Below are 72,089 nucleotides of genomic sequence, written 5' to 3'. Positions count from 1 at the left end.
GCCCAGGACAGGAGATAAATCCATGAATTTTCTCTTTTCATCCCCAGGGGAGAAAAGAGATTGAATCACTATCCCCTTGGAAGAGACGTGGAAGGGGAAGTTACACTATCCCCTTGGAAGGGGATGTTAAATTTCATAATTAACTCTCAGCCTGGCAATATAACCAGCAACCAGCTCTCTCTCTGTCAAGCCAGCCGTTGAGGTATCAGCACTGGTCATTCAACAGTTGTCCATACTTCCTCTCTAGTGCTACAAAATCAGCCACGAGGTTCAGTAACTCAGATCCAATAATAGCAATAATTAGTAGCATAGTAGCACCAACAGAGATTGGAGGCCTTTGCTATTTGGTGCTGTACATACTATGAGAGACTGTCCCTGCTCCAAAGAACTTGCAAACAATGTGCAGCGGCAGTCAAAAAAGTGAACAGAATGTTGGGAATCATCAAGAAAGGGATAGATAATGAGACAGAAAATATCCTATTGCCCCTATATAAATCCATGGCACGCCCACACCTTGAATACTGCATGCAGATGTGGTTGCCCCATCTCAAAAAAGATATATTGGAATTGGAAAAGGTTCAGAAAAGGGCAACAAAAATGATGAGGGGGATGGAACAGCTTCTAGATGAGGCGAGATTAGTAAGACTGGGACTTTTCAGTTTGGAAAAGAGACGACTAAGGAGGAATATGATAGAGGTCTATAAAATCATGACTGGTTTGGAGAAAGTAAATAAGGAAGTGTTATTTACTCCTTCTCATAACACAAGAACCAGGGGGTCACCAAATGAAATTAATAGGCAGCAGGTTTAAAACAAACAAAAGGAAGTATTTTTTCACACAACGCACAGTGAACCTGTGGAACTCCTTGCCAGAGGATGTTGAAGACCAAGACTATAACAGGGTTCAAAAAAGAACTAAATAAGTTCATGGAGGATAGGTCCATCAATGGTTGTTCGCCAGGATGGGCAGGGATGGTGTTTGCCCGAAGCCGGAAATGGGCGACAGGAGATGGATCACTTGATGATTCCCTGTTCTGTTCACTCCCTCTGAAGCACCTGGCTTTGGACACTGTCAGAAAACAGGATACTGGGCTAGACGGACCATTGGTCTGATCCAGTATGGCCGTTCTTATGTCTTAATCTAAGCGGAGAGAGGAATTACCCCCATTTTACAGGTGGGGAACAAGGCACAGAAAGATTAAGTCACCTCCCCAGGTGGAGATGCAAAAGCAATGCTTGTGAAGTGGCTATTGATTTATTCCCCTTGGTTTGGAGCACCTGCACTGCTTCCTAAAGGACCTGACTTCAGCCAGACAGTGGGGTAACCATGCTGGCTTTCAAAAGGGGTGAGTGGCATCTGTCACAAAGGAATTGCCTCCTGAGCACAGGACATACACACAACACAGCAGCATGTCGCTGGTCACCAAACAAAGGGGAGAAAACTCTTTCACTGTATCAAAGAAACTCTGGCTCTAACCTCTCCCTCTCCCAGTCACTGCTGTTCTATGTTTACACCTCCCGCTGACAAGTGATAACCCTTGAAAGCCCAATTACATTCCACTTGTGTTTTTCTTTCCCAGCACAAAGGAACCCTATGCGTTCGCCCTCTGTTCGACTCCTTACACAGCACAGGGACAATGACAGATACAGAGCTTGGCGGTTCATTCTGCCTTATTAAGAATGTGAGCATAATGATTCTGTTTTGAATACAGGCACTACAATAGATGCCCAGCCTGAGAAAAAAATTGTTATAATTCCTTTATGAGACTCCCAATTAACAAGCAGTCTGTCACAAGGCTGTTAACGCATGGATCTGCAGGGGGAGAGCCAGGGAACATAACACATAGAGAAAGAGAAGGGAGACTGAGACTTGGGTAAACAACAAGACAGGTAACTTGACTGTTTTGGGCAACTTTTTTAGATTCTCAGTGTTTTTTCTCTGTGAGCTTTGCAAATGTGTGTGCATGTGTCTTTTCTTTAGTGCAGTGTTGATTTCAAACCCCAACACAAATTGACAAGCTAAATGTGAGGACCAGACATGGAGATAAGCAAAGGGTATCAGCATAATAGAATCTGATTTGGGGGGAGAGTTTACAGGCAAATGTAGGTCATTAACATGGGAAGGGTAGTCTAGTGCAGTATTATTCACACTTTTCAAGTTCACAACCACTTATTCAAAGTCAAAAATTCTCACAAGCCCACCCGTATATTTAAATAAGAGTAAAATATGTATTGATGATCACAACATGAAGCCTACATAATTGATTTGTGTGTGTGTGTTTCTAGAGGTTGACAGAGAACACACATGCTCAGGAGCTAACTCATCACCAGATCTGGGGTTAGGAAGGAATTTTTTCCCCAGGTCAGATTGTCAGGGAGTTTGGGGGTTTTTCATCTTCCTCCGCAGCATGGGCCTGGATTGCCGGATAGGATTACCTGGGCATATCCCACCTAATCAATTCCCTGCCACTGCAGGGGCCTCCAGCACTGGTCATGCCTTGGTCCCTTCTGCTCACTTTCTGCAGCACACAACGGTTTAGTCTCCTGGGAACTAAAATGCTTTAGTTTCACTAAAGTCATTGTGCTCAACATAGAATATATGGGTGAAGTTTAATGGCCTATGCTATGCAGGACATCAGGCTCGACCACCTAATCGTTCCTCCTGGCCTTCAACTGTATGATGCTCTGGGAAGCGATGAAATTCTTCACCTTGAAGAGTCAGGATGTGTGGGCAGTGGGGAAGTGAGGTTTTCCTTGCTGTAGACTGCAATAAAAAAATTTAATGCCTCATGACCTCACCCCACCCTACCCCAACAATGGCTTTAAAGGCTCTTCCGAGGGCTTGTGGCCCACTGCTTTAGAAACACTGATCAAGTGGCAAGGGCATAGAGATAAGACTCAGGAGACCTGGGGTCCATTCCCGGCTTGGCCACAGCTTTCCTGTGCAACTTTGGGGCCGTCAATTAATTGACCCTGCTCTTCATCTCTACCAAATAGAGATGGTAATGCCCTACACCACAGGGGTGTTGTGAGGCTCAGGTTTGTGGATACCCCAGTGGTGAGAGGCATGTAAGTAGACAGATGCCCAAGTGCTATGACTTGTATGTGCAATTAATAGTGGGCTTCACCATCAGATCTACCTCCCTGGCAGGGACTCCCCAGCCTGGTTTCTCCTGCATTTGCATTTGCGCCAAGGTCCTAAGACAAGCCTCTCAGGATGATTGCTGTTTGCATGTTACAGTGCTTACAGGCCTTCCCCAGCTTGGAACTAATGGCAATTAGATGCTGGTTTGTAGATCATGGTTTTACAATAGCACATGGTCATAATTTGAGCCCTGTACAATGGCACTTGGTGAACGCTAGAGCCTCCTCCCTACTGCCCCATACCTTGTGTTTGGGTGATTTACTGTTGGTCTGTGTCCCTCTGCCCACAGACACTCATAACAACTTCCACACAGGCAGAGTAAGCTTGTAATTATAGCTGAGTCTGGCAGTGCCATTGGAGTTAAAGGCCTGCTGGGATTTCCCATTAACAGGAATCCAAATCCCAGCTGGAATGAAATTTGCCTTGCTGGCTGGGTCTTTTTATTAGTTTGTGTGAGCCCTTATTAAAAAAATACTCCAGAATTCTGCAGTAACAATCTGAAATACTCTGCCTTACCCTTGGGTTTGAGATTTGGATGTTCAAAGGAGCTTAGGGACCAAGGGGGTTAAATTCAATAGTATTTGAGCACCTAACTCCCTTAAAGTCTCGACCCCAGGCCATTACTGCAGTGTAATGTGTTGGGGTTTTTTTACGAGGGAGGTTTATTTTTAATTATTTAAACAAGCTCAGTCAAATGGCTTAGAAATCAGTGCACAACCCAATAAAAGCCTCCAGGTCTTAGGTACATTGTTTCAGACTTTGGTATCTGAACTGGCTTCATTTCCAGAGCATTTCCCCCTCTCCCCCCCCCCTTTTTTTTTTTTTTTTTAGTTTAGTCCTTAAAGGGAAACAATTGCCTTCATTCAAGTAGTGTTGGCACAACAGTCCTAGGGACAGATGTTCGTGGCTTATCAGTGGAACATGTGGCACGAGCCACGGTGTGGCAATGAGCCATTGGCTCATGCTTTCCCAGGCTATGCTACCCATGTGCCTCTGCCCTTCCCTGGAAACACCCCCTCTTGGTGTAAGAGGGGATTTCTGTCTCCCCATCGTCCATTCGCTGAAGCTGCCAGCAAATGCAGTGGTCTGTGTGATGAGGGTACCTGTCCCCTGGGATCCAGATGAAGATCCCTTCATGGGAGCCTTATCCTTCAGGTCCACAGCTGGAGCTTTTCCATGTCCACTAAGAAGCACCTATGCACCATGCTGTAAACACATCAGTGCAGCGTCTTGCCCAAAATATAATTGGTATGGCACCACAGTGCCAAATTCTGGCCCCATTTACTCCAGTGCAATCCCCTTGGCTCCTGTCACCATTATAAAGTTGTTGCTAAATGACTGATTTAGCCAGGCTTCAATATTCAATATTTTCGTCACCCGGAATATTTGTTTAATTAATCATAGTGAAGATTTTTCAAGGATGTCTAAGGGAATTAGATGCCAGCAGGATTTGGGCACTTAACTCCCTTAAATTCCTTTGAAATTCCCAGCCCCATCCACACTGGGTAGGTATACACTCAGTACAAAAGTCCTTACCCACCCTGAACTGGGCTTATTGTAATACAGTATCTGGCTGGATTCTCTTGTGATTCTCTTATTTGACTCTTCTAAAGTCCCAGTCAGGAACCTAGAGAGGATGTTTTCAGGACAGGAGAATGTGATTGTCCACTGGCATCCCAGAGATGAAGGTGTGTGAGGAGCATGGACAAGAAGCACAACTGAGGCTGGAAGTGGGGGGGGAGAAAGTGGGAAGGAAATAGGAGGGAAAAGCTGGAGTAAAGTGGAACAGGCGAGGAGAAGGAGTTCATAGCTCATATAAAGCATTTAACACTCTGAAAATAAAGCAAGAGCATTTCCCAATCTCCAGTGCTGTTTGACTCTGGAACTCAGCTAAGTATTTGAACAGTTCTTGGAATCCATCAAAGGTGACAGCATTCACAAACTGCAAACAGCCAGAGGGCAAGGCTGATCTGCTGTGAGTAGACACATAGCTTCAGAGGAGCTTGTCTGCATCATGCTCAAAAAATGTGTAATCTTTTGATTTTCACGTAACGTTTCCCCTCAAGCGAAGAAAATATATATATATCTAGGTTCATATTTTTGCAGCAAAAAGAGAGAGTGAGATCAGCTGGGGCAGAGAATTGATAGACTCTCATCTTTCATATCTACGAAGACCTGGGACTAGAATTGGCCTGGGTTACAAATGACCGAATTCTGCATTCTCAGCTCAGCGCTGTGCCTAATAGCTGAGAACAAGCAGCTTGGACCCCAGTAATAATGCTTCAGCCAGCAGTGTGCAGACAAGCAAAGGGGAGAGGAGGTTGAGTCATCAGCATTCAGACTGGGCCACAGTAGTGTCTCTTCCTGCACTGGCTGGAAAGGCATCTCCAGCAAGGCCTCAGGGAGGTTCAACCCTCTCTATCATCCCCTTTGCGGTTCTGACATCATGATGAGCAATGTGTGTATGTGCACAGGTACCCAGGGAAGCTGGTGAGTCAGTGGAAAATCTGAATTTTTTATTTTAGGGTTCAGAAAGATGGAACAGCCGATGAAGTGAGCTGTAGCTCACGAAAGCTCATGCTCAAATAAATTGGTTAGTCTCTAAGGTGCCACTAGTCCTCCTTTCCTTCACAGGTGGGCTCTTCCTGGTGAATTGACCCACTTCAAGGCCTGAGAACTTCCTCTTTCAGGTACACAGACTCTGCTGTGCTTCCCAATATCCTAGCTATCTCTGGGTAGATTTCCCTTGCTGTGCTGTTGAATGTACCAGGCACCTCCAGGTAGAATGCACCTGCTGTGCTACTGACTGTATCCAGAGCGTCTAGGTAGAATGCACCTGTTCCATGGCCACATGTGATAGGTATGTTCTAACATTCCTCTGTTATGGACTCACCAGCGCAGCTGAAGTGGGACAGCACCAGCAATGAATGGGTCAATTTGTCTTGTGTTGGTTCCTTTGTTCCTTGTGGTGATCCACCTTGAATTCTGTCCCTCACTTTGGCAGCAGAAGGGGTAACACAAAATGTTAAGACAAAGAGCCGCGGGATGCGAGGAATCCGGCTACTGAGAGGAGTATGGCGCAACGAGACCATTTCCAGAAATAGAGAGAGAGACCAAAATAGTATCTCATGGCTCTCAGATGCAGAAGGCAGGTCCAGAATGACAGGGGGTGAGGCATATTTTTTGACAATGCAACAGTCAACCAGAGGAGCTCAAAGTACAACATGCAGATAGGCCAGAATTCTATTCACGCTCAGCATTTAGCCTCAAGGTGTAAATTCCAATCAAGAAGCCCCTCAAAAGGTTAAGTGTTGTGGTGTTTGCTCTTCACACAACAAGAATAATATGAAGGAACCACGCGGGCATGGTAGGGTCCAAATAGCCATTTTTAGTGAATATTCACTCCAGCAAGCGAGGGGAGAGGGGATTCCTGTTTTAATTACACAATTACAAATACGAATTCTGGGAGGGATTTTAAAAGCTTCAGCCACATTTCCTGAAAGACTCAGTGAACAAAGGACAATGGGACAGATCCTCAAGTGGTGTAAATCGGCATCGCTCCACTGATATCAATAGAGTGACTTCGATTTACACCATAAGAATAAGAATGGCCCTACTGGGTCATATCAAACGTCCATCTAGCCCAGTGTCCTGTCTTCTGACCGTGGCCAATGCCAGGTGCCCCAAAGGGAATGAACAGAACAGGTAATCATGAAGTGATCCATCCCCTGTTGCTCATTCCCAGCTTCTGGCAAACAGAGACTAGGGACACCATTTCTGTCCATCCTGGCTAATAGTGATTGATGGACCTGTCCACCATGAATTTATCTAGTTCTTTTTTGAACCTTGTTATGGTCTTGGCCTTCACAACATCCTCTGGCAAAGAGTTCCACAGGTTGACTGTGTGTTGTGTGAAGAAATACTTCCTTTTGTTTTAAACCTGCTGCCTATTACTTTCATTTGGTGACCCCTAATTCTTGTGTTATGAGAAGTATTCCAGCTTTTGGTTTCATTTAACCATGGGGAATCTTGTCTACCAGTATTCCAGCTCTTGGTTTCATTTAACCGTGGGGAATTGGGGGAGGGATTGCTCAGTGGTTTGAGCACTGGCCTGCTAAACCCAGGGTTGTGAATTCAATCTTTGAGGGGGCCATTTAAGGATCAGGGGCAAAAATTGGGGATTAGCCCTGTTTTGAGCAGGGAGTTAGACTAGATGATTTCCTGTGGTCCCTTCCAACCCTGATATTAGGGGGGGAGCGATAGCTCAGTGGTTTGAGCTTTGGCCTGCTAAATCCAGGGTTGTTAGTTCAATCCTTGAGGGGACCATTTAGGGATCTGGGGCAAATATTGGAGATTGGTCCTGCTTTGAGCAGGGGGTTGGACTAGATGACCTCCTGAGGTCCCTTCCAACCCTGATATTCTATGATTCTATGAATCCACCAGTATTCCACCATCTTCATCCACCAGTATTCCAGCTCTTGGTTTCACTTAACTGTGGGGAATCTTGTCACTTGCCCGTGTAGGAATCACCCCCAGAAATCAAACCCACACATTCGAAAGGGCAAAAAAAGTAAATGATGTAGCAAGCAAGAATCCAGATACAATTCCAACAAGTTACAACACCAGGCATAAATGTGCAGGAATTTGGTCAATGTACTATCTCCAGTCCTTATGGAGGTTTCAAACACAGAGTCCCAAAGCCCCATGTAATTTAAGTTAAATAATACACTGCATCTTCAGTAATCACCAGTTAGTATGATGATTCAACCCGTACTTATTTATTGTATGTGATAATATTTACTGAATCCAATAAAGGCTAGATGCAGGCCACATTGCAAAGTGGATAAAGAGCTAGCTAAAGCACATCTGTTAATCTCACATCAATATATTTTTTCCTAAGATCCTGTTGGCCTTTGGTTAGTGTTTCATCAACAGTGTTTTCACCTTTCCATGGGCTGTAAAGTTCACTGCTGAGAGAGTCATGGTGTTGCCCATGTGGCATTGTGAGATAAGCAACAAGTGAACTACGTAAGGAGCCTTTCTCTCCCCAGAATCCTTCACACCACTGAAGGAATCACTTTCCAAATACACTTATTGAGGGTCTGATCCAAAGCCCATTAAAGTCAATGGCAGTCTCCAGTGGAAAGACCCCTCCATTGACTCCAATGGGCATTGGGTCAGGCTCTCAGTTAATATGGGGAGATAATTGTTGCAGAGTGAACTGTTGGGGGGGTGGGGTTTGTTTGTTTGTTTCCCCTAAATCCTGGCTGTGTTCATGAGGCAAATTGAGATGGGTGTGCTTCTGCCTCGTCATCATGAGAGCGCAGAGTTGGAATAGCAGCCCAGTGCTGTAATTCAGGGATTGGTTCCATGGCCCATGTGGCCTCGGGAGGATCCAGGGACTGGATTGAGGTGAATTGCCAAATAATTGTTTGCAAGCTGTTCTTTAAGTGTGAAATGTTCCCCCTAGCAGAGATAGCATGAGCTGCCGTGTGCAACGTAAAGCCAAAGCTGTGGCACACTGAGGAAATTTCACTCATGGGGGAGAAATTTCACAAAAGAATTGGCAAATGCTTTCAAATAATGAATGCATTAAAGAATCCAGTGATCCAAAAAAAAAATGGGGAAATTTGACAAATTAGTCCCTAGGGATTATTTCCTCAGCCCAATACTTGGAAATGCTAAATTGTTCTCGAAGAGGCAACCTATAAATAATTTAAAATACATAAGCTTCCAGGACAAAAAGACATTACCAGGGACTTTTTTAGCCAAAATGTTTCTTTTAAAAATTTTTGATCCAATAAAAGGGTGTCGTTCTCTAACTTGTCTCCGTACAAATAGAAAAGAGAATGCTGATATTCTACTGACTGCGTGTTTTGTTTGGAAATGTTGGATTTTTGTGAGTATTTGTAGCTTAATACAACAGCTATACATTAAATGTGGAATAAAGCACATATTTATTTACCTCTAATGAGTTTTATTACATCCACATACACATTCTTTCCTGTTTGGAACAGCCCGAAAGCAAAGTTATAGGGATGCCCATGTTAATGGCAAATTAAGGGCCCAATTTTGCATGATTTACTTACTGGTATGAAGGCTGCAGGATCAACTCACTAAACGAGGGTCATTCAAAAGGCGCAAATTGTGTTTAGAAACTGATAACCAACCCGTTCCACTGAAGAGGATTTTATTTCACTATCTAAAGGAGATCTCTGGTTAGTGAGTGATGGGGTAGCTTCAAAAGCGTCAGAAGGTCTGGTTGAGATAAGCATTCAAAAAGGTGGATGCTTCTTCTACAAGCCTCTTTGATCTGCAATTAAGGATGGAAACCTTGCAGGCTTTCTCAGGAGATATCCAGTGCCTTGTGCATTAATGACAGACCAGGCAGAATAGCATCCGGCTTCCTCTTCCAGCTGCTGCGTGCAGACCTTTAGCAATAAACTAAGCAAGACAGTGAGATTTTAAAGAGACAGTAAAGAATTCCACTCCCACCAGTACATCATGTGGTCACTGACCTTCAGGCTGAAATTCATGCCTGTGCAGAGAGCTGACATCATAAAACACTGAAGTCCCACTTAAGCCCTTTTAGAGCGCACCAGCAGGGTCTACATGGGGCAGTTGGAGAGCAGCATGTTAGTGCAATTTGCAAATCACACCCCCCTGGTGCACTTTGCCAGAACATGTGGACAAGCCTTTAGTGGCACGGTAGCCAAGGAGGTTTTGGGGAGATTATGCCAATTTAAAGGAAGTTGGTTTCTTTTTCTAGCTTCTTTCTGCTTTTTGTCCCCTCTGAGAAAGATTCAGCTGTCTCAAACATATATTATAAATATTTTTGTGTAACTTTAGTGCTTATGAAAGGGATGGCTGAGAGACTGAGTGGTTTGGAGGGAGCGAGAGAGCAGTTTATCACCAGGCCAGGCTCAGGATGGGGAGTAGAACTGGTTGGGAAATCATCAAAAAAAAAATTGATGGAAAAGGGCTTTTTGTCAAACAGAAATTTTCTGTGTTCGTTTAAAAAACAACATACACACACGATAGAAAAAACAAAATCTGAAAAATTTTCATTTTTCCACATCCAAAAAGTGTTCAAATTTCAGTTTTCCTACCAAAACCCAAAATATTCCATAACTTTTTTTGATAAAAACTAAACATTTTTTTTCTTAATTTTTTGTGGGAAATAAAATACATTTGTCTATCAGCTTTAGTGGCAGTGGAAAAACACATTTCTCCACAGCTCCCCCAGCCAATTCATCTATTTTTCTAAACTGGAGAGACTACCTCCAGCAGCACAAGAGATTTCACCCATCCATGACTCATTCAGTCATTGGTCTCTCCCTCAACACTGTCAATGTGACCTCCTTGGTTCCAGATAGCTAAGCAATGCCATGAGGATGCATTTTTGGTCTTTTGCTATTTCTATTTCCTTTTTTTCAACGTTTGTAGAAGCTGGAAAGGCTAAGCACTCACTGCCCCCTGCTGGAGGCATCAGCACTTCGGCACACCCCAACCTCAGAAGGTCTTCAGCTGGAAGGGAAGAGGAGAGAGTTCAGACCTCAGGTTGCCTGCTGCAGGTAGAACCAGTGAGAGTTGGTCTTCCAGCACCTAGAAGGGCCAGAAGCAAGTGGAGGCCAGTCAGAGTCCAGCAGGCCAGATAAAAGGGGCTGTCTGCTTCTACAAGAGGCCAGTTCTGGGTGAAGCCAGAACAGGGAAGTCAGGCTCTCACTGCCCTAACCCAAGCAACCTGGCCCAGTCAGGGGCCTACGGTTGACAACATTAGCCTCTGTGAAGAACTAGTGTTTGTTTAATGACCAGGGGGCTATTTTGAGTTTCAGATAAAAAAATTAGTTTTCATATAGCCCCTGAAAGGGGAACGGAGCTGACCTGGCCAGAGAAGGCTAGGTCACAGAAACATCCGACCATTGTGGAACCAGGACACAAGGGAGGTTCCTAGAGAGGAAGACTCTCTGCGTCCTGTAACAAGAGGATACTCTGGAGGTGACTGCACACTATAACACAGTCCTAACTGAAACCTAGCAGCACAGAAGTCTTGAAAAAGTCTAAAGCAAAGAAAAATGAACTGGGCTTTCTGAGTCTCAAAAAAAAAAAAGGCTTATTTTGAGTGAAGGGTTAGGTTTGCTTCTTAAATTAACCATACTGGTTATTTACTATGATTTATTATTTGTATTGTGGTAGTATTTAGGAGCCCCTGTCATGGAAGGAAGCTCATAGTAGGAAGGTGATATGGAAGGGAGGGGTTCAGCTGTTGTGACCTGCACTGGATGTGCCATGTTTGTCTTTCTTCCACAGGACAGAAGCGACTTTGTCTGTACAAAGTGCAAGCTGGTCTCCATATTGGAAGAGAAGATTGAAGGTCTGGAGCAACAGATAACGACCCTGCGTTGCATACGAGAAACTGAGGATTTTCTGGACAAAACTCAGAATAGGCTTCTAGGGGCACAAAGCTCTAAAGATATAGAGCAGGTTGCACAGAGGAGCCAAGAGGCCAGTGAAGAAGCTTGGCAACATGTGACCTCCAGAAGAGGTAAGCGGAATGTCCGGGTTCCAGTAACACAGACACAGGTAACTAACCGCTTTCATGTTCTCTCCACAGGTATCGTTGCGGAGAGTGGACCAGATGATATGTCTGGGGCGAGAAAGCAGAAGGAGACTCCGCTGGTTGGAAGGCATGAGATGCTATGTCCTGAGGTTGGGAGTTCCACGACCACCACTCCCAAGAGGAGAAGGCGGGTGGTGGTGGTCGGGGACTCTCTCCTCCGGGGGACTGAGTCATCTATCTGCTGCCCTGACCGGGAAAACCGAGAAGTCTGCTGCTTGCCAGGGGCTAAGATTTGCGATGTGACGGAGAGACTGCCGAGACTCATCAAGCCCTCGGATCGCTACCCCTTCCTGCTTCTCCACGTGGGCACCAATGATACTGCCAAGAATGACCTTGAGTGGATCACTGCGGACTACGTGGCTCTGGGAAGAAGGATAAAGGAGTTGGAGGCGCAAGTGGTGTTCTCGTCCATCCTCCCCGTGGAAGGAAAAGGCCTGGGTAGGGACCGTCGAATCGTCGAAGTCAACGAATGGCTACGCTGGTGGTGTCGGAGAGAAGGCTTTGGTTTCTTTGACCATGGGATGGTGTTCCATGAAGGAGGAGTGCTGGGCAGAGACGGGCTCCATCTTACGAAGAGAGGGAAGAGCATCTTTGCCAGCAGGCTGGCTAACCTAGTGAGGAGGGCTTTAAACTAGGTTCACCGGGGGAAGGAGACCAAAGCCCTGAGGTAAGTGGGAAAGCGGGATGCCGGGAGGAAGCTCAGGCAGGAATGTCTGTGAGGGGAGGGCTCCTGCCTCATACTGAGAATGAGGGGCAATCAACAGGTTATCTCAAGTGCTTATATACGAATGCACAAAGCCTTGGAAACAAGCAGGGAGAACTGGAGGTCCTGGTGATGTCAAGGAACTATGACGTGATTGGAATAACAGAGACTTGGTGGGATAACTCACATGACTGGAGTACTGTCGTGGATGGTTATAAACTGTTCAGGAAGGACAGGCAGGGCAGAAAAGGTGAGGGAGTAGCACTGTATGTAAGGGAGCAGTATGACTGCTCAGAGCTCCGGTACGAAACTGTAGAAAAACCTGAGTGTCTCTGGATTAAGTTTAGAAGTGTGTGCAACAAGAGTGATGTAGTGGTGGGAGTCTGCTATAGACCACCGGACCAGGGGGATGAGGTGGATGAGGCTTTCTTCCAGCAGCTCACGGAAGCTACTAGATCGCATGCCCTGATTCTCATGGGTGACTTTAATTTTCCTGATATCTGCTGGGAGAGCAATACAGCGGTGCATAGACAATCCAGGAAGTTTTTGGAAAGCGTAGGGGACAATTTCCTGGTGCAAGTGCTAGAGGAGCCAACTAGGGGGGGCACTTTTCTTGACCTGCTGCTCACAAACCAGGTAGAATTAGTGGGGGAAGCAAAAGTGGATGGGAATCTGGGAGGCAGTGACCATGAGTTGGTTGAGTTCAGGATCCTGACACAGGGAAGAAAGGTAAGCAGCAGGATACGGACCCTGGACTTCAGGAAAGCAGACTTCGACTCCCTCAGGGAACGGATGGCCAGGATCCCCTGGGGGACTAACATGAAGGGGAAAGGAGTCCAGGAGAGCTGGCTGTATTTCAAGGAATTCCTGTTGAGGTTACAGGGACAAACCATCCCAATGAGTCGAAAGAATAGTAAATATGGCAGGCGACCAGCTTGGCTTAATGGTGAAATCCTAGCGGATCTTAAACATAAAAAAGAAGCTTACAAGAAGTGGAAGGTTGGACATATGACCAGGGAAGAGTATAAAAATATTGCTCGGGCATGTAGGAATGATATCAGGAGGGCCAAATCGCACCTGGAGCTGCAGCTAGCGAGAGATGTCAAGAGTAACAAGAAGGGTTTCTTCAGGTATGTTGGCAACAAGAAGAAAGCCAAGGAAAGTGTGGGCCCCTTACTGAATGAGGGAGGCAACCTAGTGACAGAGGATGTGGAAAAAGCTAATGTACTCAATGCTTTTTTTGCCTCTGTCTTCACTAACAAGGTCAGCTCCCAGACTGCTGCGCTGGGCATCACAAAATGGGGAAGAGATGGCCAGCCCTCTGTGGAGATAGAGGTGGTTAGGGACTATTTAGAAAAGCTGGACGTGCACAAGTCCATGGGGCCGGACGAGTTGCATCCGAGAGTGCTGAAGGAATTGGCGGCTGTGATTGCAGAGCCATTGGCCATTATCTTTGAAAACTCGTGGTGAACCGGGGAAGTCCCGGATGACTGGAAAAAGGCTAATGTAGTGCCAATCTTTAAAAAAGGGAAGAAGGAGGATCCTGGGAACTACAGGCCAGTCAGCCTCACCTCAGTCCCTGGAAAAATCATGGAGCAGGTCCTCAAAGAATCAATCCTGATGCACTTGCATGAGAGGAAAGTGATCAGGAACAGCCAGCATGGATTCACCAAGGGAAGGTCATGCCTGACTAATCTAATCGCCTTTTATGATGAGATTACTGGTTCTGTGGATGAAGGGAAAGCAGTGGATGTATTGTTTCTTGACTTTAGCAAAGCTTTTGACACGGTCTCCCACAGTATTCTTGTCAGCAAGTTAAGGAAGTATGGGCTTGATGAATGCACTATAAGGTGGGTAGAAAGCTGGCTAGATTGTTGGGCTCAACGGGTAGTGATCAATGGCTCCATGTCTAGTTGGCAGCCGGTATCAAGTGGAGTGCCCCAAGGGTCGGTCCTGGGGCCGGTTTTGTTCAATATCTTCATAAATGATCTGGAGGATGGTGTGGATTGCACTCTCAGCAAATTTGCGGATGATACTAAACTGGGGGGAGTGGTAGATACGCTGGAGGGGAGGGATAGGATACAGGACCTAGACAAATTGGAGGATTGGGCCAAAAGAAATCTGATGAGGTTCAATAAGGATAAGTGCAGGGTCCTGCACTTAGGACGGAAGAACCCAATGCACCACTACAGACTAGGGACCGAATGGCTAGGCAGCAGTTCTGCGGAAAAGGACCTGAGGTGACAGTGGACGAGAAGCTGGATACGAGTCAGCAGTGTGCCCTTGTTGCCAAGAAGGCCAATGGCATTTTGGGATGTATAAGTAGGGGCATAGCGAGCAGATCGAGGGACGTGATCGTTCCCCTCTATTCGACATTGGTGAGGCCTCATCTGGAGTACTGTGTCCAGTTTTGGGCCCCACACTACAAGAAGGATGTGGATAAATTGGAGAGAGTCCAGCGAAGGGCAACAAAAATGATTAGGGGTCTAGAACACATGACTTATGAGGAGAGGCTGAGGGAGCTGGGATTGTTTAGCCTGCAGAAGAGAAGAATGAGGGGGGATTTGATAGCTGCTTTCAACTAACTGAAAGGGGGTTCCAAAGAAGATGGCTCTAGACTGTTCTCAATGGTAGCAGATGACAGAACGAGGAGTAATGGTCTCAAGTTGCAGTGGGGGAGGTTTAGATTGGATATTAGGAAAAACTTTTTCACTAAGAGGGTGGTGAAACACTGGAATGCGTTACCTAGGGAGGTGGTAGAATCTCCTTCCTTAGAGGTTTTTAGGGTCAGGCTTGACAAAGCCCTGGCTGGGATGATTTAACTGGGAATTGGTCCTGCTTCGAGCAGGGGGTTGGACTAGATGACCTTCTGGGGTCCCTTCCAACCCTGATATTCTATGATTCTATGATAAGGAGCCCATTGTGCAAGGAGCTGTACAAATACAGCACCTGAAGCCTAGTGACCACCCAGGCTGCCTTGCAGGAATCAAAAAAAGAATTTCATGCAAAGCTGAATTTATTGAGCCAGCACTTCAGTGAGCGTGCACTGGCATAGCTTCAAGGAGCTCTTCTTTTTTGAAAAAAGAAAAGGAGTACTTGTGGCACCTTAGAGACTAACAAATTTATTTGAGCATAAGCTTTCGTGAGCTACAGCTCACTTCATTGTATGCTCAAATAAATTTGTTAGTCTCTAAGGTGCCACAAGTCCTCCTTTTCTTTTTGCGAATACAGACTAACACGGCTGCTACTCTGAAACCTGTCATTATGCAAGGCACTTTCTTTTTTGAAGGTGCCCTGGGTGAAAAAGTGCAATCGTTTTTGAGATCTTCAAAAGAAGTTGGGCTTTCAATTAACACTGCTGTAAATCAAGAGCCACTCCTCTGAAGTTGATGTGCCCCATGTAAGTCGATGCCCTCCAATGGAGTTATGCCTGTTTATACCAGCTGATATTCTGGCTCATTGCACTTCTTTCAGTTTGCCTGCAGGGAAATCCCATTTCTGTCTGTTTGGTTGTGTACAAATGCAAAGCTCCTGATTGTGCCTTTGAACATTTGTTCCTGGGTGTATTTGTGCTTTTTCTGAAATTATAGTTTTTTAAAAACACCAACAGTATTAAGCAACGTGCACATCAAGCTGTCAAGATGCCTCTCTGTTAATATCCAGTCAGAAAGCAAACATTGACAGGGGGAGCCTTATTGCTAACCTTGTTTTTAAGCACAAAATGTGTCACACCTGGAAGTAATTAGAATAAATTTTTACTAATTCATAGCTAATTGCACAATTACTCTTCTAGGAAAGATTCAGCTCTTGAAAGACACTTCAACACGCATGAAATAAGTTTATGCAAAGCTGGCTCCAAGGAATAGCATGAAAACATTTGACTTGATCCAAACTATGTTTTTTTGTTTTTTTGTTTTTTCAAATTATGGAATTCTTTCCTACTGTATTTCAAAGTGTTCAGATTTGACCAGGATGATGTCTCTGGTAATTTACAAGCTGGAGTGCGGAGAAGGCCTGTATTAAGCCAACTCAATAAAAAGCTTCATTCCCATACTGAACGGAATCATAAGCAACCTCCTTATTCGCTTGGCATTGTTAGCTCTGCCAGACAAATAGCAGAAGCAGAGTTTTCTGCGCCTTCCTCCCCCCTCGCTCCCCATTACTCCCTCTGTGCTACTTGTTTGTTCGTTGTGAATGACAAACCAAACAATTGTAGACTGGTGTTCTTCCACTGTAAAATAATTTCCTGGACTGAAGCAATTTCTTCATTTAGGATGAGTCCTAAATATGTGGAAGAACACAAACAGCCAGTAGTAACAATAGGCTTCTCAACCTTTCCGCAGTACCATTATTCAGGAGCATCAGACCTAGATTATACTGATCAAAATGAGTCATCTGCTCTAGAGTGTTGCTCACTTTCTGAAGTCATCACTGCTGCTGTATGTATGTCCAGAAACACAGCCTTGTTCCACCAAAAGATGAGCCAGACCCATGAACAAGTCAGAAGGTCCCAAGTCCACCTTTCAGTGCTACCACTGATTAATTGCAAGCATACTCCCTTGAGCTGTGACCTTGTCAGCTCTTATACCTAAACCAAGTTGGGGCTAGTCATTGCTTAGATGAGAGACATCTAATGAAAATATACATGCGGAAGGAAGTGGTGATGGTTATTCCGCAGGTAGCACTCTTCCTCTCAGTCATGAACCAATACCTCATCACAATGCTCGAGAGCTATGTGCTACTGGACTTATTGTCTTATAGATGAGATGTGAAACCAAAGTCCTCCTGTAGTCGGTATAGATCCTACTGCCCTTTTCAGAGCACTATGCTCGGCGAAGGCTCTGAACAGCCGCATCTCTGTGAAAACTCAGCCAATCCATTTTGACAACCCTGCTGATGTGTTGTCTATATTTCCAGTGCTCCCGCAAATAATGTTTATTATTTAATAAGGTGTGATGAGACTGTCCTGATACTTCAAAGGCAGCTGACACATTTGTTAGAGATAATCAAGGAACTTTGGGACAATTACGATGAAGGCTTTGACAGCAAGAAAATGCACAAACCTTGTAACTGTAACTAGCACCAAAGTCAAAGACTTTTCCTGGAAACAACTTGAATATTCATTTTATCCATTAAACATCACATTTGTGTGGTTTTTATGCTTTGCATGTCACATGTCTGCTTCCAGCACGCCCAGGAGAGCCCATTTCTTGTGTTTACAAGATGTGAATCCCTCATCCTTCTAGGTAAATTGCAAATTTTGATTTGTTCCCGGACATCTGTCCATACTGGAGTAGCATCTGAGCGTCGCCCAAGTCCTGGATTTATCCTTGTAACATCCCTGTAAACTCAGGAAGGATTATTATAAACCCCATTTTACCAAATGAGGCAGAGAGCGGGGAAGTGATTTGCCCCAGACCATAAAGTGGCCACCTACAGGGGGAAACTACATTGTGTTAACTGACACAAATTAGTCCTCAAACAATGTAGACAAGGACTGTCACAGAGAGCATCATGTCAGCTGGTTACAGTTGATGCTAGGGCAGACACTGAGTGCTAAGCTGTGTTCTGCCAGGTGTAATTTAAGATTGGCTGTGACAGAGGCAGAGAATCTCTTACATCACCATACAGTTCCTTAACCCCCAAGCCCACTTGGAGGAAGGATAGTTATCCTGCAGCACTCAAGGGTCTTATGTTGCTGCGCCCTTCAGGCCCTGAATGTCAGACATAACGCCATCCTGTGTGCATATTGCTAAAGCTTCTGGGGGTAGAACAGCATGAGAGGCCCGCCTTTCCCACACACACTTTCCTGCTTGATAGCTATTTCAGAAGGGCCTCTTGTGTGAGAGCAGACACTAGAGAAGGATCAGAGCTCAAGTACCACCTTCAAAAGCTAGACTGCAGTCAGGATAGGAACCAGGACCTCTGAGTTCTGTAGGCAGCAATTCCACCATCTTGTGTAGCACACTCTGGTCTGGTGAATTAGGCCTAGGACCGAGCATTAGGACACCTGCGTTCTGTTCCTGTCTCTGCTATTGGTCTGCTCTGTGACCTTGGGCAGAATCTGGGACGGGACAAAAGGGGATGGATCAGTCAAAACTGTTCATTCCATCTGAAGCATCTGACATTGGCCACTGCTGGAAAACCAGCTAGATGGACCATTAGTCTGACCCAGTATGGCCATTCACCCTTCTGTGCCTCAGTTTCCCCATCTGTAAAATGAGATAATGATATTGACCGGCTTTTCTAAAGCTTTTTGAGAACCAAGGATGAAATGTGCTATACAGGCTTGATCCAATGCCCTTCAAAATCAATGGAAGGTGTCCCCAGTGAATTCATGGAGATGGGATTGAACCTTGTAAAAGCATTATTAATTCAGCTACAACCCACAAAATTCAAATATGCCTGAAAGCCTCTTACAAAAGAGGTGAATCAGACTAAAAAGCAGCTGAGCACTTCCTCTTGGTCATCGGATATACTGATTTCCCCTTATATTGATTGATTGATATTTAGTTTATAGACATATTGTGAAGTTGACATACAAGGCTTTCTTCCAGTTAACATTTAGAGGGGGTGTGTCGTTTAATCAAAACCTTCTATTACTCAAGCTAGTGAGAAAGAATTTTGATAATATGGATGTAAAACTAAAGCCACTGATCTAATAAGACTTTTGTATGGTATTAGTGGGAACAAATAGTGACAGATTGCTAACATGTTACAGTAAAAATTACCAACATGATGAGACTTTTGCACCATAACCAGCACCTCTTGTTATCCCATTAGCAAAAATGATGAGACAAAATTGCTAATAGGAGAAAACTTTCAAGTTGTATTATATCACTCCTGTACTGCATCGGTAACATAAAAAAGGGATGGAAGGAAATTAATATGATAATGCAATAATGGCCAAATGTAGCATCACCTAGCTTGAAAGACCCACTGCTACATCTATTACAATACAACCCATCAACCCAAGAAACTTGACACCAGTTTTCAGTAGGGGAACATGCAAGTATATTTTCTCTGCCTGAGTATGCTTTGAGAGCATTTGCTTTTGTCTGTTTGTTTGTACAGTAAAATGATGCACAACCTGGTCAGAGCTGCAGTGTTGATTTTCTACCATGAATAATACTCAGGAAGTGCTGTCTGGCAACAGAATTGATTTTATTATCGCTAAAGCATCCCTGATGGATGGGTGCCAATGCCAGTTTGGAATATCGCCAGTGACCCAGGTTTCACTGGTATAGGGCGGCCCCCTTTGCTGTTTCCAATAGCCAGATTTAGAGAACCCAGAATTATCCAGATTCTCTCTACTGAAGCATCTGGATTACTCTCTCTAGGTGAAATTGACCCCTGTCCAAGGCCTATGCACCACTTAACCCTATTTTGGAGACCTCAGTGGGACTGAAGCAGTGCATATCCCTTGTTCTGGCCATCTTACATAGGTGAATGTCACCCCTTATCCCTATGGGCACCCACTGCTGGAACAACCATGCATTCCTTGTTTGGCTGCACCCAGATTCATAAGGTAGACACCACAAGTGGTGAAAGGGGATAACACTGAACCCTAACAATTTAGTTGCCTGTATATCCACTTACACCCTAACAATCTCTCTGGTAACCAGTTCCTTTCAATCTTCTCCCCGCCCCACATCATTCCAGAAGCCCACAAGTGGGTGGTATCTTATCTTCAGGTCCATTCCCACCTATAGATCTCTCCAAACCATGCTGTTTTCTGGTACTTCATTCCCAGTTAAATTAAAACTCTCCCTATGCCCTCCTCCCCACGTCTTCTGCTCTGTGCCTCTGGATTGAAATAATGATTAAAAGGTCTGGTCACATGATCCTTTCCCCTAGCTCCTTTACAGTTTGGCTTCAGCCCCAGCAAACAAAACACTGCAGCTGTGCATTGTATTCTCCAGTAGTCACTCAGAAAAGTAATTGGCCAAAGATTATTCTGTATAATTGAATGGCAGGGGCTTTGTGTACCAAACAGGGACTTGTCTTTGTCAAAAAGTCTTTACAAAGTATCCAGCTCCGGGTGTCAGAGAGGACAAGTTTTTTAATCATGTTAAAATGATTTATTTAAACGTCAAGCCATGTCACCTCACTTCCTTTCATTTTTCAAACTGTTTGTGTTTTTTCTGGATGATAAATTTATCTTCAGACAGCCTCAATATGACTAATTAACTTTGAAATATAAGAACCAGATGTGTGAGCTGGAGAGCTTTCTGAACTCATGCCAGACATTTTTTCCCCCTCCTCTCTCTGTTTCCCTGCTGGCTGAGCTGAAATTGCTAAGTAGATACACACAGTACATGGAAAACTCGGAGCCTTGTTAGTAACACAAATTGACTCTCTTTTTCTTCCTCCCCTCCCCCCACACTTGCCCTCCATAGATTAAATTTTTACAACTTTGAAATTGACCCTGGTAGGGTCATGACAGCCGGTGACCCAGAAGGCATGAAGGATCTCCGTGTACCTGCCTTAATGATACTTAATGCAGAAAGTAAGCTGCCATAATGTGTTTGCCACATGAAAGGAAATCAGCGTACAATGTGACAGAAAGTGATTTCTTTTAAAGAAAATGTTCTCTTGTGAAGTGAGGGTTTTTTTCCCCATTCTCCACTCCTCATTTGATGAGATAACCATTGCACAACTCACCAAGAAATAAAGTATTGGATGTAGCTGTTAATTAAGCTAAAATTCCCAACCTAAACCACTTTTGTCTAATACATATATATTTCCCTCCCCCAAACCCGCTATAGGACAGGACAGGACAGAAAACCGGAGCTGGATGGGTAAAGGCAAATGACTAAACAGCGTGACTTGTGAGAGATGAATGCGGGATGAGGACTCCCCGTGTGCTGAGGGATCAGTGCACAGCCTGTGCAATTATCATGCATGTCCTGTTTAGAGGCTACAAGTGGTGCACGGGCCTTGTGCTGACTCTGCACAGAGTTGAATTGCACCCCAAATATGTATGTAGCTATGTAATGGAGGTCCAGGGAGAGGAAGGTCAGAAGAAATAGCCAGATCTCCTGAAAGGCAGAGATTATCCTCTCTGAATTAGAGATCGCCCTGAAGCAAAACCCTGCAGCTCAGTGTAAACCACTGTTCAGTACGTGTAGTACAATTTTATCTGGTCCAAAGAGGGTTATGAGTCTACTACTGCTGAGAGACAGAGGCTTCTTTACCATAAGCAGTGGTTGTTCATTCCTTTAGCATTGGAGGCCCTGTGTTCAGTCTCTGCTGATGACCGATGGTGGCAGACAGTTCACAAGCACCATCAGGTTTGGAAGTATTCATGAGCTGAGTCTGGCTCTGAGTTTTGCAGCATGAACCTATGTGTAGCCTAAATGGCTCAATCTGCTAATTCAGAAAGGTTATTTGATCTTATAGGACTGGGCAAATGTGTTGGACAAAATACAGGAAGAACTGTAGCTCACGAAAGCTTATGCTCAAATAAATTTGTTAGTCTCTAAGGTGCCACAAGTACTCCTTTTCTTTTTGTGAATTGATTTGAAGAACTGAATATTTCTAATGAAAACCAATCTCTCATGCTATTTGGAGGCTTTGAAAAAGTTCCATTTTCCTTCTCATTTCTTCTCAGCTCTGCACTTCCTATGTCCTGTGTCAACAAGAAACAGGAAACTGTGACTTGGGGAAAATTAGAAGGTACTAGAAACTGCACAAGAAAAGTCAAGTTTTGCAAATCAAAGGGGTGGACTAAGAATTCAAAGGAACCTGTAAACTCTTTGGGGCAGGGATCATCTTTTTGTTTTGTGTTTGTACAGCACCTTGCACAGTGAGGTTCTAGTCCATGACTGGGGCTAATAAATAACAATAATAATACTTAATAATAATCAATAACCCCTTTGTAAACTCCCAGTGCTGTAAGACACTGAGCATCCTCAGCTGGAAATGACTTCACAAGGCTCAGCAAAGCACTTGAGACACTCAATACCTTGTAGGATCAGGCCCCATCATGCTCAGATAATTGTGTTTGTCCCCCCTTCCCTTAAATAATTTCATACACCCTCTATTCCAGGGCAGAGAGGTATCTCCCTATGCCACTGAGTGACTTTCCTGTAAAGATTTTTCAGTGGACTCTTCAGGCACCAGACCCACTGCTGCTATCCTAATCCAGCTCACATATATCTAACACTCCCATTTACTTCATGCAGTGCTGGCATCTGGTTGCATGGGATTGATTTAGGCTGAGAAAATAAAATATGTGTATCTGCACTAGCAGTGTGGGGCACGGGGAACAGTACCAAAGGTCTCACCAAAACCAGCAGAGGCATGCAAAAACTGTAGGAGAAACTGGTTTGAGTAGCAGCCGTGTTAGTCTGTATCCGCAAAAAGAACAGGAGTACGTGTGGCACCTTAGAGACTAACCAATTTATTAGAGCATAAGCTTTCGTGGGCAACAGCCCACTTCATCGGCTGCATAGAATGGAACATATAGTAAGAAGAGATATATATACATACAGAAAAGGTGGAAGTTGCCATACAAACTGTAAGAGGCTAATTAATTAAGATGAGCTATTATCAGCAGGAGAAAAAAACTTTTGTAGTGATAATCAAGGTGGCCCATTTAGACAGTTGACAAGAAGGTGCGAGGATACTTAACATGGGGAAATAGATTCAATATGTGTAATGACCCAGCCACTCCCAGTCTCTATTCAAACCCAAGTAAATGGTATCTAGTTTACATATTAATTCAAGCTCAGCCGTTTCTCATTGGAGTCTGTTTTTGAAGCTTTTCTGTTGCAAAATTGCCACCTTTTAAAGTCTGTTACATTTGACATCAGGAATCATAACATTCAAAAACCGGTAGGAAAACACTTCAACCTCTCTGTCCACTCAGTAACAGATTTAAAGGTGGCAATGTGTTGATGAGACCCAGCTCAGTTTGCTTAGAATGATGGTGCTATAGAAAACTCTAAAATAAATTAGGCAGGAGAGATTTTACAATTCTAGTAATCCTGTACAAGAGACCATCTTTACTAGGCTGTCTCCTGTCTTAAGAAATCATCCCAAGCATCTCCAGACAGACCCAAATATAATTCTGCTCCATTCTTTTCCTAGGACCATCTCCATTAAGTGACAAGTTTTGGCTGTCCCTTCTGTGGTTGCTTAGGTCAGGTTTCATTGTATCCTCTCTCTCTCTCTCTCTCTGGAGGTTCTTATATTGGCTCCCATTGCCAATAGCTGAGGGTTTTTGTACATAAGGAAACTATTGAAGCTAATTTCCCTGTCACCAGTTTTGTTCTTATTATTCTGGGAAAGTTGAGCTTGATGATTAAGCGAATCTCCACATCACACGAATGGAGGAGTCTGAACTCTCAGTTTAAATTATGTAGGGAAGTGCTGGAAGGAAGCATTGCAGCAGTAAAAAAAAAACTCTACAACACACCCATGGGGATATAACTTCATGGGATTACACTGATCAAGACAGTAGACCCAAATCATCTTTAAATGGAATCATCTGATCTCTCAATACCTAGTGACTGCAGTGTAGGTTAGTAGCCCGCCTTTCAACCCAAATGCGTCCATCTGGTTTTTTGCACGTATTTGCATGCCTTCGAATTTGACGGATCAGTCCACATCCCAACCACCCGATACATAAGAACAACCTGTCTGTTCTATGTAGAGAGTGTTTTCTGAGCCACACCTTGCTTGCTATTAATATATTGGACAGTTTAGATATGACTCTGCTCCCATTGAATTTAATGAACATTTTTTCAGTTTTCAGAGTAGCAGCCGTGTTAGTCTGTATTCGCAAAAAGAAAAGGACCAAGATTAGGTTAACCATTGTCATTACCACATACCCTTCTACAAGAATCCTGCTATGTGCCCACTTTCCCATTGGGTCTCCTTCTTTCTCCTCCTCATAAAAGCCAAGTCTGTTTTCACAGTCTCTTTTATTATGACCCTTAGTTGCATTTTTTTGGCATCTCAACAATGTCCTTCTGAGAGTGACCTATCTAGAATTGCACACAATAACATTGTAAATCTGTTTTAATAGCACTAGAATTATACATACACATTCACTTTTATATTTATTTATACATTGAAGCTTTGCAAAATTTGAATCCCTCCCTCTTGCCCAGGGTAACAATGCTGCTTAAAATTTGTCTTTGTCAAAACATTTTTTCAGCCAAAAATGACTTTTCAAACAAAATTGAGATTGTCATGGAAAATGTACTTTTCAGTTGAAATTTTCCAGGTTGATTTTATTTGGGGCGGGGGAGAGGAAAGAGGGAACCAAAAAAAGTGAAAAATGTTTTTTGGTTTCAAACGCCGACATTTTTATTTTTTCCGGTTTTCATTTAATTGAAAAAACATGTTCCACAAAAAAAGTGCTCTGAAACTACATGGTTTTCATCTTGGTCGAATTTTATGGAAAACAAATGCCATTTTTCGACCAGCTCTAGTGAGTAATCTTTTATGATGAGCGTTTAAAATATCGTTCGCTCTTGCCTTCATCAGTCATCATTTGTGCCTCTACTGTTCTTTTCAAGAACAGTTTTAATCTCGGGGCTTGACCCAAAACCCAATGAAGTTAGTGGCATGACTCCTATTGATTTCATTGGGCTTTGGATCAGGCCCTTAACCTCTAATCCAAAAGCTCTCTGGGTGGAAAATTTCCATTGGCATCCGTAGAGGTTCCATGCACGGAGAGTTGATGAGATTGGGTCCTGTCATGTGCTGAGCTGAATAAATAGTACAGCTGGATTTTAAAAAGGGCTGGATAATTTTGCAGCTGTTCAAAACTAAGACCAGGGCAAGGGCTAAATGGCCTCATGCTTCAAGATATACACCGATGCTCTGCAAGGGTCAGGAAGGAATTGTCTTCCCCCATGTACATTTTGCAATTGCTTTGTCTGAGGGATCATGGAATTATTCGGGTCAGTTTTATTTTATCCCAACTAATAAAAGCCCATGCCTTGGATTTATGGTGAGCAGAGGATAAGGGGGTTGTTGTGATCTGGTATTTGGAGAAAGGAATCAAAAAGAGAATAGGTGCTGTGGTGCACTGATTCCTCAGAATCCTGTTAACTTTATTTTCAACACCTTTTGCAGCAGTTTAGACATTTCTTCTTTATTTTTATTTTCTCCCCTGAATAACACTGCAGCTGTAGTTTACTAGGAGAAAGCTTGTGCAATATATCACCTTCCAGAGACAGTTCTGCTGCACAGATCATGGCTTGTTAGGGATAAAATAGAACATTTCAAACATAACAGCATTAAAAAAAAGAGCTGAATTTTATCCTCCCCCCCTCCCTACCTTCTCCTAAATGTACATAACAAGCTGAGAAACTTGACTCCGTAAGAGATGGGAGCCATCAGTGGAAGCTGTCAGCCTTGATGTCTTGGAGGTTTGAATCCAACGGCATCTCCCACTGTATGGCACTAGATATTTAATAAAGTAAAACCCCCAGGATCAAGAAGGCTGCAATCCCTCCCAGCTCCTTTCTTCTGCTTTTGCTCGAGTTCTTTAAAGCCTGCCTCCCGTCTCCCTCTCTCTCTAGAAAACCCTTTCATGCCTCTCTCGCCAGACTGACATTTTGACAAGTTGCCACGAGTGACATCTGATTTGTACAAATTTCAAGACTAATAAATCTACCTGTCAAAGCGGAAACTTTAAAAGGAGCTAAGCCCAGCGGGTGTAGTTTAACAGAACTCAAGTTGATGAAACTGTAGGATGGAGAAATTATATCTGTCACAATCCACCCACATTAGTTCTGGAGAGAGGCTGGCAACTGAAACAAACGTCTTTCACAGCCTTGCAGAAAAAAAATAAATAAATAAAAGCAGTCTGTTAATACCGTGAGTAACGAGTAACAGTTCTATTTGTAAACTAACGACATTATTTATTTAATTTTTAATTGGCTTGCAGACATGAGAGGGACCCTCCCTCCTATGCTCATCGCTCCACTGAGATATCTGGACTTACCCAATAAGGACCCCCTGAGCCAGGAAAGCATTTAACTTCAAGCCAGGGAAGAGTCCCAGTGATTCCTAAGCACTTCGCTGCATCGGGGCCTAAGGTAGCTATGACAACCAATGGAAACATCAGTAGCAGTGACGGATCACAAGACATGGTATGGGAGGCAGAGTCTCAGGGCTGCTTATTATTATTATCTGTGTTATACTACAGCCCCAAAGCCCATTGTGCTGGGTGCTGTACATACCCATAGACAGAGACAGCCCCTGCCCTGAAAAGTTTATTATCGGAATAGACAAGACAGACAAAGGGTGGGAGAAATGAATCCGTGATCACCCCTGTTTAATAGAAGGAGAACTGAGGCTCAGAGAAAGTAACTTGCCCAAGGTCACACATGAAGTCTGTGGCAGAGACAGGAATTGAGCCAGGCTGGGTATGGAAGTGCCAAAATAACTCAAGAAAGCCCATTCTCAGGTTAGTCCTGGCCCACCTGGAAGCAGCACACTATTCTGCCTTGAGATTTCCAGTCCAGTTTCAGAAGCTCACAGATTCTGGGTAAGTTTGGAGATGTAGCAGAAGTGAAGCAAACCTCTGAGTCTTTTGGGATTCACCCATCTTAAGTCCCTAGGCACAGAACCTGCGGTTAAAAAGCTCTGCCTAAGCCTGGAGAAAACCATTCAGAAAAACAGGCAGGCTGCATTTCCTTTTTATTGCATCTTCAGTTTCAGATGCATGGACACGAGCACCCAATTCATTCTTCCTTTCGGAAAGAGAGTGATCTGAAAGTAGCACTGGCCATGAAACTACACTGCATTCAAGTCTGTAGTATGGAGCGCGTCTTCAGGTGTGTCTAATGACTGAAAGAAATTTCTGAGCTGAGGATTTATGACAGCTGGCTCGTTTGTAACTTGCCCATCTCCCTTTATTACAAAGGAGCCATGAGCATGAGCTCTTTCCACTCAAATCCCATCTGCCAAGAACCTGCCTGCTTTCTCCCCTGGCTTGTGATATCTTTGCCTTACCCTGGCGAGCATGTGTTCAATCTGTTCAGAGATGGGAGAATTGCACTGAGATTTGAGCACCATCAAAGGTCTCGTTCACCTGGATCATGTTTCCTTTCCGGGTCTGGGGTGTGTGAAGATGCCTGTGATTCAATGAGTTACAGAAAAGCTGCCCCATTTTGCTGAGCTCAACAAACTGAGAATGCAGAAAAGCAACTCTCCCTGAGGTATAATTCATCCCTGTGCAAAGGTCCAGCACAAGGCTGATCTATGGCCTGACTAATTCAACTCTGCAAAGGGCCAACACAAGCCCTGTGGACTGCTTAAGTCCCATCTAAGCTCTCCTTTAAATGATGCATCAGTTTTGTGCTGGCCGCATCCCCCATGAATAGACTGAGACATTATTGTACATTGTAATCAAAACTGGCATTTGGGAGCCCTGTGGCCTTCCTGCAGGAGGGTGAGATCAGCATATCTCCAGCTATGCAAAAGCCCAGCAGAAGAAACTGGCTGCTCCCTGAAGAAGCAGTGAAGTCTGGTGGTTAGGAAAAGCAAATTGCTCCTGGATTCTAGCCCTGCCACTGCCCCTGATTTGCCATGTGGCCCTGGGCAAGTCTATTGACAGTAGACTTATTCTATGTTTGTACAGTGCCTTGCACAATGGGTCCCCATTCTCAGTTGGCCTCTAGGCATTGGCATCATAAATGTGATAACTAATACATGATTAATAAGATCCCAACACATTTGTGTGACATACAAATAATAAAGTAACTTCATCTCTCTGTACCTCATATGTCAAAAGGCGATTAGAAAGATTTCTTTCCTTTGCCAAGTGCTTTCAGACCTGCAGGCTGATGGCACTACACCAGGGCAAGGAATTATGAAATAGGAGCAGTAGCACTGGTTTTACAGTGAGGAGATACATGCCTACCCTTCCTTGAATGTAGGGTGTTTGTTTCAATCCAGAATGTAGTGTCTTTCAGAAATGCTACTTAGAAGGGATATGCCTGTATACTGATTTATATGTAGATAGCTACAGGCTTATAAGAACATATAGCATTGCTCAGAAGTTTGTAGCACCAATCAAGTTGTTATGCACTGCAAATGACTTCCTGAATAACACTTTGTTTTCTTTTTCCACTGAATGCATCCAATGAAGTGAGCTGTAGCTCACGAAAGCTTAGGCTCAAATAAATTGGTTAGTCTCTAAGGTGCCACAAGTCCTCCTTTTCTTTTTGCGAATACAGACTAACATGGCTGCTACTCTGAAACCTTTCTTTGTCATGCAACAAATGTTGGCAGAACAATGTTAACCTGGCTAAAGAGGATAGGAGACGTGCCTGCATCTAGAGATGGCCCAAAGCAGGAATCTCGAATTCAATGCCCTTTAAATTTTGAGGACAGGGAGGGATATAGAATCCCCAAACCAGAATTTGCCTGCCACAGTTTTACTTCCAGGTTGGCTCCATAACTGGAAGAGGCCCTGGTTTTTTTATATTTCCAGTTCAAGTGTGGCCCATATCTTGCAAACAATCTGGGAATGTTGCTGTCATTTGGGGCTCAGACATCCCAAAGGCAGCTAGTGAAATTTCAGCACCAACAAATCCAAACCCAAAGCCTGAACCCCAGCCCTGGTTCAGCTTCAAATTCAAAAACATCCTAAACCTAATCCAGCTCACAACCCCTGACCTGAACACAAGCTTCTTAGCTCATCTCCATACAGAAGCCTGTAGTAGACTGAGATAGCACTGAGGGCGGTAAAACTAGCCTTTCACCTCTTCAGACCTGTGGTCAAAAGGTTCAAGATTTGATCCTTCTTCTGTGGAATTCAGTGGGTGTTTGGCCACTTTGGATAGTGGGTTTAGAATCAGCCCCTTAATTCACAAGTGACTTTATCGTAGGCCCCAATTTCCCCTCCTCATCCAGTATTCAGCAAAGAGTTCAACACTGTTGACAAAAAAGCCTGTCAGCAAGTTTTCAGTGATTTACTTTTCGATTTGAAAATGACAATTCATCAAAAGAAAAAAAATCTGTTTTTCACTCTGAAACAACTTTTCGTTTAGAAATTTCATTTAATTTATAATCATGTTTAAAAGCTCAAAATTGAAACAAAACATTTGGAAATTATTGAAACAAAAGGTTTTGATTTACATGACCCAACATTTGTTCCAATTTTTGGTTTGTGAACATTTGCAAGATTTTGAGCTCTTAGGCCCAATTTGGGACAGGAAAAAATGTCAAAATCTTGAACATTTTCTGGGACAGAAAAGCCTTTTCCTTCTCCACGCTGACACCTCCACTGGCATCATCAAGGACTGGGTAGCAATGGGGGTTGCAGACCAGGATTAAAGCTCTGGGATGGAGCTGGGTGGGGTGCCAGGACTGGAACAGCAATGGGGACGTTGCAGTGGAAAAGGGAGAGAGGTGAGATACTAGTGTCAATTGTAATGGGCATTTTTTTATTTCTTAGCTCTGCCCATTAGGAAGTGAACTAAGACCAAGCAGCTCATTTCACACAGGTCACTCAACAGCCAACCACTACATTAACTCTCGACTGCCCTGCACTGCCGTTGGCCCAGAGGGGAAAGGTTCCTTAGCCCATTACCAATGACCTGATGATGCAGCCCACTCCCCTCTCTTCAAACCCACAGAATGGGAACACGGTTTAGATACAGACATGAGAAAAGAACCACTGTGGAGCTCTGAGAAAATTCCAAAGCCTCAGCTCCACTGAAGCCTGCTCTGTACCTATGAGGGTTGCATTCAAATCAGCTGTAGCGATGGCTCATTTCTAACTAGGGTAATTTATAGATCCTCTTCCATGGAGAACCAGACAATACATTTGTTTTCCTTTGGATACACAGCTGCAGTAACAAGCCATGCATAAAGTTTATTAAGCTTGGCTAATTTTCTAACAGCTCCAGCAGTGATTGATCTCAGCCATATTGGTATCTGGCTCAACCTAATAAAAATAACAATATGTATGTTTAACGGTAAAGGGTATCATTTTTTAAAGAAATTTGGATAATATGTCAGGTATCATGTCGACAACATGCCTAGGGCAAATTCATCCAGAGAGAGGAGAAGGCACCCGGAGAGTGTGGTTTTCAAAAGTGCTTACTGTTAGCCTAACTCGTCTTTCACAAACGTTAATGGTTAAAATTCTCATCTACTTCAGTAGGATCAGCAAATCCCCCGCCAATACGTATTTGGGTTACTTTAAAGTAAACAAGCCTTAGACTGAGCTTGTTCAACATCTGCATTATTTCTAATATAATTCCCATGTTGAAGGCTCTTGCAGATTTAATTATGTATCGTGCAGGAGACTGGGGAATGAGGACTCTATTCCATTCTCAGTTCTGCAACTGCCTTATTGTGTCACCTAGGGCAAGTCACTTAACCTTGGCTCAGTTTTCCCATCTGTAAAATCAAATGCTTGCCTCTCAAGGTGTTGCGAAGCTTAATTAAATGCACTCTGAGATCCCCAGACGAACCTTGTTCTAGAAGCACAAAGTCAGTCTCGTCCTGCAAGTCCTCAAGAGTCAGGTTTATTTGCATGCGATTCAATTCACCCCATTGCAAAGGGGCCAGCACACTGTCTATGCACCACATAAGTCTAAAATGCCTTGTCTACATTAAAAAATTGTACCACTATAACTATACTAGTATAATTAGAGTGGTACAACCCCCTAAGATGGACACAGTTATATCCGTACAACGCTAACGGCAGACACAGCTACACTGGTATAAAGATGCCTTGAATGGGTATAGCTTATTTCCCTTCCTGTTCAGGAATAGCTATATTAGTATACAGCCTCTTTATGCCAACATAACTATTTCAGTAAAAAAAATCACAGCCCTAACTGGAATAGTTATACTGGTACAAAATCTGTAGACCAGGCATAAGTGAAAACAAGCCATAATCACAACTTAAGTGGTGCATTAGCCTTGAATTGGTTTGAATTTCCTTAATGTATAGTCCCACTGAAGGAGGCTTACTCAAATGAGTAACAGTTTGGAGAAACATATTATTACTGGCTCTCTCTTATTGCTATTTGCAATTACTTTATCCATTACATGAGGCCTCAAGGTTGAGGGAATTTTTGGCCAGTGGGTGGAGTTAGCTTCTCAGGGCTGTGGATAGATGGGCCTTTCCACTGCCTCAGAGAAAAGAAACCCGCTATGATCTCTGCCGTAGACCCAACTGTAGCTTGTTCCGTGTTTATGTTTTTCCCCAAAACAATTTAAAGCGACACTCCTGTTTGCGGTGCCAATGCGCTCTGCATACAGAAACCTGCCACAGAGGCCAGAGCCAGCCCTGGTGTAAGGAGGCAGGTCTCAGCTGAAGTTAGTAGAGGTACACTTACTGCACTTACACTGTGGATAGATTTGGCCTTTAACAATGTCTAAACACATTCACTGGCTTGGAGCCTCCACTTTATAGCGCAAGAGGTCCTAATGCAGTGGTGGGCAACCTAATGCAGTGGTGGGCAAGACTCAGGTTGCCCACCACTGTCCTAATGCCTCAAGTTCAGCAAACCGCAGTACACTGGGATTATCCCTAAATAACTTAACTCACTTCTCTGTGATAAACTCCAGTTAGGGAGATGATGGCTGTTTATCCAAGAAGTAAATATTACTTAGCTGTCATGGTAGCCAGATAGAGAGACAGAAAGGGGGTTGCCTGATGCCATTTTAGGGCAGGGCTTCATGAGATACAGAGTAGGGTGACCAGATAGCAAGTGTGGAAAATCAGGACAGGGGTTGGGGGTAATAGGAGCCTACATAGGAAAAAGCCCCAAATATCGGGACGGTCCCAATAAAATCGGGACATCTGGTCACCCTAATACAGAGTGTCCTTAGCACCCACGGGAAGAGGAAAGTGCAAAGAACCTCACAGAATCTAACACCTCCTAGCATTGGGCCTATTGTTACTTTACAATAGGTGGAGCGGGGCTGGGGGAGGATTGGGATAAGGGGTAAGGAGGATAATTTCTGGAGTCCCCATTAGGCTCATATGACATGCCAACACCGCAAATAAGGACAACAGCAATCTTTTTGTGAGGCTCCCTGTTCTGGAAGGAAAGATTTGCCTGATGGTTTTCTTTGTAGTAGGTTTACATGGAGGGCAGCCTGGCGGGTAACACGATGAGATAAATGTCCAAGGCATTGGCTGCTGGCTGGAATGAAAGCTCTTTCACCTCTCCTCCTTGCTGCTCTGCATCAGTTGGGTTCTTTATTATTAGTGCAGTACAGAACTAGCCAGGAACAAGTTTATATCATGCTATGAAGGAGCTGGGTGCATGTCCAATTCGCCAGGGAAGTTACGTCTCTGGGAACTTTTGCTAAGCTGATTTGCTGAGCTCAGCTAACTTTACAATCTAGATGAAAGACGGCAGGCCTGGTTTGGTCGGTTATTTCCCTCAAATCTCTCACCCTGCTCTAGACATTGTATACAGAATATGACACATATATATTGACACTGAGATTAAACATGGGAAGGAAACGTTTGTTTTCCTCTTTATCCCTTAACCTTGCAAGCAATAACCTAGCATCTGATATCTAGCCGGATATTTTACTGAAACATAACTGAAATTTAAATGACAGTAGCCTCGCCACTGCTGGGCATTCATTCGGTTCTGGCTGTGTTTGGCCTGCTGCAGCTTTTGCTTCAAGATCCTACTCTTTGCATTAAAAATAAGGCCAAACTGATTATACATGACTGTACATACACTGACTCTTTACATTCTAGAAAATAAATACAGGTCCATTGCTGCTGGCATCCACCCCAGAGCTGGCTGCAGCATTACAGTGGTGCTGCAGGCATAGTTAATGAAGTTGTAACAATTCTCAGAACAGGGCATCGTCCCGGTGTGACCCAAGAGCCTTCAGCAAGCTTTTGGACCAGCTGTGCCCATCATGGTCTAGAGGGGCCCCATTTAGGTCAGTGCATTTCTCAGACTTGTGTAGTGTGGGAGCACTGGCTTCTTACCATCACCAGCAGCAGCAGTTCAACTTCCCAGCCTAGAATCCTTTGGCTTCTTACAAGTTTGACTTTCCTGGGGCAGTAGCCAGGAGCTTCCAGCCACTTACGAGATGGGATCTTTTATGTTCAAGAAATGCCCCTCTCTCCGTAGGCTTATTCTTCCTATTTTCCAGCATGAAGCGTCGTCTGAAAGAGAACTGTATCACCACCTGGCTGCCTTGGAAGGAGGCTGTGGAATCAGCTTTGGGCTCCAATACCTGGAATTGCTTTCAGTCATAATAATACTTGGCACTTCTAGGACACCATTCATAAAAAGACATAAAAGTACTTTAACATTAATGAATTAGGCCTCACACCACTGAAGGGAATTAGGAACATGTTATCCCCATTTTACAGAAACTTAAAAGCATTTAAGTGACTTTTACTCCACTCTAATAGCACATATGAAACTGCTGCTTGTTTGGTATAATAGTCGTGTGAACACTTCAGTTTGCTAAAGCACAGTCTTACAATGCCCAAATCATGTCTAACTACTCCTGTGCTAGTCAACTAATACATTTGAAAATCATGTCTAGCTACTGATGTATTCAAAATGATGGTTTAGTGCTGCTCCCAATTAAGGGCAAATATCTCCCTGACTCCTCTGAGGGATAGATCAGGCATAGTAAGCTAGGATAACAGAAAGTGGGCCTGATTCTCCATTGCCCTGCACCTTTCGCACGGGCTGGATATATTTGCCTGTGACTGGATTTGCTCATCATTAAGTATAATTTTGGTCAAAAGGCCAAGAGGATATCTGAGGGATAAGGTAGATGAGATCATATCTTTGAAGTTGGTCCAATAAAAGATATTACCTCACCCACCTTGTCTCTCTAATATCCTGGGACTAACAGAGCTATAATACTGCAGACAAAAAAACAAAGAAGAGGATAAATTTCTTTCTTTCTTTGCACCTGAGGGCATAGAAGGTTATAGGTTGTTTACCAGTTTCTGCCATTTATTTCAGTCTTGCACTGGTTTGTTCAGGCTCCTGAGTGTCATGCTGATGGATTTGGTTTCTTTCTCTCTTGTTCCACATACTGTTTCTCTAGGTCACCATCTTTTTCTCTTTCCGGTTTCTCTTTCTCTGTCCACATTATCACTTGTCATGGTAGATGTGTTGGTGGCACCCTTAAAGCCTGTCCTAAATACATCCATTGTCTTCTTATTTGAAGCTTTAGATTGGTTTGTCAGAATTTCTGATGTTGCAAGAAACGCTTTCCAATGGACTCTGAAGTTTTTCCTGAAGGCATTTATTTTGAAAAGAGTTGATCTTATCAATTTCTGTTGTAGATTGGCATGACTCTGCCCCATAAAGGACAAACATGATCCCATGTTAAAAAATTTAGATTTTTATGTGCTAATTCTGACTTATTTTACTTTGTAGATACATAGATAGATGATGGCTCATTGCAAGCAATAGATATATACACCCATCCGTACATATGCATGTATGGCAGTAGATGATAGATAGATGCAGCCTTCTTTCTAATTCTCATTCCCTTTGTTATTGTGGTGGTTCCTTTGCCTGGTGTGCTTATCTCTCCTCCAGGTTTCAAAGCCACACTGATCATATCCATCAGAAAGCTTTCATTAGCAAGGCAAGCTCCAGGCTGTCACAGCACCTCATGTGTAGGCATATGTTCCAGGGAAGGGCCGAGTGATTTAGAGAGGACCATTGACATTCTCAGTCATCTCTTCAAATAAACAGGCTGAGAGCGTAATGATTTCAAGGTAAAGCTCTTTTATTAAGACAACACAGGGAACTTTTTCAACCACAGCTGACATAACTATAATAAATCACCATCAAGTCTAGTGGGATAGAAAAAGCCAAAATACTGTCAGGTCTGATTTTTCTGGCTACTCCTGTCTCGAGAACAACCATGTGTTTTTAATCAACAAATCTTTGTTTTGCATCTCTAAGACCCCAGCACTCTTTAAATAGTTAGCATTTACCAGAGGGATAGTTTAAATCCAACACACTGCTTCCTTACTGAAGAAATGAGGAAACAGGACACCACATTATAGACTTACTGGGCTTGTCCGGAACTTTTTAAAATTTGTTTTTGTTATATTCATACATTGCAGAGGGCTTTCCCTTTCTTGTCTCTGACCTAATTAGACATTTTTTCCAAAAATCAAGAACATTTGCTGCTTGTGACAGACAAACTGCAGTACGTCATGAAAACACTCCCTGCTCCCAGCCAAAGGCAACGTGAAAAGCCATAAAAATAGTAACACTGCAATTTTCATCTGTAGATTATACGGTGCTGCAATAAAGGCGGGGGGGGGAGTATAATTATCCCTGTAAAAAGAAAAGGAGTACTTGTGGCACCTTAGAGACTAACCAATTTATTTGAGCATGAGCTTTCGTGAGCTACAGCTGAAGTGAGCTGTAGCTCACGAAAGCTCATGCTCAAATAAATTGGTTAGTCTCTAAGGTGCCACAAGTACTCCTTTTCTTTTTACGAATACAGACTAACACGGCTGTTACTCTGAAAATTATCCCTGTGTTACAGATGGGGAAACTGAGACATGGAGAGGTTAACTGGGGACTCTTTCCGAGGGCACAGATGGGTGTTGACCCAACTGTTGGGTGCATAACTGACATTTTTGCTTGAGAATCCATCCTAATAAAATAACAACAGTTTGCACGATATCCCATAGCGAGTCAGCAGAAGAACCAGGAATAGCCCCCAGGAGTCCTGACTCCTGCTTTTTTGCCAGCAAACTCAATCGCCCACCAAAAGTGAATGCAAAAAGGGGCCATTAACCCGGATGACAAGTTAACAATCTGAACAGATATTTCTGGAGCATTATTCTCCTACTTCTAGTCCAATCAATAATTACTTCAAATGCTAGAGCAGCCTCATCTCTCTTGGGCTGGACACTTGGGTTTGCAGAAGAGATTGTAGCTTGTGAAGCTGAGCAGAGGCTTCTTAACCAAGATCTCTGATGACAGCCTCCCCCAGTTTGTGCTTCTAGCACTGTGTCCATGTCTCCACTTTTTGAGTTGTTCAGTAGTGGGCAATAGCACTTACTAAATATTAGATTTCAGTTTGCTGTTCTTTTAGCTATTCTGCAGAAGCCTTTGAGGCATCCTCAGGCATAGACATTCTCCTCTAGTTGCCGCCTCCAGAGGTATTAATTTGCATTCTAGATGTGCCAAGTTTTTCTCTAGCTCCCAAGTGCATGTCGTTCTCTCAGGGGGACTAACCTCCCAACCATGGTTTCAAGGTCAAACTGAAACAGGAGATGCCCAGATTTTCTTTCATGTCACTTATGGCCCCCCTCCAACAAATAAACGTGACATGCTCTGCCTGTTGGCATAAATGTCAAGGCTGAGAATAACCTTGGGACCAGACCCAGCACCAATCAAAGTACCACGTGATTTGGAGCTCCCCACGAGTGACCAGAGGCAAGTGTCTGAGGGATAAGACCCATGGTGCAAGCTGAAGGAACCACCAAAAGTCAACAAGAGAAGAAGAGACAGGAGGGGGAAGAGGTTGTTGTCTGGAGGGGAGGCAGGATATCAGTCACTGGTGCCAAACACCATCTTTGGTAGAGATTTGGTTCAGAGCAGGATCTTGATTAGAGCCAGGCAAGGTCCCAGCCTTCAGATCTGAGGCTGGAGCAGGTTAGGATTCAGGTTTGGACTCAAAGTTGCCCAAATCTCACCAATTTCCCACCATGTTAGGCCAAAACCTCAAAGCAGGAATGGCCATTCTCATCAGGTTATGCTGGAATCTGAGAGGACAAACAGGCCCCTCCTACTCCAGGGCCAGAGTCAGAACCAAAACCGCAGGGGGGAGTTTGGATCCAGGGATTTGAACCTGACCCTCTTTTCCAAGAATGTCAGCTCAGAGCCCAGCTTTGGCCTGTCTCCGAACATGGGAGGAGTGTGTGGTGTGAGAGAGGGGCTGGGGGAGCATTGTGCTCAGTGGCCATTCCTACACTAGTGCTTCTGTTAGCCCCATCCATTCCTGGTGCGGCTCCACTGGGGATAGCAATGGTGGCCAGCACCAATGTAGACGTAACCTGCACCTGCTCCATGCAGCACTCTGTCCCCATCTGCTGATAGCTGGGCCACTGACAGAGGTCAATGAGGCTGCAATAGAGGCTCATGCTTTAAGATCCAGAGGTCACAGGTGCACGCCCCCTGCTGACCACCAACCCAGGGGCACACGGTAACTGGTCGTGTCCCACAAGGGAATTTGAGTAGGGAGGATCTCGGTTCCCCAGCCAGAGGTGTATGTAACACGCACCCACTAAGTGTGGTGCTCTGTGCCCCGATGGTGGGACATTGTTATACATCCAGGCCACCATATCTTTAGCACTACTATGGGATACAGCTAGCATGCAGAGTTGTCGGAAAGAAATCTTCATTAAGCATACTGAGAGGCCAGTGTTACATGGCGGGGCACTGAAGTCCGTGTGCAAGCCTCCTGGCCCCAGCTTGCATCCATGAACCCCCTGGTGCCACCCCAAACTAGGTCCCTTCTGAAATCTGGCCCTGTTTCTTCAGTTCTGTTCATCATACAACAGCCACAGCTGGGCACCAGTGTCATCTAGACCTGCTCAGAGCAGAGTTGGATGAAACAGTGGTTAAAATTCCAGCTGGTGTTCTACACTAGTGCTACCTCACAGGAACCTCGGTGGTAACCGTTCCTCTGCCAGGCCCTCTACCCCTCCTGAAGTTCTGTCTTCATTCAGTTACGATTCACTGATGGCAGAGTCCACTCCCGGAGTACCGGGCTGGGCAGCTTCACTGAGCCATTTCTGGGTCCTGGGACTGCCTGCTTGCTGGAAGTGCTGGTTCTCTGGGACTCACAGGCCCTTAACAGCTGCTCATGGCCAGAGTCTGGGTTGGCAGCAAGAGGAAACATGCACCTCTTCCCCTCCTGGGGCACCACTTGGGTGGGGTTCAGTGGGACTCTCTGCATTGTGCTTTACAGACATGAAAGACAGATCCTTGCCCCCAGAGAGCTCGCAATCCAAATAGACAGCATCCAGTCAGAAAGGGGGAAACCAGCGGGGGGGATCATGGACACAAACCCTTCTCTGCTCCCCCAGTTGTATTCCTCAGCCTCTCCTCACAGCCCTGGCTCCAAATGGTCCTTGGAGCACTCAGCCTGGCTAAAGCATGTTGATGAAGGGCAGATAAAGGCTCTGTCTGAAAGGATCAGAGGAGAGAGCAGGGTAGGAAGGGGAAATAGCATTTTAAATAACTTTGATTGATTTCCATGCACCTTTCCAAACTGCTGTGGGCACAATATCAAGTCCCTTTCCTTCCCATCACACTGGGCTGGGGTCTCTGCTCCCTTTTCCTTTAAAAAAATTAAAGCTGGAACAATTCCAGCCTGAAAGGGCAGGCCTCCCGTCCCCACAGCTCCCTTTCCCCTCCCCACATAGTCCTGTCCTTGGTTACACTACCCAGAGAGCTAAGTACAGGCAGTACAACACCAGTTTGCACAAAGGGTTTTTCTCCATTTCACTCCTGGTTATTTCCTCACAACGAAAAAATAAAAAAACCCTCATTGCCAGCTGCACCTCCCCCAGATTGTGAATGAACTTTCCCCTCTGAATGAACCCCCATCAGCCCCAGCGTCTCCTCGGCACATCTGATCTGAGGGTCTGGCTGTGATTCTGGGAGCCTTCCCCCACCTCCTTCTCTTTTCCACAGACCCCCTACGGGCATAAAGCAACCTGGGAACACACATTTCTATAATACCACTCCCACACAGCCAAGTGAGATCAAAGCCCTCCTTGGGAATCAAAGCATGTGACAGGCAGGTGTCCATCCTTCTCAACAGGACCGCGATTAATCAAACAGCCTAACCCACAAGGAGATCAAACCAGGTCTCCCGCTGACTGTTGGTTAAAGTCTGCCTTCAAGTTGCCCTAATTAAAGTTTCCTTTCGTCTCTTGTTTTTATGCTGACTCCTGTCCCATGACTACCTCTCTTTTGCTCCCTAAAACAAAGGCTGCTGTAAACAGCTTTGGGCAGCCTTAATACCCTCGCTGGTCAGGCCCACAGATGCTAGTTCTTGCCTTTCTTCTTGTACTGCCACAAAATACAACATGACTGATGCATCCCTACCCCAAGCAGAGCTTTCTGAGGCCTGAAAAGAGAGATGAGACACACACTCTGTAAAATCCACGAGGGCGCTGGCTAATTCCAGTCTCTGTTAGATGGAAGGCATTCAGATACCATGGTACCAAGCCCTTACGACAGCCAGGATAGAGGATGACAGCCCTGTGACCAATTCTCCCATCTTCTACCTAAGGCTCTCAAAGTCTCTTAAGGCACAATTAATTTACTGGACATCAATATCCTGGTGTTATCATTATTCCCACTGTTTGGGGCAACCAAGACACAGGGAAGCGATGTGACTTGCCCAACATCACACACAGCCAGTATGTGGAACGGCTGGGAACGAAAGCCAGAGACTCAGACACTGTTCTGTGTATGCAACTTCGTCTCTCCTCTATTAGCCCAGTTGTAGCTAAAGGACACTAAGCATTTCCATTATGAACAATGGAACTAGTCCAAATCTTCTGGATTGCCATTTTTCAGCATAATTTCTAGTTGCAATTTTGACCATAATCACCCTGGCTCTCAAGGATTAAAAAACAATGTTAAAAAGTTTCCCACTATTTTCTGGTCAGCTATGGAGCTACTCAGAAATTAATTTTGAATTTAGAAATTCTGATGAACACACAGGGGGGAAACAACCACCTGTCTGACAACCACCTGTTTCAGGAGCTATGGTACAGGGCGCAATTAAACAAGACTACAACCATCCCAAAACAAAAGGGATAGAAGAAAACAGAGTTCTTCTGTTTTATGAGTTGTTGTTGCACTTAGAGGATCAGGGCAATGCTTAATTTGTGCCAGGGCTTGCTGGGGCTGAGCCCTGGCACCTCTGGGCCTGGCAGTTCAGAGCCCCAGCACCTCTGGGCCTGGAAGTTCAGAGCCCCAGCACCTCTGGCCTTGCCGTGTCAGTTGTGAAAGTAAAAAGAAAGTTGCTTGAGCCCCACCACCTCTTTCATTAAAAATTAAGCACTGGATCAGGGCTCTGTTGTGACAAGTGCTATGCACATATATAACAAAAAGATTGTTCTAACTCCCAATAGACATCTAAATATTTCTTTTAATGTGGTCCAAAGAGTTTATTATCTATGTAAACATGAGCCAATGTGTCCTCCATGCTTCCATTGCTGTCCTGAAAACCAAATTATCTCTGTGTTTTGGCCATTATTATTATTATAATTATTTGGATTCTGATGATGTCTTAAGGCTCCATTCACAGACAGAGATCCCATTGTGCTATGCATTGTGTATGCATGTAATTAAAAGAGAGTCCCTGGTCCAAAAGGCTGAGCTTGCAATGTGGTTTAGGTAATTTCTAACCAGAGCTAGGTCTCATGAACCACATTATACTGCGTAACGGGGCCACTAGCAATGAATGCTGGAGCCCTCACCTCCTTGCTTCTTTCCCCAAAGCTCTGCAGAGTCTGAATTAGAACTGGTGGGGAAATGAGACATAGGAATCATGGGAAATGTTTTAAAATATTCCTTTTCTCAATGTTTTTCACATAAAAGTCAGGATTTTTCCCATGTGACTGACAGTAAAAAACCCTCAAAACTCAATAAAATTCATTTTTCAAAACTGAAAATGTTAATTTTTTGTTGGGGGGGGGGTTATTCTGGTTTTTTTGTTTGTTTGTTTTTGCTTATGGGTTGTTTTTTTAGCAGGGGGGGAATGAAAACTGAGAAACCAAAAATTGGAAAGTGAAATTTTCTTAATTGAAAAACTGGAAAAAAATTTTTAAAATTGCCATAAACATTTTTAATTTTGAAAAAGGCCACTTCCAATCAGAAAAACATTTTGAATTAAAAATTTTGCCCATCTAGTCAAAATCCACTGACACAGCTCTCTGCTATCCCTGGTTCACCCACTCCATGCCGCTAATTACACTCTCTGTGACGAGGGCTGCAGAATCTTAAAGCCCAAAGCAAAAGTTTCTCCTTTCTCTTTCTCCCTTGGTTCTCAGACTGCTGTACATCACTCTAGTACCTCACCAAGAGCTGGTCAGGGAATTATTTTTAATTCCTGTAAAAACTATTGAGGAAAATGAAAAAAAAAATCATTTCCATCAAAAAAATGCTTTGACATTTTAAAAATTTTCATCAAAAATTCAGAAACCAAATCAAGCTTTCCCCCTCCTGTTTTTGGCAACTGAAAACTATTTTAAAAAATACAATGTTCAGTTACCAGAAACAGGTTTTCTTTTTTTGCTGTGAAAAAGGAAATTATTTTCACAAACATTTCTGTTTCATTGAGAATCCGTTTACAGTTGGGAAAAAAACAACAGTTTGATGGAAAATGTTCTTCAAGGTCTAATCTCATCAAGTGTGTGTAAGAGACAAAGAGAATGGGCCCTAGTTTGGTTCCCCTTCTCCTCTTTGCTTTTCTCCCTTTCCTCCCTGCAGCGGAGCCCATTCAGCATCTATGAGCATCATTCAAGCCATGCAATGCTCAGTGTTTTTTCCTAGTTCTAACCTAAGCCCTGGGACAACTCAGTTCCAGCTGAGTTTCAAAGGAAATCAGCCCTGAAACACGAGGGTGCAAGATGAAAAAACCCTAAATTGATCAACCCAACCGGTCACAGCCCCAGTTCCCCACTTCTCACAAAGAGAGGAGCTCACCCCACTGGACAACATCTCCTGTGTCCCTGCTGGGAGAAAGCCAGCTTGTTTACTCCCTCTCCCCTATTCGGCTCTGCATTGAATCCACTCCCCTGCTTTTGGACTGTGGTTCTACCAGGATGACTTCAAACCCCCCCACTGGCTGGAAGGCTAGAACAGCCCATCCATCTTCTGGGGGAGTGGTGAATGCAGAACACAGGGTCAGCCCTGGAGCACTGGCTCAGGTTAAGCCCTTGAATGGGGGAAGGGGAGGGGAGTTACAAATTGTTGAACTGTCAGTGCAAGGTGTGATTGATTGTAATGAATGAGGGGTAAGATGTAGGCTTCAATCACACCCACACTTTGACTCTGGCACCAGGACAAACCACCTTTCACAGCCTCTCAGTGACCTTTCTCCCTTTCCCCACTCACAGGCTATCAGTCAAACACTTGCCCCAAAACTGACCTTTTTTCCACAGGAGTCTCTCTAAAACAGTGTTTCTTTCCGCAAGAGGAATTTTATTAATACTGGCCAGGATGCAGTACTGCTCTCTCAAGCCCCTCCACCACATGCAAGGAGAAAAGCCAGCTCTGGTGCCAATTTCATTACAAGGGGCTTTTGAGAGACTCCTGGACTGATTGTAACTGGTTTAAACAGATAAACCCATAGATAAACGTGTCTGTCCCTCACCAGCTTCCTCACATGTATTTGTCAATTTACACAGCTGCTCTGAATTACTGCTTTGAAGTTGTCCCTCTCTGTTTTTCTGGCTGACGGCTTCGGCTTCTTCGTGGGGCTTCTGGGGTCAGGGTGGGTGGACTTCAAAAAGGTTTGGAAGTCGGTTTCAGACGAGCACCCAAAAGTTCAGGCACTTCACTGTGTCTGGTCTGGAAATCAAACTGGAATCTCTTGCAAAAAGCACAGGTGCATGGTTGCTTGGGTTGGGTTAGAAATATGGTGAAATAAAGCTTTGGCCCCAAGCCTTGCAAATCAAGAAGTGACTTATCATGTAGCCAGGTCTTGATCTGTTGTTGGCCTTGAAGATTAAGACCAAGGCTTTAACACATGAAGGTTGGTTGAACCAGAAACTCAAAGCAGAACTCCAGCTAGGAGCCCTAGATGCACGGAGTCTGAAGGAAACATTCCATGAACCTCTGTGGAGCAAAGCGGCTTAGCTTTACCCAGCTCTGCTCCTGTGAGCCTCTTGTTGACTCACCCCCTAACCCCCCGCGCAGTACACACAAAGAGAGTCTGTTCCCTTCACTAGAGGTGCAGCATCTTCTCACATGTCTCTGAAAACACTAGAAATGGCCCCCACCCACAAAGTTCACAACTTTCCAAAAGGCCAGGGGTGTTTATGTGAAAACTCCCACCATCTGGGAGTCACTCAGGCCCTTTGCTGCTGTACCATTTGAGCTAAAGCAGTAACTCCATTAGCTAGCAGTGGTAGCAGGCTATTATCCTCTACATGGACCAGTTAATAGAGTGGGATACATTCAACATACACTTTGCAAGCATGTTTCACCTAGATTCAGGGTGTTTGTTTGGAGCCCATCTCTTTTTTAAAATGTGCAAGCAAAAAAATAAATGAATAATTATTATATTCTGTGTATGCCCAGCTTCTAGCCCAATGGGCCCCTGATCTTGGTTGGGGGTTGCTAAGTGCTTCATAAACTGTAAAACGTTGTTACTTACAAAGTGAGGGTGAAATAGTCCAGAGAAAAGTCTGTGAGCAAAACAAGCTGCTAGTGAGGGAGACATGGTTATCTACATAAGATGTTTTTATTTAAGAATCCATGGTAATACAAATAGTAATGATGATGATGGTGGTAATGCTACAAATAAGCTGTTAGGATTGGGATCTTATTCTAAACAAGAAAATAAATCTAAACCATGGAGAATGCAATGAAAATTAATATGGATTATTAAGAATAATGGTGAGGCTAATAAGAATAGCATCCTGATGGTCAAGGAGAAGAGATTCTGCTAGGGCCAGGTAGTAACCATGGTTCTATTTAGTATTTGTGTCAAAGCACATTCCCCGCTTCAGTACAGTTCTCTGGTTTAGTTATTTGGTAACTTGCTAACGGAGTTCAGTGAGAGTGATTATGTCGGTGAAGTGTGCCCCTCTTGGAATCCTTACCCACCTCAGTCCTTACACATACCACTGTGTGCACTGACACACAGCCCTCTCTGCCCCGGTCTTGCACAGACACCTCCCCTACCACCACCACTTTCTTCTGCATGCACATGTGCCCACTGCCACTCTCCCCCTGCTCTTCACTGCAAACTCCCCTTGGCCTGGCACCGATCCCGCTGTGCCTTCCACGCCTCAGGTGGGTGCCCCGCTTTTCGATGGCAAAGTTCTAGTGTTTCCAGACACCAGAGGAGACCTGACCATCTCTCTCTGTTTCCCACTGACACTGTAATTCATACTGCACTGGGTTCTCTGGGAGACCACACAATGTGCCTGACGTGCTGTTTATACAACACCATGAAATATGGAAAAGGCTTTCAAAACTCAACATGTTGAGGCAGAAATCTATGGAAGATGTTTAATACTAATTCTATTAGGCATCTGAGTTAATGAATCACAACTGTAAGAAATCATGATAATCCAGAAGGCATTAGTGACAGATTAGCTTCAAAGCTGCCATAAAAGTGCCATAATGCTTACCTAACGGCATGATTAATACCAGCAATACACAATGGCATTATAAGGACTGGAGTTGCAGCCTGCTGATCCCACTCTGACCATGGCCAAAAGATCAGCGTGGCGAAGAACCTGGATGGTGTAGTGGGTAGGGCATGGGCCTCTGAAAAAAAGACACCTAGGTTTATTCTTGGCTCTGCCACTGATTTATTGTGTGACCTTTAGCAAGTCACTTCCCCTCCTACCATGTGTCTTGCCAATATAGAGTGTATGTTCCTTAGGACAGTGGCTCTCAACCTTTCCAGATGACTGTACCCCTTTCAGGAGTCTGATTTGTTTTGCGTACCCAAAGTTCACCTCACTTAAAAACTACTTGCTTACAAAATCGGACATAAAAATACAAAAGTGTTGCAATGCACTGCTACTGACAAATTACTTGCTTTCTCCTTTTTACCATATCATTATAAAATAAATCGACTGGAATATGAATATTGTATTTACATTTCAGTGTGATACTTGAGCCTGTTTTTCATTTGTGAGCCTTGTCTGAGGCTGGAGCCCCGTTGGTGGAGCAGAATCCCAAGCTCCGCTGCACAGGGTTGAAGTGTGTAACTTAACTTCATGGGGACCTGGGAAATTGCTCCCCTTCCCACCCCCTGACACCAGCCATGCACTTGCAACCCCCCTAAACCCATTCCGCAACCCCCCAGGTTGAGAAACACTGATCTAGATGAGCTGAGTACCCACTGCAAGACTTCTGCATACCCCAAAAAGGTACGCGTACCGCTGGTTGGGAACCACTGTCTTAGGGGACACACTGTTTCTCACTACGTATCTGTAGGGCAAATGGTGCAATAGGGCCTCTAGGTGCTGTCATAATACAATGCTAATAATCCTGCGCCTGCTGCCCACAGGCCTTGCTCTGACTCATGTGCCTGAGAGAGGTGGAAAGAGGTGGTTTATGGGGTGGCCTCAAACAGGGAGCCAATGAATGAGGACAGGAGGGCTCAGGGGATTTCCTTTCCTTCCTTTCTTTGGTTCAGAGTCCAGCCTGGGATCTGTCCAGCTGGCAGCCTCTAGGCTGGGAGGCCAAGGACTCAATAGGAAGCCTGAACAGCATTTTGGACTGAGTGGGAACAAGCCTCCCTGCCCAGGCTGACGGACTCAGGCTTGCCGGGCTCACACTAGTGCCCTAAACATGCCTATGCAGCCAGCACTTTGAAGTGGCTATTCGGGCTGCAGCTTGGGCTCTGCCGCCCACTCCCTCCCCGAGGCTGGCGTGAGCCCCACAAGCCCATGTCTGTCGACCTGGCCTGGGAGCACTGTCTCCAAAACGCGGTGTGGACGTACCCAGAGAGCGGTGGATACTGAACTACTCCACCGCCACCCCTGTGGAGGCCTGGTGCCCACTGGCAGAGCCATAGCGGGGAGGAGGCGAAGCGTGTCTTACAACGCACATGCAGTATCTGTTCTGGATAGAAACAGAGGACTTGCCTCTCCAGGGCTGCAAAGCACCGGCTTTACCGGCATCAAATTCCCAGCTCATGAGCCCTATGGAAGGGGGACACAATCAGCTGTGGAAATGAGCAGAGATGCTGGCAGAGTCACTTGCAGACTTGGGATATATTTCCTTCAGCTGATCCAGCCAGAGAATAGGGAGTGAAAACCACGAGGCAGGAGCCAGAGGGCAAGGACTAGGAGAGAGAAGGGGAATTTCTCAGAATTGCCAACTCTAAGTGTTCAGAAGGCATTAGTCAGGATCCAAAAAAAGTCAAGAGATTGGCTTAAAAATCATGCTTTAAAAAAGAAACAACCTACAATTTTGGGGGGTCTTTTTTATTTCCTTTCCAATTTCTGAGACTTTCGGGTGCACTTCAGTCACATTTTGAGGCATTTCTCTTCAGCCACCAGGGCTGGAATCCTACTGTCTTTTTTTTAATGAAACCTGAGATTCTCCCATAATTACTTTTCTCCAGGAACGGGGGGCTTTAAGTAAAATGTTAAATATTGTAAGACTCTCAATGAAATCATGAGAATGGGCAACAAGTTTGTAAACGTCAAGCTAAATGTCCAGTATTCACAGCTCAAAGCAACAATGCAGTTTGGAATCTGCTACTGGTGGGGAAGAAAGGGAGTAAAGAGCAAAGAAACAAGAACTTGTTTACATGGGGAGTTATTCCAGAACAGCTATTTCCGATTACTATTCCCAATTGACTCTGTAGTGGATGCTTTTATTCCGAAATAAGAGTGTCTTATTCTGAATTTATGAATCCACTTTAAAATATTAATCCACTTTGAATTTCACACCCTCCCTGAATCCAGATTTATTTTCATGGGTAGTCAAGCCCTAAAATATGCCTTAAAGCCTGGTGGCCTAGTGGGTAGCTCTCTTCAGCATGGGGATTGCAGAGGCCTTGGGTATAACTCCCTGTCCCAGAGTCTTTCTCTTGGGGTACAGAGGCCACATGGTCAGCTCCCATGGTGCTATGTAGACAGGGTGGGTGGGTGTGGTCTTGCTTCTCGTCATTCACCTATGATCAATTAATAGAGCCTCAACAAACAGCATCTCATCCAGCTTCCCCCCAGCTGGCTGGGACATGAGGCATTTGAGGGTAGGTAATGGTGGTGATGAGGAAAGCCCTAGAATGGTGAAAACAGGTGAGGAGGGGGTAGTCTCAGAGCCCCAGGAAGGTGGCAGAATACAGAGGCCATCATCCTTCCCACTCAATGTACTGGTGTTTACTGGGTTCTAATCAGGGTCTGAGAAGGAGACGTGGCCTCCAGCAGAAGGAAGGTGAATAGGAAAAGACCTGTGCAATGCATTGTGCTTGCTGCCCCTGGGTAATGTCATCCATGCTGTAGCAACATGCAGTTAGGAGAGGGTTAGAACTAAGCTCCTGGGCAGTGGTGAAAAGATGAAACTGCTGCAGGTGAGTCTCTTAACCAAGGGTTAACTGGGCAGTGGGTGGGTCAGCAGCATGGAGAGCAGTATCAGTGCTGTGCTCTAGAGAAAAGAAGGGGTCTTTAGCTCATCAGTACTGCCGTCCACTGAGGCGATAGAGCAGGGTAGGCCGCGAGTGTCATTTCAAGTTCTCCTGAAAGTCCCACACGGAGGGCACTTTGGGGGTGGGGTCAGAGTTAGTAGCTCCTCAGTACACTTCTAGGTACTCCTGGCTTTCAAGCTGTCATGGGTGGCAAATCCCAATGCCCTTCACATAGTGTTGTTTCTTGTGGGTAGGTTCTCAGGGCTAAACGTAGAAGTCTTTGTACTTATTAGAGCTCAAGGAGACAGTGAATTATATTTATTGGGGGCTGTGGTGTTAGGAGTCACCCATTGCAGATGATCCTGCTAGTTAGTTGCATGTGCGCTGTGAACTCTTGAATGAAATGCTACTTGGCATTTGTGATGCGATTCTTGATAAGTTCAACTTCTAGTAACTGGTAATAAAGTCTCCTCTCTTTCCCTTTACCTGAGTGTCTCTCGAAGAATCATTCTTAGGTGTAGCTTCTGCCTGCACCTAATCACCCCGCTAGCAAACAAAACATTGTGTGGTGCTAAGGCATTGCAAGAGATGAGTTTGCAAAACATAAAGAAGCAGACACTTGAGAGGAGGAGCGGTTTGAAGCCTGAAATCCCAACGCCGTTCTAGCCTATCCTATATTATTTTAATACACCCACCACTGTGCTGCAAACAAAGGCTCAATTACCCTCTCTGGATGTCTGGCCACCCCATTGGCAGACACAGCAGTCTTGAGTGGCAGAACTAACATGGAACAAGTTGCTATTGAATGAAATTAGATGTCTCATTATGGCTTTTCAGGATTGCTTTTCTACATCTTTATTGCACAGGTTTGCTTAATTCTAGAATGGACGCCTGCCAAATTGTCTGTCAAATTACCTACTGGCAAATAAGTGGAGATTAGTTCATTTGAGTGCAGTCCTCTTACACTTGATTTATAGCCAAGCAAAATATGGGTTTAATCAAGGGAGAAATTGGACATGATGTTTCAATGACCATAGTACTGTCTTTACAGTGGAGACAAAGGGAGATGCAACCTAAGGCAGAAGGTATAGATGAGGGTTGGTCAGACTGGCTAGAAAGAAATGAACAGAAGTGAGGGCACCAATGGCTCCAAGGCTTCACTAGTTAAAGTCACTATGGTAGGAGCACACCAAGAAGCTTCGCAATCCTATAAGCAGCAAATTGTTTTGTGTCTCCTTTTTGCTCCCTAGTGAAGGGTAATCGCATGGTTATCCTGCTTCCTTGCTTGTTACTGGGTAACGAGCAGCCATTCACTTGCTGGTTTACTGACTCCTGTCTTGTTCATTTCAAAATGTGGCAAGAGTCACATGAATTCTGCTAACTCCAGCTGTTTAATTACACACCTTGCAGATTTTTCTCTAAACAAAAATTTGATGCAACTCCCCATATGGCTCAGAAGTCACATGCGTCAGATAAAATAGTGCATTATTAATAATAATGCTTTGGATGTGTATAGTAGTGCTCATCCCACAAGATCCTAAGTCATTTTACAAACTGTGAGTCAAATCCTCAGCAGGTGTAAATCAGTAAAACTCCACTGACTATAACAGATCTGCACTGATTTACACTATCTGAGGATCTGGTCCAATATGTCCATGTATCATTTCTCACTTCTGCCCACCCCACCCCCCCACCCAGGGTGGAAAGTGGCAGCTACTTAGCAGTCCACAGCGACACAACACAACAGTGTAGGACAGGAAGTGAAGAAGAATCCTATATGCAAATGAAACTGCAGGTGGAATGTAGGGAGGTAGAATGCAATTACTTCTACTGGAATTTCACCACAGTTAACCTCTCTACCAAATGAAATGTAAAATGTTCTCTATGCCCGAAAGCAAAAACAACCCCCTGGAACCCAGCGAGAGAAACTTACTCTTAAACCTGGAGACAAGAACAAAAGATTAAGGCCTGGACTCCCACAGACACCAAGACCCCTTTGCACCATTTTAGCACTGTAAGGGGGCTTAAAGCATGTGTGTGCATCCTCCTTTGCACGACACCTACTCCAATTCTATTCACACCCACTTTATACCACTCTGGCAGTATAAAGAAGTTTAAAGGGGCCTTAGTAAATCTACTCCCCATTCCCATGCAAGGAGTAGACAGATTATCAGGTTTTCCCTCCTCACCTATATTTTTCGCCTAATTCTAAAAACTTTTCCTGAGTCCTGACCCCCTAGACATTTTCTTGCTCTCTTACTGCACCTGCCCAGGTTGAAACCATACCAGCCACATGCAGGAGCAGAGACTCTGAACCAGTGATAAGGGAACTTCAAAAGTACACACTCCTACATGCGCTTCTGTGTCCTCCTACCTCCCAACGGCTGAATCAGTGCGGAGCCACCTCTCTTGGCTTTGGAGACCAGCTGTGTATCTAGAGGGATGGCTGCCTGCATGATGCTGGCACAAAGAAGGAACTGACCAACCCATTTCCACAAGGGATCCAGATTTTTAGCTAGAGTCAATTAGTATCGCTCCACTGAAGTCAATGTACACCAGGTTACACCAGTTTAGGGTCTGACCCAGGGACTTTTAAGTATGAGCTAGGAGTTAGCTGAAGCATCGTGTGAGTTCCAAGGCACCTAGCCTTGTCTGGGATATAACATATTCATGTTTAACTGAGTGAATGACCTCCCCACTGCTCCTTGTCCAACTCACATCCCTCCCCGCCCCACTAGACTGAGGCCGCATCTCTGCTCCTCTCCAACCAGGATCACCATCATCTACTGCCAGGAGGCCTGCAAAAATCTTGACAACGGATAAGCCACTAGTGCACTGATACCACTGCCTATTGCATCTGATGAAGTAGATATTCACCCATGAAAGCTTATGCTCCAATACGTCTGTTAGTCTAGAAGGTGCCACAGGACTCTTTGCCGCTTTTACAGATCCAGACTAACACGGTGACCCCTTCTAACACTTCACTGCCAATTGTGCTGAACTCAGTCATCTATCTGTAGCCAGCTCTTGTTGCTTGTCTTAATCTTAGATCTGTAAGCTTCTTGGGGCAGGAACTATCTCTTTGTTCTGTGTTTGTACAGTGCCTAGCACCTGGTCCATTAAATACAAATAATAATAATAATAACACTGGGAACTTCCAGCTGGACATTAGAGCAGGATTACTGTAGTGGAAAGAACTAACAGAACCAGAAAAGCCATCAGGAATGGAAAGGCCAGAAATGGTATTTTTATCCCTCTTTATCCCGGATGACTGTTACAGCTGAGTTGGTGATTCTCAATGTGAGGAGTGTTTATGGGTCAAGAGACACAGTGGGCCCTTCCTAGCCAGAGATGCACTTCCCTCTCGCTAGGCCATGATAAACATGTATGCAGTGTTCCCTTCCTGCAGATCTTTGTCTCTGTGCCTGGCAGAAACCTGTCCTCCAATCCCCAAAACCAAGGAAGGACCAAACACAGACCAGCCAGCACTTGTAAGATCCTGAACTGTGCTAGTGAGTTTTGTCTTCATTATGGTGCTGCCTTTGCTCCTTCTGTTTCCAGTCTGTATTTGGATCCTGAAATCTCATCAGAGGAGTCTAGATACTACAATGGTGGCTGATGGTGAACTCATGGATTGGTGAACTCATGGAGATCTGCTTATGATTTATACAAATGGACAGACAGAAGTCTCTTCCCATGAGGTTTCCAGCCGAATACTGAAGATTTAAGAGTTCTGTATGGTTCAAAGAGGCTTCCAAACTCTTGGTACTCTTAGTAAAAATATCTCCGTTTCACAGAGGGATAAGCTGAGGCACAAAGAGGCGACGTGACTTGCCCAAGATTACATAGCAAATCAGTGTTAGTCAGGAATAGGACCCAGGAGCCTGAGGCCACTCTAACTCCTTTGCTGTTGTCAAGGTTCCTCCCCCACTCTGAACTCTAGGGTACAGATGTGGGGACCTGCATGAAAAACCTCCTAAGCTTATCTTTACCAGCTTAGGTCAAAACTCCCCAAGGTACAAAATATTACACCCGTTATCCTTGGACTGGCCGCTACCACCACCAAACTAATACTGGTTACTGGGGAAGAGCTGTTTGGACGCGTCTTTCCCCCCAAAATACTTCCCAAAACCTTGCACCCCACTTCCTGGACAAGGTTTGGTAAAAAGCCTCACCAATTTGCCTAGGTGACTACAGACCCAGACCCTTGGATCTTAAGAACAATGAACAATCCTCCCAACACTTGCACCCCCCCTTTCCTGGGAAATGTTGGATAAAAAGCCTCACCAATTTGCATAGGTGACCACAGACCCAAACCCTTGGATCTGAGAACAATGAAAAAGCATTAGTGTTTTACAAGAAGACTTTTAATAAAAAATAGAAGTAAATAGAAATAAAGAAATCCCCCCTGTAAAATCAGGATGGTAGATATCTTACAGGGTAATTAGATTCAAAAACATAGAGAACCCCTCTAGGCAAAACCTTAAGTTACAAAAAAGATACACAGACAGAAATAGTTATTCTATTCAGCACAATTCTTTTCTCAGCCATTTAAAGAAATCATAATCTAACACATACCTAGCTAGATTACTTACTAAAAGTTCTAAGACTCCATTCCTGTTCTGTCCCTGGCCAAGACGACTACAGACAGACACAGACCCTTTGTTTCTCTCCCTCCTCCCAGCTTTTGAAAGTATCTTGTCTCCTCATTGGTCATTTTGGTCAGGTGCCAGCGAGGTTACCTTTAGCTTCTTAACCCTTTACAGGTGAGAGGAGCTTTCCCCTGGCCAGGAGGGATTTCAAAGGGGTTTACCCTTCCCTTTATATTTATGACAGCTGTCTATTCAATGCTTAGTCAGCAGTTAACCCCACTGTCAGCTTTGCAAGCACATGCCCTGTGCGAGATGAGAGGAAAAGACAAAAGAACTTTCTGAAGGGCAGTAAAACAGGTTCTATCCAATTGATCAGGGCTCATGACAGGCTGACCAGGTCAGTCAGCAAGTGACGGACAGCAGAGGTCTCCTGATGAACTGTGTGTGACCTGACAGCTCCTGGGTACATCTCTGATCTTTGTTGATACAGGACCCTCCTGCTGTTTTTCTAGGAGGTCTCTCATGCTCTCTGGAAGCATGGTGTCTGGGTTTCTCTTTGGTTGTCCATTCACGCACCCTGCACTGGAGCCAGCAGCTCACAAAGTCCATCTCCTTTCAAACCTGTTTCCATGTCCATAAGAGACTCAGGCCCCAGCCTGCAACCAGCCTCCCCCTGAACCGCAGCAGCTGTGTTAGAAGCAGCTCTGTTCCCTGCTCCTGGTACTCACTGTTCGCAATACTCATTTGCTGCAGACTGATTGTAATAGATCTCATCAAAGGGGTTGGTCTGAGAGCTGAAGGCTGAAGTCAGCTCAGCAAGACAGAGCCAGGAAGCAGTGGTGCAAGCTCCCTACACCCACTGCCACTGTCTTGACTATCCCCTTAGAGGGACTCACCCTAGAGGTGAGCCAGGAGAGGCGTTTCCATGCCTCAGTCAGTCCTCAGCCTCTCTGATGACTCTGCCAGTCCGTGCCAGCCACCATCGTGATTCTGGATGAGGACACAGGCCCACTAAGAACTGGACTGACTCCCGTTAATTTAATTCACACCAAAGAGCTGACAGCTGCTAAGAGCCTTCGCTTGCAACCAGCAACCTGGGTTCGTTTCTGCAATGTACTGGAGACACGATCTGCATGTTTCTAACCAGGTCTTTGGAGCAATTGCCCCCAACCCACTGCCTGCACATACCAAGAAGGTCCCAGCCCAGTTTTACATGAGCATGCTGGGATGGTAACTTGGTCACTGCTGTGTGGATGTCCGTACAATGCCGAGATGATCAACAAACTTGGGTTCCTGGCTATGGGGAGAGTCCTCCAATAGCCAACTATTCAAGCTAGTGACTTAGAAGTGGTTGACTTCATATCCCATTACCAATCCTCCTGCACCAATACATATCCCTCAGTCATCCTTAACCCACACACTTTCAGTGATGCCCAGCCCTAAGGAGGCTTTCTATGGGTAACAGAGATGTGATGATGTGTGACAAATTGCTTTCATTCCCACATCTATGTTTATGTGCTGTGGGATCTTAGAAGGTTCTATTACATCTGTAAACACCTTTGCATAATGGAGACAAGAGGATGGACCCAGGACGCTTATGTCACGTGATAGGAAAGGTGAATTTTGCTCCCAAAAGTTCAGTAGAGAGAATATTTGCAATCACTCCAACACTTCCTGGGCCTACAGCGCTGTGATTTCCCAGTGTTGCCAGCCCTCGGGATCTTATTACAAGTTTTGTGATATTTGGTGCTCCAGCTTCTGGAGTCAGGTGATTACTAAAAAGGCTGAGATACTCTCATAAATTTCTAGCCCTCATGGTTGTGGTGAAGAGCCTGAAAACATGAACCTTAAAAGCTCAAAAAATGGAAAGTGTAAATAAAAAGAGCCTCCAACATTAATTATTTTTAAACATCTCATGATTTTTAAGCCAGTCTCATCATTTTTGGGGGGGCTCCCCATCCTATGCTCGAACCTATAAAAAAGGCCATTTTTGTATGACCGTGCAATTCATTTATCAGGTATAATAAGAGGTTATAAATGCATTGCCCACCCTGAGCAGTTCATCCCCTTTCTTCCCCCCAGCCACCAGACTCCCCAGTCACCTTTTGACCCTTCCCGGCTTGTCTTTGCTGAAATCCCCCAGAGGCTCCTACCAGCTGTATTTGGAATTCTGACCTTCCCTCGGACTCTCCCCTTGGAAAGGAGGGCACTGGCTGTTTAACAAGCCCTACAGTCATTCAGGAGCCCACCTCAGTGCAAGAGCTTCTGTCTTTCCCCGCAGGCCATGTCACCAGCTGAATTGATGATCCCTTACTGCTTGCAAGCCTGGTTACATGGGAAACCTGGGGAAGGACTGGGACTGGCAAATCGCCCCTTTTCCATGCACCGCACCATCCATGAACCCACCTACGGTCCCCGGGGCTCCGCATTGCTCTCACGGGGCCTCAGAATCTTTATATCCCCATATTTTATCAGGGAGGAGAATACTCCACAGCAGAAGCTTATGGCTTAACTCTCACCCACATGAACATGGGGCCAAAAAATATGGAGGCAACATGTTGTAATGAGCATTAAGTCTTGGCACTGAATCTACCCTATGACCCAGCAACAATTTGTTGCCCTCCTCCCAAAGAGAAGGCCAGCATCAGGCGTATTCTTAAAGGTCTTGTTTTTTACATGCATCGTGTGGACAGCCTGTTTCCCACCGCACTTTCTGTAGGAGCAGGGGTTTGCCCGCAGTGTCTTTTGGCCTCAGTTTCTCCTTCCTCAAACACTAGTGCAGTGGAGCATGTGGTGAGCAGGAGTACGGATTCACATACCTGGAGTTTAAACCCCAGGGCCTTCAAGGCTGCAGCACCAACCTCTACTACTTAAGCGAAAGGGGTAACTCCATTAGCTGGCAGCAGTAGTTGGCAGCTATCCTTTATACTTGAGGGGGGGATGACACATGTTGTGCCACTATATTGCACAGACAGGTTGATGGTCTCCCCTGCAGAACTGGCTGCATTTCAGCGGTGTACATGCATGTAGTTTGTAAAGTACTTTGAGATGAAAAGTTCTGTGTAAATAAAAGAAAGGAAGGATGGCCTTGCGGCTCAGGTGCTAGACTGGGTCTAAGAAAGTTAGTTTAATTCCTGACTCTGCCACAGACTTCCTGGGTGTCCTTGATCAAGTCACTTTATATCGCTGTACCTCAGTTCCCCACCAGGAAAAAAGGGGAAGCGATACTTCCTTTCTCCCGCCCTTTGTCTCCCTTGTCTATTTTTACTGTAAGCTTTTTGGGGCAGGGAATGTCTCTCACTATGTCTATGTACAGTCCTAGCACAATGAAGCACTGATCTCCTTTGTTACTTCTAGGTATTACCGTAGTACAAATAATAAGGCTATCATGACTAATTGCATTTCATTAAGAATACCAAACTCTTAGATACTGCTTTTCATCAGTAGAGCGCAAAGTGCTTTACAAAGGAGGTTGGTATCATTAACTCCATCTTACATATGGGGAAACTGAGGCACGGAGGGGGGGAAGTGATTTGCTTACGGTCCCCACCAGCTGAGCCAGGAGCAGAACCCAGGTCTTCTGATGCCTAATCCAGTGCTCTGTCTACTAGGTCACACTGCTTCCCCTTTTGAGGGAGGTTATCATTTCCTTTGAAAATAGGAAGAAGAGCAGAAGCTGCCATCCATTTCTTCCCCTGGGGGGGGGGAAAATAAAAAGAAAGAAAGAAGAAGAAGAAAAAGGTTTGAGGAGGGAGGGGGAAAAGCTTCCAAAGTCGTAAGAGTTGCTGAGTTGAATTACAGGGGCTGGGGTCGAATGATTAACAACCCTCCTGCTTTTCTGCATCACAGTCATTACTCACTCCAAACCTGGGGCTTCTCAGTTACATAGCCCAGCACAGGCCGGCCATTTTTTCCATTGACTGAAAACACATTCTGACTGAAAACAAACTTTCGATCCCCAAGGCTTGGCAAGCCTCAGGTCCCTCACCATATTTAATCAACGGGAAGCTAAACACTTTCAATCTGTGATGGCTCATTTGGAGAAGGAGCTTTGGGCCCTTACTTGGTGCCAGATATAATAACTCTCTCCTTTCTTTTCTGAGCCTACTTTTATAATTTTGCTATTTTTCAATGTCAGGCCCATCTTTTGAAGAATTTTTATTGGATTTCCTGCTAGACTTCAGTGAGGATTTTTCTTGCTTTGGCAGAAATATCAAGAAGAACAGGGGAAAAACTCAATCATAATCTTGGAATGGAAATTATTATTAGCCAGGAGTTCTTTGTCTGTTTGCGCAAACACGTTAGTAAAAAACAGGCCTGTGGGTCAGCAGGCCATTGGCTAATTGGTGAAACAATCTTTTGGTGCATAGGTGTGTGGCTGGAGGTAATTGCTATGTGACTGTAGTAGGTATGGCTGCATGACAGGTGTGCCTAGCCTTATGGTACAGGGGTGGATGGTGTGGGTGTCTCTTTGGGTATGTTTAAACTAGACAGGTGGGTTTTTTTAATCATGAGTTAATTGATTGTAAATTAACTCAAGTTAGTTAACAGGGTTAATAAAGACCTGGGGAAAAAAGAGTTTTTTTACCAGGTATTTGCTCACTTAGATTGCAAGCTCTTTAGGGCAAAGACTGTCCTTTGGCCCTGGGTTTGCGCAGTGCCGAGCACAACAGGGGCCTGGTCTGTGACTAGGGCTCCCTCCTAGGTGCTACTGCAGTACAAATATTGTTATTCACACATAGTACGATCTTCCTGTGGACAAGGCAGTTTGTATTTTGCACTTGTTAGCGGGTCGTAATAAACACGGGAGAGGAGCCGAGCGTCCACCTGCCCCTGCTAACATGTCTGAAAAGTACAACTGCCTCGCCCACCTGAGGACTTTTCCGCATATTAATTACCACGTGTGAGCTCACATGGGATGCAAAAAGAACAGGAGGACTTGTGGCACCTTAGAGACGAAAGCTCATGCTCAAATAAATGGGTTAGTCTCTAAGGTGCCACAAGTCCTCCTGTTCTTTTTGCAGATACAGACTAACACGGCTGTTACTCTGAAAGACGGGAGGCAAAACCACCTTTTTCCCTAGTGACGGCGTGACCTCAGGGCTCTCCCCACCCAGCTGTGCTTTACCTCTCTGGGAGAGCACAAATGTTGGTGCTCTGGGGCAAAGGTTTGGGGAGCATCTACACTCGCCTTTAATGAGATGTTAACTAGCTCAGACAGACAAAACCTTGGAGTTGACAAGTTCGCAGATCCATGGGTGTATTGGGGAGATGGTAATGTGTGCATATGGATGTGTGCGGGGACAAATCCAGGCAGCTGAAGAACAAGACACCAACGGCCAGATCCTCAGATAGCATAAATCAGCATCGCTCCACTGAAGTCAGTAGAGCTGCACTGATTCACACCAAGGTGCTGGTCCCACTCTAGGGCTGCCATTTTGGCTGGATGTGTTCCTGGAGGTTTCATCATATGACATAATCTTTAATTAAAGATTAATAGTCAATTCCTGGAGACTCCAAGACAATCCTGGGGAGTTGGCAACCCTTGTCCCATAAGTTTACAGAGTATTCTTGTACAGGATTTTTGGTATTATCAGAGCCAACCCTAGCCCTGGTGAAAGTGCAGCTCTTATTCCACTGAAATCAATGGGCTTCCACCAGAGTTAAAACCAATAGGTACCCCGGCTGGCCGACCAGCCCTCCCATGTATCCTGCTTGTGTGGGGGGGGGGGGAGTTCCTTTGTTCATTGTATAAGAACATAAAACATAGGAATGGCCCCACTGGGTCAGAACAAAGGTCCATCTAGCCCAGTGTCCTGTCTTCCGACAGTGGCCAGAGCCAGGTGCCCCAGAGGGAATGAACAGAACAGGGAATCTTCAAGTGATCCATTCCCTGTCGCCCATTCCCAGCTTCTGGCAAACAGAGGCTAGGGACACCATCCCTGCCCATCCTGGCTAATAGCCATTGATGGAACTATCCTCCATGAATTTATCTAGTTCTTTTTTGAACCCTGTTATGGTCTTGGCCTTCACAACATCCTCTGGCAAGGAGTTCCACAGGTTGACTCTGCGTTGTGTGAAGAAATACTTCCATTTGTTTGTTATAAACCTGTTGCCTATTAATTTCCTTTTGTGACCCCTGGTTCTTGTGTTATGAAAAGTAGTAAACAACACTTCCTTATCTACTGTCTCTACACCAGTCATGATTTTATAGACCTCAATCATATCTCCACTTAGCCGTCTCTTTTCCAAGCTGAAAAGTGCCAGTCTTATTAATCTCTCCTCATACGGAAGCCGTTCCATACCCCTAATCATTTTTGTTGCCCTTTTCTGAACCTTTTCCAATTCCAATATATCTTTTTTGAGATGGTGCGACCACATCTGCACCCAGTATTCAAGATGTGGGCGTGCCATGGATTTATACAGAGGCAACCTGATATTTTCTGTTCTATTATCTATTTCTTTCTTAGTGATTCTCAGCATTCTGTTTGCTTTTTTGACGGCCGCTGCACATTGAGTGGATGTTTTCGGAGAACTATCCACAATGACTCCCAGATCTCTTTCTTGAGTGGTAACTGCTCATTTAGACTCCATCATTTTATATGTATAGTTGGGATTGTGCTTTCCAATGTGCATTACTTTGCATTTGTCAACATTAAATTTCATCTGCCATTTTGTTGCCCAGTCACCCAGTTTTGAGAGATCCTTGTGTAGCTCTTCGCAGTCTGCCTGGGTCTTAACTATCTTGAGTAGTTTTGTATCATCTGCAAATTTTGCCACCTCACTGTGTGATGGGAGCCCTGTTCCCGTTTTCACTCTTTCAGCTTGTTGATGTAGGAGTTTATTGGGCCAGGCTGCCTAGGATTTTTCTTTTAATTGCTATGATTTCAGTTATATTTTCCGAGGTATCCGATGGCCCCATGGCACAGGAGACATAAAATAGTATTTATAGTCTCACCCTGCGAGAGGTGGCAGGAGCTTGTGCCTTTCACAGGTTCTCCATTGCACTGGGGGAGCCAGTCATCGATGGCCCCATGGTTAAAGGATGGGGAGATCCCAGCGGCAACCCTTCCCTCGGTGTGCATTACACTGAAGATTGCAGTGCAATACCATGCCCAGGGGTTAAGCTCAGCCATGCACAGAAAGACTCTCAATCCAGTCCTGTCGGGGTGATTATCTAATAGAGTGTTTCTTCTCAGCAACTGGCAGCAGGAGAGAACAGTTAGGTCCCTGCCTGAGAGAAGTCACCATTGGCTCTCTATTCCTACTGCCCAGATGCACACGGGTCTCAAGCAAACCCTGTTCCCTTGTGGTGATCGGGGCTGGCACACAGACAGAGTGAATGGCTAGCCGCTCAGGACCCCAGAGACCCCTATTCAACTCAAAAGCTGGCCCATATCCTTCCCCTTTCTGGCACAGGCACAAGGTGTTTCCATTTCCTCTGGTGAACACCAGCCTCCCCTGGGGAGGGACACACAACATTTCCATCATGAGCTTCATCTCAGAGCTAAATCAAATGTATGTGGTCCACAGAGACATTTTCCCTTCTGTTCAGGGAACCCTAGCATTACAGATGGCTTTTCGGTCTATCGCTCAGTCTGTCTGTGCATTTATACCATGCCTGTGTCCCAAACCAAACACAAAGATTTGCACTCACCCTAACTATTGGGAGCCAGAGATGTTTTGAAATCAGATCTTTATCTGAATTTGCAAAAAGACCCTGTTTTCCTAGCAGGTTAATCCCACAAGTGCACACAGCCCGAGAACCCTGGGACATTCAAAACCCAGATCTGAATTTTGCAACCTACATGCAATAGTGACTCCCACTCCTTCTATGGAAGCCCAGAGAACACAGGATTCTGCCTTAGAAATGGAGCCTTTGCTTTGTTCACAAAGCAGGTTTTGCTGTCTCAAGGTTTTTCAGGGGCTCTCAAGACTTTCTGTTTTTCTCTTAGTGTTTGAGGTTAAGAAGTATGCTAGAATATTCAATAAATCGCTTGGCATGGTGTATGACAAAACAAGAAAATGTAATTCAGATTAAAGTCACCCTCTGGCTAAAATGATGGTTTATTAAATAAACTGCAGCACTGCCAATCAAGTCTGCTGGCAAGCAATCCTTTGACATTAATCTTTTTCGATGTGATTTAGGGTACACCTGGGCCTTTGTAGAGTATCGCCCATAATTTCTTTCCCATCTCTCTGGATCAAGCTGCTGTGCTTGGCTCCGTTGACAAATTCCCCAAGTAATCCCTCAAAAGACTGGAGAAATGCTCCAAACGCTCCATTAAATTTATTTTCCGTGCTTTAAGAGCCCCAAAACTATGTCCAATAAATAAGTGTTCACTCTGATTTATTGAAATGCTTCTCTGATTTAAAGTTATGGGGGGGGGGGGAGAAGAATATGTTGCCCCTGGGAACTTGAAGACCAGACTTGCAAGTGAGACCAGATGTGCTATTTCTGCATCAGGAGGGGGAGACAGAAAAACTAGCCAAACTGGTAGAGCTTTCAGAGTGACAATGTCTAAACCCTAGTTCAAAACTTTAACATAAAAGGTCCCCAGTTGAGTTTTCTTTCTCACAATATTTATTGTGCTTGTAGTTATTGGGGAAACCATCAAACGAGTAATTCTGGTCCTTGTTTTTGCACAGCCCTTTTGATAAATATGATACTTAGAAATATGCCTCCCACAAGACAGAAAAGCCATAGAGTTAAAATGAAGTAATCTGTCAGTAAACTCACTGGAATCAAAGCCAGAATGAAACCTGTAAAAGTAAAGGGAAGGGGAAGAAAAACAGAGGCCTCCACTCAAAAGCATTTTAGTCAACCTGGGGAGAAGGCAGAAATTAAGGACTGTCCTTCCCACAGATATTTTTATCTGCAGAGTTAGAAGTGAAGATTTATTTTGAAAGATGGGTCTATTTCTGTTCAAATTTCTAGCAGATGGATGAGATTCCTTCCAGCCTCTCTGAAGTCTCTGTGTCGGAGCAAAAGCACTTTCCTTTTGTCTCTTACATGCTGCTTTACCTGAAACTTACTCACACCCTCACAAGCTTAAAAGCTTATGGAATAAGATAATATTGTACATCCTATTACACCTTTAAAGCACTGTTGAAATGCAGCCACCTGCAGGGTGGGAGATCACACCTAGCAGGCACAAGTGAGAGGAAAGGACAATTTGGCCAAGGACTTTGGGATAAACGACTCTTATGAAAAGACCAGTGGGAGCTTTGGGGTTTGTCTACACTGCACACCAAGTCCACACACTGACTCGGGTTTGAGACCAAGCCCTCCTTCCATTAGGGTGACCACATGTCCCAATTTTCTAGGGACAGTCCCAATATTTGGGGGTTTGTCTTTTATAGGTGCCTATTACCTAGGTCCTGATTTTTCACACTTGCTATCAGGTCACCCTACCTTCCATCCACACACAAATGAGCCTGACTCAGGTCAGCAAGCTCCCAGAACCCTGGTTCTAGGACCCTGCTAGGATGGCAAGTCGGAGCCTGAGTCTTGCTGTGACTCGGGTCCGAGCCCTGTCATTTTTCAGTGTGGACACAGTTCAAGCTGCAGGTCTGAGTCAGAAGGTCTGTGCAAGGCAATATGAACACGTTAGCATGGCTGTGAGACCCAGGTCCAGCAACTGTAAGCCCAGGCTCACAATACAGTGTGGACATCCAAGTGCAGACTTAGAAGTATTGAATCCACAAGCCTCAGTCCCACAGACCTGGGTTTACCATGCAGTGTACACATACCCTTAATGTCCATGCAGAACAGGCAGGGGCAAGGTTTTTATGGTCTCACACACAATCAAAACAGCCTCATTTCTCAATATTCGTATCAGGGATGCAGGTCTAAAGGCTTGATCCAGTGGGAGTCTCCATTAACTTGGATGGAGTCATCAGCGTGTCAGCATTGTTGAGAGTTGAACCTCAGACTCCAGGAAGACCTTGTGCTTCAAGCCAAAAGGCTGCAGTGAGCGAGCTCCCTGCCCCAGCACAGGGTGCAGGTTGCAGTTAGGTTCTGCTTATGAGAAGCCCAAATGCTGCATTGCAGTGTCTGTTTTCCTAGCATTGCTACAGACAAGCTCACCAGCTCACACCAGTATCACACCAAAAGGTCTGTCACACTGCACAAGGAATGGGAAGCAACATACGAGATACAAGACCGTGAGGGGAAAAGGACTATCCCAACCGCCGCATCATGTGTTTCAGAAAAAAATCCTCTCGCCGCGCACTCTCCTGTTGAATAAAACATGCTGCAGAGCTCGGATCCTGCTGGCCCTGCTTGCATGTGCACTTTCTATCATTATCCTAAAATCCCAAGTGAGGCAGAAATCCTCTATATCTAAATTTAAATTGACTTCAGCGGGGCCAGGATTTCACCCATTGTTTTAAGGGGCTCTCAAAAAAAGAGAAATGAAGGCCACAGGAGATGCCCAAAGCCCTCTATTTCACACACACAACCAATTTGAGGGTCCTTTGGACCTAGCGGGCAAAAACAATTTGTCAGTTCTGAGATATCCCATTGCTGAGCTTTTGCAATGTCGCCTGAGTTTGATCAGGCCCTGTGCGTATAAGGGACTAAAGCGCAATAGGGGGATGTCCCGTATGCATCTCCCCTGGGAAATACAGAGGTCACTCCACATTAACCTCCCAGGCCCATAGGTCACTTCCTGGTGCCTCAGAACCCCAGCCAGACCCGATCCCAGCACAGGTTGACCAGAGGGCCAGCGGGTCCACACCTGAGATGGGGGCCCTGTGCAAGTGTATCTAGTGCACGCTGGTTAATCCCTGCCTGATTTCGGTAGGTGCAATTGCACGTGGATCACCGCTAAAGCCGCCGCTGCAGCTGGCTGAAAAATTTCTGTGGAAATTTCCCTTTCACTGAAATCAAAGCTGTCCACAGGAACATGTTGATTTTGATTAAATTCTATTTTGAAAACATTTGAAACGAGAATTTCAGTCAAGTCACGGCATGGACTTTATCCAACTGAAACATTTCGATTTTTCATTTCAAAATGACTTTTCATATCAAAATTCATTGTATATTATATTAAAAATTATAACATTGATTTTTTTAAAAAGTCAAGATTGGAATGAAACAAATTGACCCAATTTTTTTTTGAAAATTCATTTCACAGGAAATTTTGAAATTATTTGGTTTCACTCCAGTTTGGAACAAAAAGAAATCTGGAAATCTCAGAATTTTCCACAGGGCAGAATTTTCTTTTTTTGGCTGGCTCTAGGGTACTGAATACTTTTGAAAGTCTGCCCCCAAGTGAGAGCCTGCCCCTGCCCCAAAGAGCTTGTAATCGAAATATGTGCCAATCAGAACTTTGAAACAACCAAAGAAGAGATTCCCACTAGATAATCTATTCCAGGCTTTATTCTGAACCCAGTGCATTCTGGGATGGGACTTTGGAGAGTTAGTGAATTCTATGTGGATCATGTGCAGTGTTACAAAGCCTCTGGCTCTGCATCTCACTATCAAATCTCACTGCATTGCTTTAAGGAGTTCCCAGTAACCAGAGAAACAACATTGTGGCCCATGCGGATTAATGGTCATGTTCCTTTAATAGAGTAATTGAAATAAGAGGCAGTTCCCATCCTTGCTCAGAGTGCCTGCGTTCTGTATTGTCTCTGCTGGTCTGGACATAGTTAAAAAGAGATCTGTGTTGTAACACCTGTGTTTACACTGTACAATCTGCAGTTTACTGTAATAAAACCATTTAATACAGTGATAATTTTTTTGGCAAGGCGCATGCTTACAGTAAGCAGCATAGAATGAGGCTGATTGACAGCAGCCTGATTAAACTGAAAAATCAAAAGCGAGTCTGCTTTTAACAGGAATCAACATGAAAATCCAGTTTAAAGCTCATGCTTCAGTGTCTGTAGTGTGGTCACATTAGAGTCTGCTGATGGGTATGGCTCTCCTCAGAACTCCAGCCAAGCTATGCTGAGCCTACTGTCTAGAAACCAGGCTTGAAAAGCTCAAGAAAACAAGCTCTCTCTTGAAATCTCAAGTGCTAACTGGCTCTGGCCAAGTAATAAATACCGTGAGAACACCCTGAGGTGGTGCTATCTAGAGATTAGATCAAGGAAATGGGAATCAGGATTCCTGGGGGTTCTGGTCTAGACTCCACCACTAACTCTTTGTTTGACCTTGGGCAAGTCACTTCATCTCTCTCTACTGCTGGTTCCCCATCTTTAAAATGAGTACAATAATGAGACTTACACTATCTCACCGGAAAGTCAGAAAGTTGAAATCTAGGCACCTTGAACCTGATTCTCATTTACGCTAACACTCCTTTATACTGCTCTGGTAATATAAAGGGGCATAAATACATTAACACCCACTTCAAGGCCCCTCTACAATGCCACAGTAGGGTGAAGGGACCTGTGTATAAATAAGAGCCAAGAATCTCCTTGATACTACAGTGTTAAGAGCATTAGAAATACAGAGTGAGATTAGATAAAATGCTAATTCATCTTTGGGATCCTTTGGGATGAAAGTGCAATGATTTTTTTACGCAGGAAGGGATCCTTTTGCTTGTTTTTTGTGCTTAAATACTTCAATTTTTTGTTAAATTAAAAAAAATGGGGCAATGGATGTTCCAGTGTCTCCAGAGTCAGATCTTAGGACAGGACTACACACAGACTTGCCGTGAAATAACTCCATCAGAGTAAAGGCCCACCCCTTGTTATTTCTGTGCCAGTCCGTGTGTGAATGGTCTTATTTCAGAATAAAAGTGTCCTAATTTGATATTGCTTAAATTGGTGAGAACACATTGGTTCTGAAATAAATCAGTGTTGGGAAATAAAGGAAAGGCAAAGGAATTGTTATACTAGATCAGACCAGCGGTCCATCTAGCCCAATCTCCTTCAACAGTGGCCAACACTAGTTGCTTCAGAGGAAGGCGCAAGAAATTCTGCAATGCAATGATGGAATAACCTGCTCCAGGGAAGGTTTCTTCCTACCCCAAATAGTTATTTTCATGGCTGTTGTTTTAAAGAAAATGCTAAAAAAGAAAAATTAAACCAAAAAATATTTCAACCCACCCCAGTGTGAATAAATATTCTGTGTAGTTCTCATTATCTCTGAACTGGCTGACTCGCCTTCCCTAGTATATTAACACTTTTGTGCAGGAGCAGAGGGAAAGGGTCATGGTGAAACATAAGGAGCCTGTTGCATTCCTTTTGCACTTGCCATTCAGCCAGCATTTATGTGAAATGGGGAAATATGGTCTCCCCAAGACCTAGCATGCTGGAACTGTGTAAATGAACAGGTATGATTTATATATTGACACCAGATATATAAGAACTAATAGTTTACATGTGTGCACCAAGGTAAATTATACAGGGCCTGGTCTTGGCTTTGAGACCCTTCACACATGTGGAGCTGGAACTCCTGGGACAAATCCTTATTTTGCAGCCTGTCTATGCTAACTTTTCTTTACCCACCCCAGGCAAAAAGGGGAGAACTCATTTCACCAAAGTCAGAAGCCACTCAAAAATCAGGGGTTCCATGTTTGGAACAGAATGGAAACTTGGAGCCGGCTCTGGCAGCATGTGAGTTGTTGTTGCTGCAAGTTTCTTTTATTTTATTCTCCTCCTGGTCACAGAAGCAGAGGAAGAATAATCAGTGCTTGCTACATATAGCGGCCACAAAATAAGCCCAACTGGCAAAGCCTCACGTAAGAATGGGTACCACTGAAAGAGTAGAAGTGGTGGAAGCCTGACATGTATTTGGATTGAAGAGCAATCTGAAAATGCAGTTGATCAACTGGGTATGTAACTTGTCTACTGAAAAAGATGCAAAAAAGATATTCTTAAATAATCTGATGAGGTGTTTCACAGGCTGAGATGCATTAAAGATGGATCAACACACTGATCCATCAAAAATGCATGCATCCTGTAACATCTCATTAGCACTGACAGATAAAACAAAAGCTGAACTTGACCAGATAGTGAAATCTGTTAGTGAGTGAACTCACACATCAACTGACAGTCTGGTCATTCTAAAAAAAACAAACAAATGAAGGATTTGTATACCTCTAAAAGATTTCACGAACTTTTTTCTGAAAAATATTTCCCAGCCAACTCTGCAGTCACCACACGGGGTCTATTCACTTCTGGCCCGGATTCAGCAATCATGGAATGGATTGCTGACAACACTACAAGGGAAAAAATTCACAGCAAGGCTTGGGTTTTCCTAGACACTTTGATTCCTTTTTCCATCTCCTCCTGTTGAGTTAAGGGCTGTGGATTGTTGCTTCTTTTTTTCCCCAAGTTAATATGAAATATACAAGTCTAACTGAATCATGTAGCAGTTTCTTCACCTCAGAACCCAGACTGCTGCATTCTAAAGACTATAACATGCTTTCCAATTAAAATCCCAACCTGGCCTCACAGACAGAAAGCTTCTTGTATGGGGCTCTCTCTCTTTTTGGCGGCTGTTTTCCTTTTAACTGTCAACACAGTCAGTCCTATGAAGCATTGCTGATGAAGTGGATCTGTAACAATAAATTTAAAAAGCACAGCAGGGCGGGATTGGTAAAATGATAAGCAAGGCAGTATGGCAGACATCTGCAAAGCCCTGCTAGGCCATACCTGGCTGCAGAAAGCTAAAAGGAAGGCTCTCCAGGTACATTAATCTTCAGCTTTCATCAGATCCAAGAAGTTTGGCAAAGAGAAGCAGAGAAGTAAATCAGGAGGCTGGCAGACAAAGACCGCTCTTAGGAACTTTATACAAAGTGGGGCCATGGGGCTTGAAAGTATTGGCAAAAGAAAAGGAAGAAAACCAAGTCCTAGTCACTTGCGATGCTTAGTGGTGTGAGCACAAGCCAGTCACCCACCCAAGACCAACGTTCCACTGCACTTTTTGCACCCACAAAATCATTCGTTTGCTCCTGCAGTCAAGGTAACCATGGACCCATTTGCACACACAGCTTTTCCCTATCCCTGTGCTGATGTACACTTAGATGAAGAAGCTGCATGTGCATTCCCCTCACACCCTGTTTTGGGAATTTGATTCCCCCTCGGGTTTAACAAGGAAAGAAAAGATTCATTTAAAGGGAGACCAAGTAAGGGGAGCTTTCTGCTACTGACCAGGGGCTTGATTCAGCGCCCATGGAAGTCAGTGAGAGTCTTTCCCATGACTTTGGAACAGGCCTTGAGGGAGGGAGGAGGGGATGCGGGGGAGGAAAGAGCGGAATGGCAGAGGGAGAATGAGGAGAAGGGAGGAGAGGAGAGGAGAGAGAGAGAAAGGCATGTGTGTGCGACTGTTAAGAGAAACAGGATTCATGGTAATTTCCTGCCAGATGCCAGAACTTCTCCAGCATGCAGACATTTCACATGCTAAATATCAAAGGGTTCCCAATAACAAATGTACTTCCTGCAGCTTCTCAGATCTGCTTCTGTGCCAGCAAGGGAGCTCTGGAACTCAGGGGAAAGGAATGCTCATGTTTTTGCAAAGCAATGTAAAGTTTCCTTGAATTTATATCTATGCGTGTGTGTGTCTCTGTGTGATTACATTCCATTCATCAAATTAGCGTTAGCGAAAAAGAAACCACAGTGCATCTCTCTTTTCCTCTGCCAGGTAAGTGGAAGGGCATTGGCTAGTTGCACGCTCTTCGGTTTTGTTCCACCGCAATCTGTGAAACGTTAGCTTCCTTTTTTCAGAAGCAGTGCCTGGGCCTCTGTGAACACTTTTACACATATTGGTTCCGACAGCTTGAATTAATACGTCAGATTCTATGATCCATATTGGCAACAGGCCTTTTGACCCTATCAGCGCAATGCTTCCCCAACTGAAAATCCCTGGGCCTCAGATTGATTCAGAGCTTTGTAAACATCCTCACATTGGGGCTGGAGGAAGGGGGGAAAAAACCACTACCAAGGAGCTGCTCAGAAGCTCCGCCCTGTGCCAAGCAGTGTGCGGACTAGAATGGAGGCACGAAAGAGAAAGTTCCTCTTGGCTAAAGGCTGGTGAGTGAAGCCAGGTGAAGTTCAGGATTTCCTTCTCTTTGGGCCTCAGTTGCTGCTCCAGTGCCCATTAGCTGCAGAATCATGGGTCACCCCACCGGGGTTTGAATCAGACTATTTTAAAGGGCCAAGTGCCTTTCTTAAAAACTAATTTTAATCAGTGATGTGTTTATGGAATCCCTAAGAAGGGGAAACCGCAAATAGCCACGCTTAGCAGTTAAAGGAGTCAGGACTCCTTCCTTGTGTGACTCGCTTTTTCGGCCTGTTTGGCAGGGGATGGGGTCGGGGTTATCGGCTATAAAGCTGGTTGAAAGTGTCAATAAGAAAAACAAAACAAAAAATTGTAAAAAAAGGGATTGTTGTTTACCTGTTCTAAATGCCACCCTGGTTGTGCAGCTTAATTAATTAATATATGTAGCATGTTTTGAGACCTATTGGTGGCTGTTGGAGCACTCTGTGTTATCATCACGTACCACTGGCAAGTAGAACTGTGGCTCATTGCCCACCTTCTTTGCAAGGTATTTGTAACCTTGGAACAAATCTTCCTCCCCTATTTGCTTCTCCTGGCATTAACAAGTGTGTAATCCCTGCCAGCGTGAGAAAGTCATGCAAAGGACCCAAATAATCATAAATCAATATTAACTGTACATGGCTTATTATTTTCTGTTTATTATCCATTGGCCTAAGAAGTTCATATTGACCCAGTGGGCACAAAATGTCAATAATCACAGACCTTGAAGGTCATGTAGCTTGATACTGATTGAAAATAAAGGCTGCTGTTGGATGGATTAATTGGGTACAATTTCTAGGCTAGAAGGGCGGCCTTTCCTTCCCTGGCTGTGTGAGCAACCCACAAGACTCAGCTCATTGTGTGGTTCAGAAAACAGATGGGGGGGTGGGCCTTGAAGAATTTTGGAATCAGGAAGAAGACACCACCATAACTGCCAGTTTCCAGAGTGAGCTGTGGCATGCCACAAGATGCAAGAGACCAGGTCATTGCTCACGGACAGTTCAAAGGCGCAGCCTCACAAAAGCACTGCTCCTTACCCAGGTGTCTGTGGAAGGCCTTAAAAGTCCTTGAGCTGGAAAGAGGGAATGTTCTTGGGGCACCAAGCCCTGGAACTCCTGACTGGGTCTGTAAGGGGTTATGGTCTCATTGGCCTTAAGATGGACCTGCAAAGCAGCTGGCAGGTTTTCATATACTCTAGGGTGAACAAACTAATTTCTCACCAACTCCTGGTCTTGGGTTTTGTACTGAGGCAGAAGGAAGGGGACTTCAGTGTCCCTGTAGCATGCCCCTCACAGGCCTCAGACACTAAGACAAATGACTTGTTGCCAACAATGGCTATAAGAAACAGGTCCCCTCTGGGGGCCCCTTTGACTGGTGATGAAGCTGGTTTAGATGCTAGAGTATATGGGTCAAAGCAATTTCAAGGCCACTGCAGAGAATGGAATTGGCCTGGGGCTCCACAGCAATGCAAATGATTTGGTTCCATCTACAGTAACAGAAAAAACGTTTTCAGCACTGTTGAGGGGAGGCTTTTGCTGAAAACTATTGTCAGTGACTGGCCAGTTCCCTAATGTAGATGGGGCCCTAATTTCTTCCTACATGCCTGCGAGCTAATATAAGGAACCTTCTGCCAGATAGCCAGGACTGAGCATGTTGTCATGTGTGACATGGGAACTAGGCTTTCCTCATGTTCAGACAGGTCTAGCCATTTCGGTTTCCACCCCTTTCCCTCTTCCCTGGATAACTTCTGAGCCCCAGAAAGGATACCCTGCATAAGCACCCAGAAAATAAAAGGCTTGTTGGGAAGCTTTTATTGACCAACACAACAGCTTGGGTATGCCAGCTTGCGTGGGCAATCCTGCCAAAGCAACCTTTCTCGTGGGAACAGGCCGTGCCACTTCCAATCCGGATAAGTGCTCAGGTACCACAGTGGTGGGTGCAATAGAAGAACCAGAACAGAACACTGTATGCAATCATCAGGCAGACAGATAGAGGGAGCGAGAGAGGCGTAAATGCAATGACAAACCGATGAAAAGGACACATCACGTTAGGGACAATTAATGGAATGTTCCCAAACTTCAGCTAGTTGAAATTCAGGATGAAAACTTTACACTGATTCTGATTCTTTTCTAAACCACTTTGGCCTGCCCCTGTTTCTAACCTGCCCCCGCCAGTGCCCCTTTTGTGTGTGTGTAAAAAACACAGCACCCGCAGCAATTATTACCCTGCCAGATTTCCGTCGGCTTTCGCAGCAACGGAATCACAACAAAGAAACACCACTTCAAAAGCATCCCAGTCTGTTTCCTATTCAGCCCTTCAAGTACAACTCAATAAGAGAAGCTGACAGGCCGCTCTGGTGAGTGATCACAGTGTTTGCCGTCGCACCCCCTTTCTTCGGCTGTCATGTGCACCGTCCTCTCCCCTTCCCCTGCCTCCTCTGCTTTCTAGACATGTGTGAAGAGCAGTGGGGAGGGGCTCCCCAACTAGCCTGCGAGTTCCTAATCACACTCTTGTCAGGAGCCGGGGAGAGAGGGGGGCGTCACTTGGAGATGTTACTTTCCTCCCTGAACCAGTTGCTTCCCTTTCTAAATACTGCTCCCCTTTGAAGGCTTTGTTGGGTGGGTTCTTTCTTCAGGAGAGTCAGGCAAGGTCACTTACGACGGGGGGAGGGGGAAGGGAAATGAATTAAAAACACCCTTAGGAAGCCTCCCTGTGACAGTTTTGGGGCACAGCTAACCAACTGATCAGCCCATACACTGAACCTTTTATGCCTTGAAAACAACTTCAGCCAGCTATTTGATTGACTGATTGATTGATTGCTGCTGTTTCTTTATTTGAATTCCCAAGGCCAAGATTTCCACAAGTGACCAGTGATTTCGGGGGCCGATTTTAGACGTTGTAGAGAGGCCTGATTCTCAGAGGGCAGGCGCTCAGCACTTCTTACAATTCCGGTCCCTTTAAGGAGTCTCAAGCTGGGGGCCAAAATCATTAGTCGCTTTGGAAAACTGTGGCCCGATTGTCTCTGAGTTTCCTGAATTTGAATTTGAACCTAAGTCCCAGATTGTGGCAAGAAAGGCAGGTGGTACTGAAAAGCACATTTGCAAGAGATCACCAGGTTGTGCTTCCAACCCAGAGAAAACTTAGATTCGTTTGGATGAGAATGTGGGTACTTTTCCAAAATGAGCCTCAACAAAATGCTCACCCATCATTGCGTCTGCTCTTGCATGGAGTTTGTTCTGCATCTGCTTAGATTCTGAACATTATTTATCGGAGTGCAGTTCATTTTGTAACAGGGAAAGAGTGCTTCCTGTTATTCCATAAGTGGCTCTCGTAGCTGTTTCACTACAATGGAAAGAGTTTAAAGTCAGGCCTGTAAAATTTAAATCTAATGAAAGGAAATACTTTTTTACACAACAGACCACGAGGTATCACTGCGTCCAAGAGCTCAGCAGGATTCGCCAAAGGACCAGACGTTTATCCAGGGGTATCCAGGATTTTTGGGGGCTTACTTTATTAACTCTAAATGTTTTAGAAGGGCTATAAACTCCTCCCCCTGCTGCAGGGCACACACCCACCTCTAACTAATGGGATTGAGGCAGAAATTTCCCCAAGGGGTGAGTTATCCCATGGCTGCTACTTCAGGGTTCCCTGCACCTTCCTCTGAAACAGCTGGTACTGGTCACTGATGGAGCCAGAATACTAGACAGCCTGGCAATCCCCATA

The sequence above is a fragment of the Lepidochelys kempii genome, chromosome 26 (genome assembly GCF_965140265.1).
Source record: "Lepidochelys kempii isolate rLepKem1 chromosome 26, rLepKem1.hap2, whole genome shotgun sequence".
NCBI lineage: Eukaryota > Metazoa > Chordata > Testudines > Cheloniidae > Lepidochelys > Lepidochelys kempii.
This window is presented reverse-complemented; position numbering follows the sequence as displayed.